Source organism: Humulus lupulus, chromosome 6 (assembly GCF_963169125.1).
Source record: "Humulus lupulus chromosome 6, drHumLupu1.1, whole genome shotgun sequence".
Classification (NCBI taxonomy): Eukaryota; Viridiplantae; Streptophyta; class Magnoliopsida; order Rosales; family Cannabaceae; genus Humulus; species Humulus lupulus.
In genome coordinates, this window is record NC_084798.1 from 119,094,788 (window position 1) to 119,166,876 (window position 72,089).

General features: G+C 39.2%; 3 protein-coding genes and 1 long non-coding RNA gene across 4 annotated transcripts; 2 read left to right on the top strand and 2 right to left on the bottom strand.

Annotated features, from left to right (window-relative positions):
- Nucleotides 1–19,997: 19,997 nt before the first annotated feature.
- On the top strand, nucleotides 19,998–21,339 carry LOC133782482 (early nodulin-like protein 9). Its single transcript, XM_062221799.1, has 2 exons — nucleotides 19,998–20,290; nucleotides 20,619–21,339. The coding sequence occupies exons 1-2, from the start codon at nucleotides 20,113–20,115 to the stop codon at nucleotides 21,047–21,049; spliced, it is 609 nt and encodes a 202-aa protein (XP_062077783.1). The 5' UTR covers nucleotides 19,998–20,112; the 3' UTR covers nucleotides 21,050–21,339.
- Nucleotides 21,340–22,964: 1,625 nt separating this feature from the next.
- On the bottom strand, nucleotides 22,965–40,842 carry LOC133782483 (protein disulfide-isomerase 5-4-like). Its single transcript, XM_062221800.1, has 15 exons — nucleotides 40,687–40,842; nucleotides 39,625–39,715; nucleotides 39,237–39,331; nucleotides 38,712–38,769; nucleotides 32,493–32,677; nucleotides 32,318–32,375; nucleotides 32,037–32,077; nucleotides 31,808–31,882; nucleotides 25,539–25,595; nucleotides 25,139–25,205; nucleotides 24,845–24,985; nucleotides 24,284–24,505; nucleotides 23,445–23,597; nucleotides 23,280–23,357; nucleotides 22,965–23,203 (listed from the first exon to the last, which is right to left on the bottom strand). The coding sequence occupies exons 1-15, from the start codon at nucleotides 40,725–40,727 to the stop codon at nucleotides 23,126–23,128; spliced, it is 1,440 nt and encodes a 479-aa protein (XP_062077784.1). The 5' UTR covers nucleotides 40,728–40,842; the 3' UTR covers nucleotides 22,965–23,125.
- LOC133782484 (uncharacterized) lies at nucleotides 25,770–30,609 on the bottom strand. The gene is made up of 2 exons (XM_062221801.1): nucleotides 28,539–30,609; nucleotides 25,770–28,441 (listed from the first exon to the last, which is right to left on the bottom strand). The coding sequence occupies exon 1, from the start codon at nucleotides 30,607–30,609 to the stop codon at nucleotides 29,530–29,532; it is 1,080 nt and encodes a 359-aa protein (XP_062077785.1). The 3' UTR covers nucleotides 25,770–28,441; nucleotides 28,539–29,529.
- LOC133782485 (uncharacterized) lies at nucleotides 32,929–35,509 on the top strand. Its single transcript, XR_009870546.1, has 3 exons — nucleotides 32,929–33,351; nucleotides 33,815–33,869; nucleotides 35,192–35,509. It is a non-coding gene; the product is annotated as an uncharacterized LOC133782485 (long non-coding RNA).
- Nucleotides 40,843–72,089: the final 31,247 nt, after the last annotated feature.

The window sequence follows — 72,089 nt, forward strand, 5'->3', positions numbered from 1 at the left end:
AGAATCTGGGGCCTTTCTCCTCTGCTCACTGGATCCACTACCCAGACTGGATCCAATAAAAGGAGGCACCATCCTCCTGGCATCGTGCCTAACAGCGCTCTCCCTCCATATCTGATCCTCTGCCCCCTCAATTGTAAGGGCCTTGTCCACCAACTGGGCATAAGTAGTAGTCTCTGGATTCAAAGTAATCTTCACATCATGGGCGATCATAATATTCAACCCCCGCACCAACTGATCCCTTCTTGCTACATCAGTTGGCACCAAATCTGGCACAAACTTCGCCAACCGGTTATATCTGAGAGCATACTCAGTAACTGTCAACCAGTTCTGAGTCATGTTGATAAACTCGTCTACCTTTGCAGCTCGGACTGCAACACTATGGTATTTCTCATTAAAAATATTTTTGAACTCTTCCTAGATCATAACTGCAACATTTATTCTCTGAGTCACTACATCCCACCAGATGCGGGCATCCTCTCTGAACATGTAGCTGGCACAAGCTACCCTCTCATTCCCTACCACCCTCATAAAATCCAGGATGGAGGAAATCATACTCATCCACTGCTCTCCCCGCAGTGGGTCTGGTCCACCCTCGAAGGTGGGAGGATGTTGCTTCCTAAACCTCTCATACAAAGGTTCCCACCTATTCTCCATAACAGGCTGAACCGGCGCTAGTGCCACAGCCTGCTGAACTAACAACCCAGTAGCCTGAGGAGGGGCCTGCTCCTTCAACTGTCGAAGTGCTTCCTCAGTTCGTTGCAGTCTCGCTTCAATTTCGGCAAACATCTATTGCCAATTCTATGGGGCAGGTGGAGGGTCCTGACCCTGGTTGTCATCCTCAGCCCTACTATCGCGGAGTCTCGATGATTGTCGAGGCATCTCAACAATATGCCTGCAATCAACGACGCCACTCATCAGGCATGATAACAAAATCCAAAACCACCTCCCAATTTACATCATCCAACCATAATAGCAATCTGCATAACATACAAATAGCATATAACACTCAACGGGCCATGCCCTGACATCACGCATATGTTAACTCATTCATCATGCTCTATATAAGATAAGCAGGCAAATAGGGCATTTAAGCACATAATCAAGCATACAACTCATTCATTACCAACCAACCCTGAGTCGAGCTTGTCACTAACAGTGAGCGTACATGTTTGGTCAATCTCCAGGAACCATAAACCTTGGCTCGCACTAATACCAAGTTGTAACGTCCTACTTCCTTAGAGGCGTTACTAAGTGAATTTAAAATGTGCAATTAACTCGCTAATCAAGGTTTTAGGTTAAAAGTGTAGCTAATCCATAATAAAAGTCATACAATTTGAAAATATCATCATTCATTAAAAATTATAAAGTGATATACATTTGGGATCCCAAAATACTGTTTAGAAATATTTACAACTCAAAAATAAATTTAAAAGTCGACTAAATGATAAAATTATGTTTAGTACAAACATCTCCCAAAAATACCCCTGGTCGTAGCAGCCAAGCAGGCAAAACATGTACGCATCGCTTCACGCTCTCTGTACTCATGATTGGTTGACCTTCCCCTTCCCCTTACCTGCACCATAGAGCACTCGTGAGTCGAAGCCCAGCAATAAAACTCCACACAAGCAAATAACATATGCATAAACATCAATTAACACATAACAATACTGCCAACAGGCTAAACACATAACAGCCATGCCGCCCCAGGTGCTTTACCAGGCCCTGGGTTCACGGTCTAAACCATGAGGATATCACAGGTATCCTGTAGGGGTCTCACCCTGGCAACTCGCACTCCGCGTGCTTAACGCCGTTCCCGGCCCCTTGCCGTTCTTGGCCTTCGCCGTTCCCGGCCCTCGCCATTCTCGTCCTTCGTCGTTCATTCACATATATGCACATATAACATAATTAAACAAATACTTAAACACGTATAAACATATTCAATGGGGCTACGCCTTGCAATACAATCATATAGGGTCGTGCCCTGCAACACAAACTAAAGGGCCTCGCCTTGCTCTACGGGTACAATAGTTTTCTTACCTATGTCCCAAGCTTTTCAAGCACCGATGTCCCGAGCACAGTCCCCTAGTCCAAGCCTCGCTGAAAACCTAGTCACAACGTATTAATAACATCCATCCATCCATCAAGTTCTAATCCAATAAATAACTTCAGGCTACAATTCTAGTTTTTGGAACCTTGGATTCTATCAATCCAGGTGATAAAATCCATCCTGAGCCTTAACAATTTGGTTCCCAAGCCAAAAACCCACAAAACAGCTAACACCCCGAACCAAGGTCGCTGCCCAACCCCTTAAGGGCCGCGGCATGCCTCAAAATAGAGGCAAAACGCCTCCCTGCAATGAGACATGGGCCGTGGCTTGCCTAGCCCAGCGCCGCGGTGCGCCTCAAGAACAGAGGCCTCCCCAGGCCTCACGCACCCACGGGCTGTGGCATGCCCCTCCTAGGGCCCCGGCTCAACCTGCAAAACCCATAGAACTACCTTTTCTCTCAAGTTTTTCCCAAGCTTAAACCCATACTTCACATCCCAATACTTCACCCAACCTCATAATTAAGCCCAGAATTCATACCCATATAGCCTAAACATCCTAACAAGCTCATAAACCAATTCCTACACGCATCAAACATTCAAACCAATCTTGGAAATCAATTCATGCATGCCTAAGTTCTAGCAATCAAAAACTAGCATAATTTCAACTTGTTCATCAAGTTTAAAAGCTTACCATTGAGCTTGATTAACTCTCTGAGTCAATCCCCCAAGTTCCAAGCTTCTAGCCCCCAAAGTCCCAGCTTTAAATCCTTAGTCTCTGGTTAGATTTCACCAAAATCACCAAGCTTCTAAGAGAGAAAAGAGAAGCGAGAGATAGAGAGAGAGAGAGTAAATCACCTTCTGTATAATTCCAGTGGTTTCCCAAGACTTTTCTAAATGTATAACCCATTTACTAAAAGACCAATCTACCCTTAAGCTTATCTTAAGTCCCCAAGTAACCCCAAGGGCAAACCCATCATTTATCGTGTCCCACGAATCCCTCGAGTATTCCTATAAACATTCGTTTAACCCCGACATACTATCGTGCATCCCAAATACATCACCACTCACACGTGGTGTCAATCACAATAATCACAAATATTGCATTTATGCCCTCAATGGGCTAAAATTATAAACATGCCCCTAATAACCAAATGGGGCCCACATGCATATTTAATTCACCTAAACATGTATTTCTAATAACATACTCATCAAATTCACATATTATAATAATAAATCACTTATTGCCCTCTAGGCACGCTAATCAAGGCCCTAAGCCTTATTAGCAAATTTGGGATGTTACAGCGAGGCTCGAACTAGAGGATTGTGCTCGGGATATCGGGGCTTGGGAAGCTTGGAACATAGGTAAGAAAACGGTTGTACCCGTAGAGCAAGGTGTGGCCCTATAGTTTGTATTGCAGGACACGGCCTTATGTGATTGTGTTGCAGGGCGTAGCCCTATTACTTATGTTTGTATTTGCTTAAGTATTTATTAAGTTTATGTTATGTGTTGCATATCTGTAAATGTACGGCAACGGCCAGGAACGGTGAAGGCCGAGAACAGCAAGGGACGGGAACGGTGAAGGCCGAGAACGGCAAGGGGCCGGGAGCAGCATTAAGCACATGGAGTGCAAGTTGCCAGGGTGAGACCCCTATTGGATACCTGGGATATCCTCACAGTGTAGACCGCGAACCCAAGGCCTGGTAAAGCGCCTGGGACAGCATGGTCGTTATGTGTTTAGCCTGTTGGCGGCTTTGTTATATGCTGATTGATAGCTATGCATATGTTAATTGTTTGTGTTGAGTTTTCTTGCTGGGCTTCATCTCACGGGTGCTCTATGGTGCAGGTAAGGGCAAGGGAAAGGTCGATCAACCATGAGTACAGAGAGCGTGAAGCGACGTGTACATGTTCGGCCTACCAGCTGCCACGACCAGGGGTATTTTTGGGAGATGATATGTATTAAACCTAATTTTTTCGTTTAGTCGACTTTAATCATATTTTGAGTTGTAAATATTTCTAAACATTATTTTTGGGATCCCAAATGTATAACTCTTTATGATTTCAGTGAATGGTTACATTTTAAAATTATATGACTTTTATTATGGTTTAGCTACACTTTTAACCTAAAACCTCAATTAGCGAGTTCATAGCATGTTTTAAAATCACTTCATAACAGCTCTAAGGAGGTAGGGTGTTACAACTTGGTATCAAAGCAAGCCAAGGTTTATGGTTCCTGTAGAATGACCAAACATGTACGCTCGCTGTCAGTGACAAGCTCGACTCAGGGTTGGTTGGTAATGATTGAATTATATGCTTGATTATGTGTTTAAATGCCTTGTTTGCATGATTATTTCATATAGAGCATGATGAATGAGTTAACATATGCATGATGCTAGGGCATGGCCCCCATGAGTGATGTATGCTATTTGTGTATTGTGGACTGGTGTTATGGTCGGTTGTTGCAAATTGGGAGGTGGTTTTGGATGTTGTTACCATGTTTAATGAGCAACGTCGTTGATTGCAGGCATATTGTGATGCCTCGACAATCATCTAGACTCTGCGGCAGCAGGGCCAAGGATGACAACCAGGGTCAGGGCCCTCCACCTGCCCCCACAGAATTGGCAACAGATGTTTGTCGAAATGGAAGCTAGACTGCATCGAACAGAGGAAGAACTTCGACAGCTTAGGCAACAGGCCCCTCCTCAGGGCACTGGGTTGCAAGTTCAGCAAGTTGTGGCACCAGTGCCAGTTCAGCCTGTTATGGAGAATAGGTGGGAACCTTTGTATGAGAGATTCAGGAAGCAGCGTCCTCCCACCTTCGAGGGTGGACCAAACCCACTGCGGGCGGAGCAGTGGATGAATATGACTTCCTCCATCCTGGATTTCATGAGGGTTGAAGGGAATGAGAGGGTAGCTTGTACCAGCTACATGTTCAGAGAGGATGCCCGCATCTGGTGGGATGTAGTGACTCAGAGAATAAATGTTGCAGTTATGATCTAGGAAGAGTTCAAAAATATTTTTAATGAGAAATACCATAGTGTTGCAGTCCGAGCTGCAAAGGTAGACGAGTTTATCAACATGACTCAAAACCGGTTGATAGTTACTGAGTATGCCTTGAGATTTGACCGATTGGCCCCAGTGAGCAGAAGAGAAAGGCCCCATATTCTTTTGTTCCTCTTAGCTCAGATAGGAGGGCATGGGGTTCTTTTAGCAGCCGTCAGGGCGGAAGTGACAACTGGAGGAATTTCTTAGAGTGTCCTCAGTGCAGACGACAAAGTCAGGGAGAATGCAGGATCAGGGCCTGCTTTATTTGTGGGAGTGTCAACCATTTGAAGAAGAACTGCCCACAAGCCAGGAAAGAAGAGTCGAAGCAGGGTGACAGTCTCGCTCCTGCCAGAGTATTCACCTTGACTCAGATTGAGGTGAGGCTAGCCCTCGGTTGTGACAAATCAGATTTCTAGTGCTGGTTCTTCTTATACTACATTGGTTGATTCGGGGGCTACTCATTCATTTGTGTCTGCTAAAGTGATAGACCAGTTGTGTAGACCTAGTGATTTGTATGCTAGGGGGTTTTAGACTTTGTTGCCGACTGGGGAACTGGTAGTCTCTAAGAGATGGATTAGAGCATTGCCAGTAGAGATAGATGGTAGGGAGTTGTCTATTGATCTGATTGAGTTAGAGGTGTATGACTTCGATATGATCCTAGGGATGGATCAGTTATCAAAGTATGGGGCGACAATCGACTGCAAGCGCAGGATGGTGACTTTTGAACCAGAATGGGAGGTACCCTTTGCATTTGTGGGGACAGTTAGTGGACCGCGAGTACCTATGATTTCAGCACTGAAGGCTAGAGACCTAATGCAGGAAGGTTGCATAGGATTCCTATCGAACACTGTGGATACCTCTAGGGTTGTGCCGATTGGGCGAGTGAGACCAGATTGGTATGTGAGTTTCCAGATTTATTTCCAACGGATTTTCCAGGATTGCCGCCACAATGGGAGATCAAGTTTTTATAGAGTTGGCCCCAGGGGCAGAACCAGTATCTAGGACACCTTATAGAATGGCTTCGGCAGAGTTGAAGAAATCGAAGATGTAGTTGCAAGAGTTACTGGATTTGGGGTTCATCAGACTGAGTTTCTCACCATGGGGTGCTCTAGTGTTGTTCGTTAAGAAGAAGAATGGATCTCTTAGGATGTGTATTGACTACAGGGAGCTGAATAAGTTGACCATTAAGAACAAGTACCCATTACCTAGGATTGATGATTTATTTGACCAGCTACATGGAAAGACAGTGATTTCTAAGATTGATATCCGGTCAGGTTACCATCAGTTAAGGATTAAAGAGGAGGACATACCAAAGACCGCTTTCCGCACAAGATATGGACACTATGAATTCCTGGTTATATCCTTTGGATTAACCAATGCCCCAGCAGCTTTTATGGACATGATGAATAGCATATTCAAGGACTATTTGGACAAGTTCGTGATTGTGTTTATTGACGACATATTGGTGTATTCTCAGTCAGAGACAGAGCACGAGCAGCATTTATGCCTGGTATTACAGCGGTTGAGAGAGCATAGGTTATATTCTAAGTTCAGCAAGTGCGAGTTTTGGTTACCCTCAGGTCACGTTTCTGGGCCATATTTTCAGTAAGGAGGGGATTCTGGTTGACCCAAGCAAGATTGAGGTAGTGAGAGATTTTCCTAGACCGAGCAATGTCCCGAAAGTTAGGAGCTTCCTAGGGTTGGCAGGGTATTATCGGCAGTTTGTTGAGTGGTTCTCTAAGATAGCCACAACGTTGACTGAATTGATGAGGAGGAAGACTAATTATGTATGGACGGACAAGTGTGAGAACAGTTTCAAGGAATTGAAGCAGCGGCTGATCACCGCTCCAGTGTTGAGTCTGCTAACAGACAATGAAAAGTTTGTGGTTTATTGTGATGCTTCTAGACAGGGTTTAGGGTGTGTGCTGATTGAGGCCGGAAAGTGATAGCCTATGGGTCGAGACAGCTAAAGGTGTATGAACAGAGATATCCCACGCATGACCTAGAGTTGGTAGCGGTGGTATTTGCACTTAAGGTTTGGAGACATTATCTATATGGTGAGAAGTGCGAGATATACACCGACCATAAAAGCTTGAAGTACTTCTTTACTCAGAAGGATCTGAATATGCGCCAGAGACGGTGGCTAGAATTGATAAAGGATTATGATTGTGATATCCTATACCATCCTGGGAAGGCTAATGTAGTGGCTGATGCATTGAGTCGAAAGGGCCTAGGACAATTGTTATGTTCGAGGCAGATATCTGATAAGTTAGCAGAGGAAATGGCTAGAGTGGGTATAGAGTTGGTGGTTGATCAATAAGCCAACATCACTTTTCATTCTACTTTCCTTGAGAGGATCAAGGAAGAGCAGGGGAAGGATCCCCAGTTGAGAGGGCACAGGGAGAGTGTCTTAGTTGGAGCGGCTAAGGACTTCTCTATCTCAGAGATGGGATTACTGAAGTACAAGGGTCGGATCTATGTTCCGATGGATTCTGATATCCGGCGAGAGATCTTGGATGAATTGCATACCACTCCCTATTCTTTACATCTAGGTACGACGAAGATGTACCAAGATTTAAGAGCCTTGTATTGGTGATCAGGAATGAAGAGGGACATGGTGGATTATGTGGCCAAGTGCTTAACTTGTCAACAGGTAAAGGCTGAACATCAGAGGCCAGCAGGGTTATTGCAGCCTCTAGGGATTCCAGAGTGGAAGTGGGAGGATATCACCATGGACTTCATGGTTGGTTTGCCGAAGACCGTGGGACAGCATGATTCAGTGTGGGTGATTGTGGATAGGTATACCAAGTCCGCCCACTTTTTACCTGTCAAGACAACTTATATTGTGGAGCAGTATGCCGAGCTGTATATGAAGGAAATTGTTTGACTTCATGGGGCTCCGAGGTCGACAGTATCCGACAGAGACCCCACCTTCACCTCCAAGTTTTGGGAGAGTCTGCAGAAGGCTATTGGCACGCAGTTGTGGTTTAGTACCACTTATCATCCTCAGACAGATGGACAGTCTGAGAGGAAAATTTAGATACTGAAAGTTATGCTACGAGTCTGTGTGCTGGATTTTGGGGGATCTTGGAGTTAGTATCTCCCTTCGATTGAGTTTTCGTACAATAACATTTATCAGGCGACTATTGGAGTGGCTCCGTATGAGATGTTATATGGGAGGAAGTGCAGATCACCTATCCATTAGGATGAGATGGTTGAGAGGAGATACTTAGGTCCTGAGATGGTTCAGAGGACCAATGAAGTTATTGAAAAGATTAGAGCTCAAATGCTCGCCTCCCAGAGTCGCCAGAAGAGTAACTCAGACTTGAAATGTAGGAGCGTAGAGTTTCAAGTTGGTTACCATGTGTTCCTTAGGGTTTCACCCTTGAGAGGAGTGAAACGGTCTTGTGTTCGGGGCAAGCTGAGCCCTAGGTTTGTTGGCCCCTTTGAGATTCTAGAACGGGTTGGAGAGGTAGCTTACAGATTGGCGATGCCTCCAGCTTTATCAGGGGTTCATGATATTTTTCACGTGTCTATGCTCTGAAAGTATGTATCAAATTCGACACATGTACTGAGTTATGAGAACTTAGAGCTGGACCAGGATTTATCATATGAGGAGAATCTGGTTCAGATTCTCGACCGGAAGAATAAAGTCTTGCGAAGCAAGACCATCACCTTGGTAAAAATGTTGTAGAGGAACAACAAGGTTGAGGTGGCAACGTGGGAACTTGAGTCAGATATGCGAGAGCGGTATCCCAAGTTATTCAGGTAATTTCGAGGATGAAATTTCTGTAAAGAGGGGATAGTTGTAGCATCCCAATTTTGCTAATAAGGCTTAAGGCCTTAATTAGCATGCCTGGAGGGCAATAAGTGATTCATTATATTAATATGTGAATAGAAATGCATGTTTAGGTGAATTAAATATGCATGTGGGCCCCATTTGGTTATTAGGGGCATGTTTGTAATTTTTAAAAAATTCTCAGCTTCTCTCCTCTTAGTCGGTTCAGCACTTCTCTCCTTGGTTCTTGATTTCAAGAGATTCTAGACCATAAATTTAAGGCTTACAGCTTGGGAGGAGTAAACTTGGGGAGTTGAAGGGCAAGTGTAAGCTTGAATTCATCATTAAGGTTTTTAGCGAGGCTCGGACTAGAGGACTATGCTCGGGATATCGGAGCTTGGGAAGCTTGGGACACAGGTAAGAAAACTGTTGTACCCGTAGAGCAGGGCGTGGTAGGGCTGAGTATAAAATCCGAAAAACCGAAAAAACCGTGTACACCGACCTACCGAACACCGAAAAAACCAAAACCGTTTAAACCGAAAACCGAAAAAACCGCCACTGTTCGGTCGGTTTGGAAATTTTGGGTGAACCGACCAATAAAACTGAAACCGACCGAACACAATAAAATAATAATATAATATTATATAATTATTAATTATTAAAATTTTTAATAAAAAAAAAAAACTTAGGGCACTTGTAAATATAATTATGTTCTATATATTTATGTTTTAAAAACACACAAAAATGGATTCTAACAATCCAAAATTTTTAATTTTTTAACTAAAACTTTCAAAATAAAAAATAAATAATCAATTCGGTTTGGTCGGTTTAACCGACCAAACCGCGGTCCAAAACGGTCGGTTTTTTTTTAAACTGGTTTGGTTCGGTCGGTTTTTGGATTGTACCAATCCGAACCGAAAACCGAATTTTGGATTTTTTTTTGTGAAAAAACCGCCCAAACCGACCGATGCTCACCCCTAGGGCGTGGCCCTATAATTTGTATTGCAGGGCATGGCCCTATGTGATTGTGTTGCAGGGCATAGCCCTGTTAATTATTCTTGTATTTGCTTAAGTATTTGTTAAGTTTATGCTATGTGTTGCATATCTGTAAATGTACGGCAAGGGTCGGGAACGGCGAAGGCCGAGAACGACAAGGGCCGAGAATGGCAAGGGCCGAGAACGGCAAGGGGCTGGGAGCAGCATTAAGCACGTGGAGTGGAAGTTGCCAGGGTGAGACCCCTATTGGATACCTGGGATATCCTCACAGTGTAGACCGCGAACCAAGGGCCTGGTAAAGCGCCTGGGGCAGCATGGTCGTTATGTGTTTAGCCTGTTGGCGGCTTTGTTATATGCTGATTAATAGCTATGCATATGTTAATTGTTTGTGTTGAGTTTTCTTCCTAGGCTTCGGCTCACGGGTGCTCTATGGTGCAGGTAAGGGCAAGGGAAAGGTCGACCAACCATGAGTACGGAGAGCGTGAAGCAACGTGTACATGTTCGGCCTGCCTGGCTGCCACGGCCAGGGGTATTTCTGGGAATGATATGTATTAAACCTAATTTTGTCGTTTAGTCGACTTTAATCATATTTTGAGTTGTAAATATTTCTAAACAGTATTTTTGGGATCTCAAATGTATAATGCTTTTTGATTTCAGTGAATGGTCACATTTTCAAATTATATTACTTTTTTTATGGTTTAGCTACACTTTTAACCTAAAACCCCGATTAGCGAGTTCATAGCACATTTTAAACTCACTTAGTAATGGCTCTAAGGAGGTAGGGCGTTATAGTTTCTCCACTCTAGGAGACCTACAAAGGCGCGGATGCCATAGGCTCGATGATTGCATTCGTCTGGCCTAAGAATACATACATTGGGAGGATGCCCAAATAGGATCTTTTGGAGGACCAATCTCCGTGCCAACCCCTACCGTCCTTACTACCATAGTTCTGGGTCCTCAATTCTCACCTTACACTACTTTTCAAACGAGTGTATTGAGTGCCCCGAAATATAGTCCAGCTGCCCCTAAGGCCAACTATAGTTTCATGCCTGCCAAGTACGAATAAGCTCCCACTAGGTTTAGTGCTTTTCAACCTACCTTCAATGCTGGAACACGGGAGTAAACACGGAGGAAAGGGCCGTTACTAAGTGATTTAGTTGAAAACGTGTCACTAAACCATGAACGAGCTAAGGTTAAAGATTTTGGTCATAAAAGATACACATATAATGTAATTAACTATATAGTATAATTATTTTATCAAATGTGTATATAGTATTATTATAATGTAATTAACTATATAGTATAATTATTTTATCAAATATAAAATCAATACATTAAATGTACAAATTGATGTATAAAATAAAAATAGATAGATATGTATTTAATAAAATAGTTATAAATTTAAATCTCATCTGTCAAATTGTCGAGTCGTGGATTTTGGAAAAGCTTTTACCCTGTCATCATGGTCTAATTGATTGATTATGTTCCATTAACGAGCTAGGGTTAAAGATTGAGGAAGTTCTACATTGATCTAGAAGTTGTTCCAGATATGGATAAGCCACTAATCTTGTACTGTGACAACAGTGGAGCAGTAGCTAATTCCAAAGAACCAAGAAGCCACAAGAGAGGGAAGCATATAGAAAGGAAATACCATATGGCAAGAGAGCTTGTACACCAAGGTGGTGTGACTGTTATGAACATAGCATCGGAATAGCACCTGGCTGACCCATTAACCAAGACACTTCCTGCAAAGTTGATCATGGGTCACGTGTGCAATATGGGATTAAAGGAGATGCCTCACTTGCTTTGAGGGCAAGTGGAAGATTGTTAGGATTAATGCCCTAAAAACATGTAAAGACATTTATTGTCTTTAAATAAAAGTACAATTTTATTATATAAGAATGTTATAATTATTGTTTGAATTAATTATATATTAATATCAAGAAAATTTCATATTCATTCATGAGAATATGATCTTGTTTTAGTACGAGAGAATTAAGATCGTATATAATGAACAAAATAGTCAGTAACATATGAAAGTAAGGAATCTTTAATGAATGGTTACTAGTACAGTATGCTAAGCATACGAGGTGCAAGTAATCTAGATTCAGATTACTGATGTGGATAGACATCTTAATAAATGTGTTGTATATAATAGAGATTATATATGACAAGACCGATGAGAATCAATCATCTTTATAAACGTGTCGTTTGACGTAAGGATTTAATTCTTATCATAATAGATGATTATTTGTAAATCAATCTGAATCCTGGGTATTCATGAACTACTATTTATGTTTATTGGATCTTTTGATTCACTCATGAAGGTCTCTTAGGATAATGAGGTTAATGCCTTTTGTTTTGGAGATTCAATATCATGGATAGCTGGGAACATGAATTACAATAATGGAATCCATGCTTTCCTAACAGATCGAATATTGGTTCCCTTAAGAGTTGATTCTGATACTGAATAGTTATTGAGCTCAAATCTATAATTAGATTATAAATTAATTATTTGCTAGTGAATTAATGGTACTTAAGGATCAAGAGATAAATATAAGTGTAAAACGGTATTTTTTACCAGCTCTAATTAACGAACCAATAATGGAGGACAGAACTACGTATATTGATTATATCAATGGACTACAAGAGAAAACTTTGTAAATATAATTCTATAAATACTTAAAGTGCAATTCCATATTTATAGTGGAGTAATCATTGAATTAATAAATAAGATTATTATATTAAAGAGTTTAATTAATAATCTAGTTTATTGGAGCTTCGTATTATAGGTCCATGGTCCCCAGATCACCTCTATCCTACACTGTCAAGGGTAAGGATGTCAGAAGAAAGATTTGTAAAGACGAAGGACTAAATTGCAATGGTATTAATTTTCCAGGGCAAGGAAATAATTATGTGATAATTATGGGTAGTTGATTAATTATGAATTAATTCATTATTTAACTTTACAATTTTTATTTTGAAATACTATAGTTTAAAATTAATATTAATCTTGTTTGGATTAATATAAAGAGAGAGAATAATAAATATCTTATTTATAATATGATGTTTATTTATTTAATTTAAAACTAATATTTTAAGATAAAGTTAATTTTGAATTAACTTATATTTATGTTGAGATAAATATATTGTCTTAAAAGTTGATTAAATAAACAAATGAGAAAAATTAGGGAAACCCTAATAGAGTTGGGCGACACACACTATACAGTATAGTGTGTGGCGCCTAACTCAGGGATTTTTATCCCTGGGATTTGAGTTTTAAATTTCAAAAAAGTTTGTTTAATCAGTTATTCAATTATTCTTTTTAAATATGATTTAAATAAATAATTAAATAAAAATATCTAATCAGTTTTAATTTGAATTAAATAAGTCTGATAATACGTGACTTTCAGATTAAGCCTTGATTATTATTTTTGAAAAATAAAATACACACTCTCTCTCTCTCTCTCTAAAGCGAATGTTTTCTTTAAACCTGAAAACTATTCTAAACCTTCTCTCTGTCAAACTCTCTAGATCTCATGTGTTGAGTACATCTAGTGTAACGACCCAAAATCACTAATAAGGCTTAAGGGCCTTGATTAGTGTGCCGAGAGGGCACGATTGGTTTATGTGTGAATTAAATAGTTTAATGCATGATTTTGTGATAAGCATGCTTGTATGAATATATGAATATATATGAAAAGCATGTCTACGAGTATTAGTATGCATGTAGGCCCCGTTTAGCTTAAATGGGTATATTTATAATTTTAGCCCGTTGAGGGGCGTAAATGTGATTATATCTTATAATTGTGAGGACCACATTATTATGTGGGTATATCTGCAGCATGCGACTTGAGGCGGTCCTAGGGAGCTAGTTAGCGGGAAAGTCACAACGGGACCCAATACTTAGCTCGGGGTGAGTCAAGGGGTATTTTGGGTATTGGATGATTGGCTGGGTTATCGGGTTATGGAATAAATAATTGGAGATATATTTAAGGTTAGGAAGCCTAGGTGGGAACACTGGGGAATTTTACTATTTTTCCCTTGGGGACGTTTTTGGTACCCCGAGCCTCGGGATTAATTTAGTCAACTAAGGATAGACTAAGTAAAATTAAGAAAACAGTAGAATAAGGCCCAAACTGACCCTTTTTCTTTCTCTTAGTTTATTCCCATCATTTCTATTATTCTCTCAAAGAAGCTAGTGGAACCAAAGGAAAAGCTTGGTTGGAACTCAAGCAATTTGACCTGGGACTTTGGAGATTAGTTTAGGGTTAGCAAGAGAATCTAATCAGGGATTAAGGTAAGTTCTGAGTTACATCTTTGGCTATTTAATTCTGTAGTTGTGGCTGGATTCTAAGAGTTCCTGGGTGTTGAATTTAAGGTTGAAATAAGGCAGAGGACTTAGGGGATTAGCTCAGAAATTTCTTGGAGGATTGGTTCTTCAGTAAAGGTAAGCTTGCAATGATAATTTAGTGTTTGAATTCTGTGTTTTCTGGGCTGGTTTTGGTGTTCTTGAGCTTGTGGGTTTCAGAAATTAAAGTATAATTTTAGTGAGCTTTTAAGTTAGGTTTCTTCTGGGTTTTGCTGCTGGAAGCAGGTTAGAAAGTTTGTGATAATTGAATTGTGTTATTGGGATGGTTTAGGGTGGATTTGAATGAAGTTTGAGTGTTAAAAATGGTGGTTTTTCTGGGTTCGAAGGGCTGGGCCGCGGCCCTGTTCTTGGTGTGTCGCGGCCCTATGGAGCCAAGAGGGCTCGGAGGCAGAGGCAAGTCACGGCACCTCAGGGGAGCGTCACGGCGCGTGTTTGGTTTTCCAGAGAGGTTGAGCCTCTAATTTTGAGGCGGGCCGCGACATGGGTCCATAGGGCCACGGCCCTTAAGGGGACTTTTGGCCTTTTGAAGTTTTTAAGCGCGGGAACCTAACCTAGGGTGCTCTGGAACAATCCCACTACCGTGTTTAGTGGAATTCGATGTCCCGGAGGTTAATACCTTATTCGGAAACCTTTATACAATTATTAATGGAATCCCTTATCTTGGTTGTGACTAGGTATAAGCTAGGGCTCGGGAAACGGATCGTGCTCAAGAGACATCTCGCGTAATCAGAATACTTGGAAATTTAAAGGTAAGAGAACTGCACCCGGTTGTGAGTTTATAATGGGACTAAGAGTTCCCCTATTCTTTTATGCATTATGAAAGTTGGTATTACGCCATGAGAATATTAAACAGCCGGTCTAAGAGTGCCGGAGTTTACATTAGCGGACAGGGCACGGCTCAGGCACTGGTAGCTGAGGACAGCATGATATGCACTGAGCTCGGTTTAAGAGGAACAGAGGGTACGACCTAAGGGCGTCGACCCTGACTATTGTGTGATCTGATTATCATTGTTAACTGTTGAATATGACGTGTTGAATAGCTGAGTATTTTCTTGTGGATTCATGGTTATGTCTATGAGTTATGTGATTAATATGGACTGCTACGTGTATGAACATGCTTAAAGAGTCAAGTTGTAATGTCTTGGATAACCAAGACCGTTACACTGTGTGTTTGAAATAGTGAGAGACTTGCTAATCAAGTCATTTAAATAAAGACGTGAATCTAAAGACATAAATAGGTTAGGTTTAAAAGATTTTGGTTATAAACGATTAATTTTCATTAAAATAAGTGTTTGGTACATGGGATCCCAAATCAGGGTTTAAATGACGTAATTACAGAATTTTCAAATGTTATAAATATTTAAGCCACTCTAATGGAAAAATACACATTTTAGGTTTCCGTCCCTGCATAATCCCTCGGCCGTGGCGGCCCAGCAGCTAACGATGTACACCTCGCCCCCAGAGCTCTCCAACCCATGGTCAATTCATCTTACCCTTGCCTTTACCTGCACCACGTAGCACCCGTGAGCCGAGGCCCAGCAAGAAAACATAATATCATAGCATGACTAATATCAATAACCAATTATTCCACAAAGCACAACCAAGTACTCAACTATTCATAACATTCACCTATTCAGTGATAACAATCAACAAACTAACAACTTGTCGTTCAGATAATGAATATATCATATCCATCAAGAAAATACAATAACCATGCTCATAATCAGTAGTTTATCACAACCATTAAACAATATTCAGGGTCAGTGCCCTTAGGTCGCACCCTCTATTAACCCACTCTCTTCGGCTTACTTAAGCCGCCCCCAGTGTTATATCCACTGACTCTGGCTAGCTTAACCGAGCTCAGTGACTAATAAGCTATCCTCAGCTACTAGTGGCTGTGCACAAGTACTGATTCCGGTACTCTTAGGCCATTTATCACATGTCCCCATGGCATAATACCACCTCATGACATTTATACAATTATAGGGAGCTCTTAGTCCCCAACATATTCACATGGTTTATCACGATCATACAACAGTGCATGCGAATAAAGGGAACACTTAGTCCCAACCTATCCACATAAACGGGTGCAATTTTCTTACCTTTAATTCCAAGTACTTTGATTAAGAAAGACGACCCCCGAGCACGATCCTGTCCCGAGCCTAAGCGTACACCTAGTCATAGCCATGATAAAGGATTCCATCAATAATTGTAAAAAGGTTTCCGATTAAAGTTCTAGCTTCTGGGACGTCAAATTCCACCAAAAACGGTAGTAGAATCGATCCTGGGCATCCTAGACTAGGTTCCCGCACTTAAAACCTCCAAAAGGCCACAAGTGCCCTTAAGGGTCGCGGCCCTAAAGACCCATGTCGTGGCCCGCTCCCTGAAACAGAGGCTAGGCCTCCCTGATCATAGACACGCGTCGCGGCCCTGCCACTGTGGCACCGCGGCGTTCCTTTGCCTCAGAGCCTTCCTGGCCCTTCCGTGCTCCGTAGGGCCGCGGCACTCTAGAACAGAGCCGCGGCCCAGCCCCTCGAACCTAGAAAAACCTTCATTTTTAACATTCAAACCTCATTCAAAACCACCCAAAACCATCCCAATGACACAATTCAATTATCACAACTCTCTAACATGCTTCCACCAGCAAAACCCAGATGAAATCTAGTCTAGAAACTCATCAAAACAACATTTCAATCTTTGAACCCACAAGCTCAAGAACACTCAAACCAGTCAAAGAAAACATAGAATTTAATGACCAAGAATGTAATTCAAAGCTTACCTCAACTCCTGGTTGATTCCTTTAGCTATCACTGAGCTAACCCCAAATCCTCAGCCTCAAATTGATCTTCAATATCAAGACCCAAAAATCCTTAGTTACCAGCAAAGACTACAAAATTTAGTCAGTTAAACCACAATTAAATGCTTACCTAAATTCCCTTTTGAACCTCCAGATTACCACTGAGATATCCCCCAAGATTCCAGCTCAATAATTCATCCTTGATCTCAGAGTAAGTTTGACAAATGGAAAATCTAGAGGGAGCTAAAGTGAGAGAGAGAAAAGAGTCGGTTTACTCAAGTTCTACTGTTTTCCTTAGTTTGTTTTATCCACTCCTAGTTAATTAAGTCAATCCCAAAGCTCGGGGTACCAAAAACGTCCCCGAGTGCAAAATGATAAAATCCCCCAGTATTCCCTCCTAAGTTTCCTAACCTCAAATATATCTCCAATTATTTATTTTCATAACTCAATAACCCAGATAAATATCTATTACCCAAAATACCCCTTTACTCGCCCCAAGTCGGGTATTGGATCCTGTTGTGACTTCCCCGCTACTTGCTCCCTAGGATCGCCTCGTGCCGAATATGCAAATATATAAATATATCCACATAATAATGTGGTCTCAACAGTTTATCACATTTATGCTCTAACATGCCAAAACTACAATTATGCCCTTACAAGCTAAACAGGGCTCGCATGCTTATCTAATACTCATAAACATGCATTTCAAATATCCATATAATCATAGGATCATGCATTTTTACCATTAATTCACATATCTTCCAATTATGCCCTCTCAGCACACTAATCAAGGCTCTTAAGCCTTATTAGTAAATTTGGGTCGTTATATATATGGTTATAATCAATGTCTGTGCCATGATGTTATGTTTTCTTGCTGGGCCTTGGCTTACGGGTTCTACGTGGTGCAGGTAAGGGCAAGGGTAAGCTTGATCAGCCCTGATTCGGAGAGCTCTGAAGGCAGAATGTACATGACTGGCTGCTCGGCCGCCACGATTGAGGAGGAGACAGGATCAGGAGGACCGTAAATGTCTGCTTTGCCCTTAGAGTGGCTAGCAGTTGTTGATACCTTGAAATTTTGTAAACTAACTTTCAAACGTTGTTCTTTTGGGGATCCCTTGTTCAAAACGTTTATTTATATAAAATGTATCATTTATGACCAAAATCTTTAACCCTAGCTCATTAATGGTTTAGTGACACGTATTCAACTAAATGACTTGATTAGCAAGTTCTGCACTGTTATAAATACACAGTGTAACGGTCTTGGCTATCCAAGGCATTACAACTTGGTATCAGATAGTCCTAGGTTTAAGGGTTCTTGAAGACCGGCTGGACATGTAAATTCGCTGCTAGAGACAAGCTCAATTCAGGGTTTGGTAAATGTGTATATGTGCCTATATGCTTAAGTGATTGGAAAGAATTATGATTGTTGCTATCTTTTGGATTAATAGAAAGCATGAGATACTAATAGGGTCTGGCCCTTGACAGCTGTGTGATAATATTGAGGCATGCTTTTTAGCATTGTTGTGCATGTAAATGAATATTTGAATGATTGACTACATATTGTGTATATATGAGTGAATGTATGGGTGAATTCCTATATCTTGGTTGTTTGTGATTGATTATGTTTCATTTGTGGATTTTGGAAAAGTTTTTACCCTGTCATCATGGTCTAATTGCCGAGTCGTTGATTGCAGATTGACTGTGACACGTTTGATAAAATAATACTATATACACAATTTGTACACATTTGATAAAATAATTATACTATATACTCAATCTTCCAGATAAAATAATACTATATACACATTTGATAAAATAATTATACTATCTAGTTAATTACATTATATGTGTAAGCTTTTTTAGACCAGCCACTAGCCAGCTGGTATGTATATAACAGTTTGTTGACTTTAAGATGTGCACACATCAGCCAGCCTGGCCATATTGTCTACCAAATTCGCCATTCTTTTTGTTAAAAGCACTTTCATTTAAACAAGGAACTAACATCTGATAAATGTTTCGGTACGGAACCATGCTATCTTTTTCCTATTTATTTTTGATTCCTAGATAAAAACAGAAACGTAATATCTACGTACTCGAAGATATATATACATCTGTATGTGTAAATATTGTGATATCAAGTGTTTAGAAAAATTGAAAAAGAGATTATATGTATATGAATATATATGAGACAAGGATATTATAAAATTTACTATACGATAGATATTCATTGTATCAAATGGACAAAATAATGTATCAACGGAAATAAATGATATTTCACATTAATATGGCTACGTATTTGATTAAAAAAAATTCTATCCGATACATAATTATGTTCATATAAAACATCATCTGATACTCACTTTGTCCATTTGTTACAATAACTATTACCATAATATAATCTAATTACTTCTTTATATATTAAATATATATATATTGAATTAGGATATTGTGTAGTTAATTGGTCAATAATCTCAATTGAAATAAGATCTAATAGATGAAATTTAAATTCATAAGATTTTTATCAAATGTATAATTATGTTAATTTGATACATTATTTTATGCAGTTAATATAATGACTGTATTTTATGCAATATTCTTGGCGCGGGAGAAAGTATATAAATATATATTTATATCATGTATAATAACATGAATACTGAGATAATAGTTTACCCAAGTCGACAAGACATGAATATTCCTGATTATGGTCAAGCAAAGTATAAACCTTCAGACCAAGTTATATAATATTTTATATATGTAATATAAAGTAATCAAAAGTGCTGAAGAAACACCTGGCAATTTTTCCTTGTTATTTTTGAAAAATGAACATATGCTTTGCTCTGGAAGCTAAGAAATCTTAAAGGGTAAAAAAGAGAATAAGACAAAGTTTGAAAAGCTTCACTGCCACATTATGTAAAGTTCTCATGCAACTCTGCCTACATAAACCCAACTCAACTGGTTGTTTTTCTCATCCCGCTTCCAATTCTCTAAAACCAATAATATTATAGTAAGCTCATCAGCTTTGTGTCAAGATTTGTTGAAATCAATTTCTGGGGTTGTACAGTACAATTTGTCTGCTTTCAATGGCTAAATACCAAAGCATGGCTTTTCAGCTTTTGGGTCTTGTTTGTTTGTCTTTGATCCCCAAGAGTTTTGCCACCGATTTCACAATTGGAAACTCAGCAGGTTGGAGTGTTTCCAATGCACAAAGCTATAATCAATGGGCAGAAAAGAATAGATTTCAGATTGGAGACTCGATAGGCAAGTTTATCATATAAATATATATATAGCTTTTTTGTGGTTATTAATATCATAATCTCTTTATTTTCTGCATGGATATTCATTTTTTGTTTCTAACGCAAAATTAACTTCACCTCTAAAGGCTCAAGAAAACTGCATATCATATCTTTTGTCTATTTACTTTTCAAGAAAACAAAACAAAATGTTTATCATATATAATTTATAAATTTTATTGTAAAAGCCTTGTCTTATCATATGTCATAATCCGAAGTGCAATAACATGTGTTTCAGCTATCATACATACATTCAACAATATACATATGATTGATGTCTTTTGAATGGTGTACAGTCTTCAACTACCCTTCTGGCCAAGACTCAGTGCTTCTAGTGAGCCAGGACGACTACAACAACTGCAACACCTATCACCCTATTCAGAAATTCGACGACGGCCACACCGTCTTCAAGTTCAACCAATCCGGCTCCCACTACTTCATCAGTGGCAACAAAGATAACTGTCTCAAAAACGAGAAGGTGGTTGTCATTGTCTTGGCTGACAGAAACAACCGCTCCTCCAACACCAATCCATCTCCACCGCCTTCTCCCGCCCCAGAAGCCCAACAGTCACCCTCGCCACCAACTCCGTCTGAGATTAATCCGACTCCAGCCCCTGCCAGTGACCAGACTCCACCACCACCAAATGCTGCTGCTTCTTCTTTTGCCCACATCACCTTTCTTGGTTACCTTGGAGCATTTGCAGCTTCATCACTTGCTCTTGCCTAACTGCATGCTTATTATGATTTCAAGTTGAATTTCTTTCCTCCATTATTGACAAGTCTTTCGCTTCATTTTTTATTTTTATTTTTTTAATTTTATTTTTCCCTTGAGCTCAGTAGATTCAACTGTGCTTTAAGGATTTGGCTTGGTGTTTGATATATAATTTATTTGTGCTATGCAGTTGAATAAGCTGACAAAAGTATGCATGTGTTCATTGGGTGTGCTTGTGTTACAAATATTATGTAAAAAGCAATGTATATTTTTTTAAAAGAAAGTAAATTGATTTTTAAGATTAAGAGTTTAATTGTCTAATGGCAACTTTTTTTTTCCTCCCTCTTTTTAAACTAACTCTGTTTTTAATGATTTTTTTTTTTAATTATAAAGATAATACTTTACGAAATCTATCAAAATTAATCCTCATACCTTTTTTCAATAAGATCATCTATCAAAATTAATCCTCATACCTTTTTTCAATAAGATCATTTTATCCTTAATTGTCTTAAATATTTGTTTATTAATTATTATATTTTTCATTGTTAAAATTAATACTAAAATAATAATAAAAAAAAGTTTAAGAAGTATTGTATGAAATTTTAGAAAATATATATTTTAGTTTCAAAAAATAAAAGCATAATAAATCAATAAAAATAATTTAATAGTAAAGCAAAATAAAAATATCTTATTAGAAATAATTTGACGAAAAATTGTCTTAATTTTAATAAATTCTATCAAATAAAAAATGATCATTGAAATTTTACATAAAAAGTCTAATATTTAAATATTAGGCAAGAGATAAAGTATATATACATTGCACTAAAATTGCATTAAATTTTCAATTTAGCGAATGAGGTATCATTGTTGTTCAAAGTAGCATAAGAAACAATGTCAAATTTTAAAGATGCTTTTCTGGTTTGGATAAAGATTGAGTGTTTTGCAAGCTTTTGTTTTTTAATTTTTTTCTCCCAAGTTTGAAATACAAATTATCTTTATGAGACCATCTTCTCAACTAACAAAGAGTTATTAAAGGTTTCTATTATTTATTTATTAAAAAAAAATTGCGTAAAAAATAATTACGTAATCTAAGAAAAGTTGCACTCTAAGTAGTTATTTTTTGCCATAAAAATCAGTAACCACTCTAAATATTGTACATAAGTCACTCAATACTTTTTTTGTAACAAAAGACAGCAAGTAATATGACACATTGCACTTAAATTATGAATTAGTATTTTGATTACAAAAGTCACATTTTACATCAATTTTATATTAGTTTAAATTAACTAATTAAAACTAAAAATATATTTCTCTGTTTGAAAAATTATTTGAAATCTGTTCTAAAAATAAAAAATATTTTAAAACTTTTTATATGAAAAAATTATACAACTCAACTTGAATTAAAATTAAATAATTTTTTCATGTTAAATATTTTAAATTATTTTTTATTTTTAAAATAGATTTCAAATCATTTTTCGAAGTTAGAAATATATATATATTAATTAAAATTAAGACATAATTGATATAAAAAATGACTTTTGCAACAAAAAAAAACTACTTAATGACTTATGTACAATATTTCAAAACACTTCTTAACCTTTTATCAGAAAAAAATTACTTAGTGACTTAAGTGCAACATTTCACACTACTTATTATATTTTCCTGTCAAAATAATTACTTAGCAATTTGTGAGCAACTTTTTAGATTACTTACTTATTTTTCAAAATATAATAAAGCGAGAAGAGGTGAGAGGGGAAGAAAAATGAACAATGAGAAATGCTAAAAAAACAGCCTAGAATTATAATTATCCACGTGTCAAAAAGTGTAGAAAACAAAATAAGAAATGTACCTACATCCCTTAGAATAAGGGATGTATCATAGACAAACCCTAAATGTATAACCTACCAAATGAAATGATTTTCAGGCAATATAACAGTAAAGAATTGTCATGGCATGTTTCAATGCATATTGCAAAATGGAACTGTTTTGACAATGAATAAAATACCTTGCCACCATCTAAAATAACAATTCCTCCCTAAACTTGGTATTGGAATATTAGATTTGTTACACTCAAGGGACCTTACCTACCTATCAAATATTTTTGCCTAACTCAACTTTTTTAATCATTCTAAAAGTGTTGTGTAGAATTGAATCCAATATTCCAGCTACCTGAAACCCAAAGACAAGAATATTCAGAGGCATTCTTGAGAATATAGGAAAGAAACAACAGATATAAAGTACTAACCGTGAAGACACCTCCAATAATGGCACACACATTGGTGATAAAATGTGAAAAGGACTTGGGGTTTTCTGTTATCAAAACCTGGTTTAGAAGGTAAAGAAAATGGTCAGATAGAAAATCAAGAAAATAAAGATCAATACGTACAAACACAATACTCTAAGACACTACCTGCATCGGAGAGAGCTCGAAATGGAATTTTGCAGCAGGTATGTATAGACTTTGAGCTACACTGCTGTGGGCCGTGTACTCGTACTCCTCTACTAATTTATGGGAGCCTCTGATTATGACTTCTGTTTTAACGACTTGAAGATAATGCTCTACCTGCGGTATGCAATAATATTCAGAAATATCAAATATGTAAGAACAAAGAGCTTCGACATTACTTGTTCTTTTTCCATTTATTTATTTGGGTGATGAGAAAAGTTTTCATTATCTAGTTTGCAAGTAAATATTATTTTGGTCCTTATACTATTAATAAAGTGTCATTTTGGCCCTTTAAGATTTAAACTTGTTTTTGTCCTTAAAAAATTGTTCTCTTTTCATTCTTTATAAACAGTTTCCACTAAATATTTAACACAGAATTCAAATGGAATTTTCACAGTTTAGGAACCAATACTATACATAAATTTGTAAGGAATTACTATTTTCAACTTAATTTTAAGGGAGTAAGTTGCCAAGGACTAACCTGAAGCACTTTTTTTCCCCCTAAAGCTGAAACACTTTTTGATAGTTTAGAAACCGAAACAACAAAATCTAATGTTCAAGAACCAAAGTAAACTTTTCTAATAATTTGAGGACCAATACAGCCATTAATCAAAGTAATCCAATGAATAGAGAAGTTTTTCATGAAGAAGAATGAAGAAGCTAGTTAAGATAGGAATTTCTGGGGCTTTAATTATTATCAGAACAAGAAAAAAGAGAGAGCAGAGATAATGTTATGTTAATTATATCATACAGTTAAATCTATTTTCGTGATAGTATATGAGTCAGTATAGTGGAAAACTTACAGTAACATTTGCACCTATATCACGTTGGTTAATGAATTTCCGACCATTCAATCTATCATGGCTTCCCCCAAGATAAGGTATCAATCGCTTCACATCACTCATCACTTTAGGTGAAATCTTCTTACCAAATGAAAGGTGTGATACCACATGTGACATATTCATTTGAGAAGCATCAAAAGAATGAGATCCCGACCGAGCAGAAATGATAAGATTCCCAGGAACCTTCCCAGTAAAAAAATAAAAAGCAGATTTAGAATTCAGGAAGTAAAGGGACGAGCAATGAAAGGTTGCCAAGAATTGAGGTAAGATGTAATGATATATGATTACGATTGGTAGATTACATCAAAATTATAGTTATTTTAATCACTAATTATTATTCCACATCATTAATTCCAAGTTGTGTATTGTTACATAAGCACCATAATTGAGAAGCTCATGCTGTCAATAGATGTGAAAGAGAGAGTACATTAAGAAATCACATATTTGTTCATGTTAACAAACAATCATTTGATTCACTTCTAAGTTTTGCATTTAGTGTTTCTATAGCAACTGGAAACACACCTTTTTCACACGCACATATCCTTCAATTCTACATCCTCCAGCCTTTGGTGCTGGTCTTTTTGCATTTTCTGTTGTATTGCTACCTCCAGCAAGCTGTTTCTGAGACTCCAGTTGGATGGGTGCAACCAAACCTTCCATCATCTGCGATTAGTGGACACAATCAAGACACTTTCATTGTAGGCGTTGATATTTAATCACATTCACATCACTGACTGGGTTGACCTTTTGAAGCAATCAGTCAAAGTTTTATAATAGATGAAGGGTAACTCAAAACTTGTATGAGTTTGTTTGTACCTTAACCAAGCTATCTGCATCTCGATCTCCATAATAAGATTCATGGTCATGATGTCCATGATCAAGCCTGGGACAGAAAATGACCACCACATGTCATCAGCAATCAGAATTACACTCACTCTAGAACTCTACATTCAACCTAGTTACTCTTTACACATTTGCATCAACATGCAAGAAACAATAAGAAGACAATGTCACAAAATCCCTCAAAACATTAGATTGATTATTGATACAAGAATGAGTGAACGCAATACTGTGAGTTGAAACAGCACAAGTGCGTAAAGACCATGAGCCACACTTTAGAATGTAAAGAAACATAAACAAATAAAAACTTAAATGTGCCATGACGCAGAAGGAATGTTCTTGAAGGGACACCACAAAATGAAAAATGCAAAATTACCTCAAATCACTTCCTTTGCGGAAAATGCGAATGGATGGATACCCTTGGATATGATGCCTAAATTTGTGGGAAAGGAAAAAGTCAGTTGCGGGACCAAGCAATAAGATGTAAACTAGAAAAAAAGAGATGCAAAGTTAGAAGAAAATGATAAAGTTGACAACCAAAAGGACCATGTCAGCAACTGATATAATCTTCTTAGTTGAGAGGTAGACTATCTATTCTAGAACACAGTTATATGAAATCCCTCACAGAAAACCTCTTTATTGATAAAATAAAAGAAAAGAGTTACAATCAACTAGTATCTTCCACCACAGCCTTTCGAGAGGGCTGCTCTCTCCCAAGGACCTATTCTCTTCTAATTTTCTCTACCCCTTTACAAATGAATCTCCACCCTTACTTATAGGAACTGGTCAGGCTAAAGAACTGCCAGCAAGGATCTAAAAAAGACTTGATACAACTCAGCCCCTTCATATTATAAAATACAGCTGGATAAAAATAAAATCAAATAAATAGTGAGGAAGGGCTCCCAAGTGGCTTTGAAATCGTAGAGGTTCCTCCATTTAATGAGGACCTCTGAAGGGATAGAGGAGGCAGTGGGATAGTGAGCGTCTAAGACAGTCTAAGACAGCCTCGTGTTCTACTTGAAGCTCTAATTCAGCCGTCAACTGTGGTGGTATGGTGGGCGTGGCTGATGAGGTTCCAATGGCACGATGGAGCTGGGAAATGTGAAAGACCGGGTGAATGTGGGCCTGGTCTGGTAATTGCAGCTCGTATGCGACTGAACCAATTCTTTGTATGATAGGAAAAGGGCCAAAGTAACGGGCGGACAACTTCTCATTGGTGCGTTTGGCAAGGGACTTCTGGCAGTATGGACGGAGTTTGAGGTAAACATGGTCTCCCACAACAAACTCGTCTGACCTCCTCTTTAAATCAGCTTGCAATTTCATTCTATGCTGGGCGCAGAGGAGATGCATTCTGAGGTCGTCTAAAATGTCATCTCGGCCTTGAAGTAGTTCATCGACTGCAGAAACTATGGCTGTACCCTTTCTATAAGGAATGAGCGGTGGGGGATCTCTCCCATAAAGAGCTCAAAATGGGGTACTATTGATTGAAGTATGGTAGGAGGTATTGTAGGAGTACTCCGCCCAAGCAAGCCATTTTGATCACTGTTTTGGTCGTTGGTAAGAAAAGCATCTCAAGTATGTCTCAAGGCAACGATTTAAAACCTCTGATTGACCATCTGTTTGTGGATGATAGGCTGTGCTTTTCTTTAAAGTTGTACCTTGTAGCTTAAAAAGGTAGCTCCAAAATAAGCTTAGGAAAATCCGGTCTCTATCAGACAATGGATTGAGGAAGACCGTGCAACCGGACCACTTCACGTGTAAATACTTCTGCGGCTGTAGGGGCGGTAAAGGGGTGCTTCAGCTTGAGGAAATGGGCATATTTGGACAGCCGGTCTACTACAACGAATATAGTATCCCACCCTTCTGACTTGGGTAGGCCTTCGATGAAATCCATTGTCACTTCGTCCCAAACTTGTGCTAGAAGAGATAAAGGCTGAAGGAGTCCTGCTGGGAACGTCGTGAGGAGTTTATTCTGTTGACATACCAAGCATTGCTGGACAAACTTGTGGACATCTTGGCGTAACCCTTCCCAAAATAATTCGGCAGCCAATCTCTTATAGGTCTTTAGCTCTCCGGAATGGCCACCGAGTGGTGTAGTGTGAAATTCTCCCAGAATTTGTGTAATTAAGGGGGATTTCTTGGGTATGACAAGGCATTTCTTATAGTAGAGAATGTCGTTGTAAAGCTGGAAATGGTGGTGGGTCTTGCTGTTGCTTTTGAAATCCTCTTGAATTTTTCGCAAAACTGGATCAGCAGCTATTTGTTGGGCAAATTCAGGCCATAATTTCCATTTCAGAGTTACTAGAGAGTCTAAAGTTACTGTCTCCACTTGCCTTGACAAAGCATCAGCCACTTTATTTTGTAATCCTGGTTTATACTCAATTTCAAAATCCATTCCCATCAATTTTGACACCCATTTCTGCTATTCTGAACCAATTACTTGCTGCCTAAATAAGTACCGTAAACTCTGCTGATCAGTTCGTACTACAAATTTGTTTCCCAACAGGTAAGGCCGCCACTTAGCTACTGCATATACGATAGCCATTAGTTCCTTTTCATAAATTGATTTTTTTCTGGCTTGAACCCCCAAAACTTGACTGAAATAAGCAATGGGGCGTTGATTTTGAAGAAGTACAGCCCCTAATCCGTGTCCCAAAGCGTCAGTTTCAATGACAAAAGGCTGAGAAAAATTTGGAAGTGCTAGCACGGGTACTGTCGTCATAGCTTCTTGTAGCTTGCGGAAGACTTGTTCGGGTTCAGGTCCCCATGGGAAGCTATCTTTCTTCAACTGATCAATTAGAGGTTGCGCTATTTGGGCATAATTAGCCACAAACTTTCGATAATATCCCGTGAGACCCAAGAATCCACGTAGACCCTTAAGTGTTGTAGGAATCGGCCATTCTAGCATAGCTGAAATCTTTTGGGGATCGGCTGCCACCCCTTGCTGAGATATGATGTGCCCGAGATACTCTACTTGTCGCTGCCCAAATGCACATTTTTTCTGGTTTGCATACAGTTTATGCTTGCGAAGGAGCTCAAAAACTTGAGTCAAGTGCTGTTGGTGGAGCTCCAAAGTCTTACTGTAAACCAGTATGCCGTCGAAGAAGACGAGCACAAATTGACACAAAAAAGGCTGGAATACGTCATTCATTAAGGACTGGAATGTGGAAGGGGCATTGGTCAACCCGAAGGGCATCACAAGGAATTCGTAGTGGCCATCATGTGTTCGAAATGCTGTTTTGTGCACATCCTCTTGTCGAACCCGGATTTGGTGATAACCTGATTTAAGATCCAATTTAGAAAAAATTAAAGCACCAGTGAGTTCATCTAACAACTCATCAATAACAGGTATTGGAAACTTATTTGGAATTGTAACTTTATTGAGAGCGCGATAATCGACATAGAATCTCCATGAGCCATCCCTTTTTTTAACAAGCAAGACTGGACTAGAAAATGCACTAGTACTTGGCTGGATTATTCCCACAATAAGCATCTCTGAAATCAATCTCTCAATCTCTGATTTTTGGGAGTAAGCATAGCGGTATGGCCTCACGCTTATGGGTGTGGTTCCTGGTTGTAGTTAATTGCGTGCTCATGGGAACGATTTGGGGGAAGTCCTACAGGCATATCAAACACATCAGAAAATTCAGCAAGGATTTTTGTCAAAAATTTTGGTACCTGTGGTCCCATACTATTGTTGTCTTGGCGGATGTAGTTGAATTCTAAAATGACGCCTTGTTTCTCCCTTTTAAGGGTCTTAGCCATGGATTTTAGAGATACCAAAGATCTTTCCAGCGATGGGTCCCCTTTAATGACTACTGTGCGTTTGCCCAGCTGGAACTCCATTGTTTGTAGTCTCCAATCCACCCGAGTCATGCCCAGCGTCGCCAGCCACTGTAGGCCCAGAAGGATGTCCACACTTCCTAGAGGCAGGGGCAAAAAATCATCTGTTACTTCCACACCTTGGAAATAAATTTGCAGGTTCATACATATGCCTTCACACTTTATGGAATCGTCATTTCCCAATGTAACCCCATAAGCTTTTGTTTCAGAAATGGAAACTGTAATTGAGTGACCAATATCTTAGAAATGAAATTATGAGTGGCTCCTGAATCAAGGAGGATGATTACTTCTTTGGACCCGAGTGTCCCCTTTATTTTCATGGTGGTATTGGTAGATAGTCCAACCACGGACAGGAAGGAAACAGCCACGTTGCCGTGCACTTCTGTGGAGTCTAACACCAGATTTTCCTTCCCGTCTTCATCAGATTCTGGGTCAGAAATATTATCTTCTATCTCTTCAGGTACCATCAGCACTTGCAGCTCCCGCTTCTTGCAGCGATGGCCTAGGGACCACTTGTCATCACATCAGAAACACAGCCCTTTTTGCCTTTTTAGTTGGATTTCTGACTCTGTAAGTCGGCGAATAGCAATGGTTGCGGGGCTGGGTGAAGGTTTAACGGGCTTCAGGGAAGTATCATTGAAAGCTGATTTGTTGGTGTAGTTGTATTGCTGCCTTGCCACCCTATTCTTGTCCTCGATATCCTGAACAATTTCCATGGCCTCATCAACATTCCTTGGTCGCATGATCCGCAACTCAGCCCATAGAGATGGGGTTAATCCATTTAAGAAAGTGCTCAATTGTACTGCTGGTTCAACCGTTCCCAAGGGTGCCAGGAGCCTTATGAACTTTCTCTTATATTCTGAAACAGTACCTTCCTGTTTGACAGTCAAAAATTGGTCGTACAGGGACCCTTCTTGTTGATCTCGGAAATGTCGAAGCAACAGCTTTTTCAATTCCTCCCAGTTGTGAATGTTCCTTTTGTTGCTTTCGTATTGATACCATAATAAAGCATCACCAGAAAATGAAATGAAGGCTGCCTCAACCTTCTCTTCTTCATCATATTCATGGCAAACAAAAAATCTCTCTGCTTGCATTATCCAACCATCTGGATTCTCACCATTAAAGGATGGCACCTTCAACCTTTTGAGTCGATTCTCATGGCGACATTGAATTTCCTGCTGTCCCCGGTCGAAAAAGCTACCTCCCGAATTCCGACTACCCCTAAACACATCTGGGGGAGATGCACCAGTAGACCAGAGCCTGCTTCTTGAAGGTGGTTCTCTCTGTTGAGGGTCACCTTGTGCTGCTGATTCTCTTGGCTGACCCTTCTCCTGGCTGCCACTAGCACCATTGCCATCTTCCCTTGACTCTTGATGATTCTTTGATCTTTCTTGAATTTCCCACAGCGTTTTGAATTGTTGCTGCAGAGATTCTTGAAACTCACGTTGAGATTGTTGAAGGGTTTCTTGTAACTGCTGCTGAATTCGGCTGGCCATGCTCTCCATGGAATTCTTGATGTCTGAAACTTCTGTCTTCAAGGTCTCCATTTCTTGTCCGAGCTCTACAGTAGAGTCGCTCCTTTCCCCATTTTTCTTTGGGCCCATGTTCGCAGTCACCGCACCAATTTGATAGAATCTTCTTAGTTGAGAAGTAGACTATCTATTTTTTAACACAGTTATATGAAATCCCTCATGGAAAACCTCTTTATTGATAAAATAAAAGAAAAGAATTACAATCAACTAGTATCTTCCACCATAGCCTTTCGAGAGGGTTGCTCTCTCCCAAGGACCTATTCTCTTCTAATTTTCCCTACCCCTTTACAAATGAATCTCGACCCTTACTTATAGGAACTGGTCAGGCTAAAGAACTGCCAGCTAGGATCTAAAAAAGACTTAATACAACTCAGCCCCTTCATATTATAAAATACAGCTGGATAAAAATAAAATCAAATAAGCAAATTGAAAAAATACTAATACAAACTAAAGTATAGCTAAGATATAAAGCAGTACTGGGCTTATGTGTCACGTGGCCTCCTAGTATAAACTAACTTGACTGGAGGCTTATCAGCAACTCATCCATGAAATTGTCAAGCACTTAATGTTTCATGAAGCATGTCATTGTAATGAAATGCAATTGAGGATTCTCACATCATAAAACTACATAAATACATATACACAACACACGTTAAGATGAAACCTAAATCTGTACTTAATATCCTTATGCCTCTAAATTTAAAGATAAAAAAAAAACTTCTATTACCATTACAATTATTTCCATATTTATATATACATGTCTTAAAGATTTTTATTTTTTTGTGGCCTCAGCTTTTCTTCACCACTTAAGTGACATCAGAGAATTTGAACTAAATCAATTCCTAAAGCATCTTAAAAAATGAATGAAATTATAGTTCTATTAGTACAAAGGATGGAATAGCATTAGGAGAGAGAACCTTGAATCATTTTAGGACAAAACAAATCAACTTAGGTTTACGTGACATTTGGTTGGAGGGAATGAAAATGGAGGAATGGGAATGGGAATGAGAAAAGAAATAAGAATAGAATAAAAATTGATGAAAAAAATTGATAAATTAATTTTTTTACAATCTTTCATTGGAATGGTCTTTCTTCCCATTTTCAAAAGGAATAGTCATTCTACTAAAATAGTAGAAAAACTATTCTATTGGAATGACATTCCAATACTTTAAAATGCAACCAAACAAAGGATCGAACTGAAAATTAATTTCTTTCCATTCCACTACCCCCAACAAACATCACCTTAAAGCTTAGATCTAGAAAAGCGTACCTCTTACACAGATCACCTTCTAAAGTACAATCAACCCTACCCAAAATTATACGGCCATCCAACTCTGGGTCATATCTGAATACAAACAAAAAAAATAAGTAAATAAAAGAAATTTCCAGTATATAGGCAACAATTTCTTCATAAATACTTTAAAGGAATGGAAATAATATTAAAAATTACTTTGCCACAAAAAAAAATATATGTATATATATATATAAAAAAAAATTACTTTTCTCGTATTATCTTGGCTGCCTTCTCCCAAGAAGGTTTCTGAAACAAAGCAATATTAGCATTAAGTACATATGGGTATCTTAATAAAAAATAATGCCAAAATAAGTTCTCCTTTGGTTACAAGTTATCAATGTAATTTAAGAAACTGTTCTTTGCGACAAGAAGGGAAGAGAGAGAGGAACCATGAAAGAGAGAGAAGTGGTATATGGATAGAGAGTATATGCACCATAAGACTTTCTCCCCCAAACTTGGGGATAGAGATAGAAATAGAATATTTACCAGGCGATTACTCCAGTAGCACCAAGGAGCAAAAAAATTGACAACCAAAATTGGATACCTACAAAAGAATTGTGACACAAATTAAGAGAAGATAATGCTGTAATTACATAGAAAAGAAAGTCTTCTATGGTCATATCACTAGCTGAGAATTGACACTCAAACTTGGATCACTTACTGTTGAGAAAATTTATCAAAGTTATTAGCTGTTAGTGCAACAGAACCTTCACCGGCTTCATCATCAACTTCATCCCCATGCTTAATGAAATTTGACATTGGTTCTGAGTGAAACTCAGCACCAGTAGGTTTTAAATCTGCATCTATAGAGAATTTCCGTATTGTTTTTGTTATATTCAACCTGTTCTGAAAGGAAGGAAGCATAATGTCAGGCAATGTCTTTAAAATATCAATCAAAGTAACAAAATAATAGTGAGAATAAAAACCTGCAGATATATATTAACCTTTACATTTTTTATACGGATATTATGCTCTACATAAGTAAACTGCAAAGCTAGGAACTCTTAGTTGAACTCCGATTCTCACTTCAAAGCAACTAATTAGTCCTTCTAGATTTTGCTTTGTCCTATACTAGAGGAATCCTTACTTTGTATATGTACAAAACAGAAATCATTAAACAAACAATTAAAGTCTACTTAGTTTGAAGGGAACAGGACTAGGGTAGACCTAAAAAGAAAAATGAGACACTGAAATTCTATGGACCCGTTCGGTAACCATTAAAAAAATGGTTTTTTATTTTTTTAAACAAAAATATGAAAATATAATTAGAAAACACGTTCGGTAATATAATTTTGTTTTTATTTTTTTTAATTTAAAATCAAAATTAATTAAATTTTGAAAACATTATTTTGAAGCTTTTAAAAACATGAAAACGTATTTTCGTCTCTGAGCTTCTGAGCTTCACCTTCCTCAATCACAAGTATATACTAGATTTGTTCATGAGAGCTCAGTCAATCAACTGAGCTTTTGAGCTTCACCTTCCTCAATCAACAGTGCCCAGGGTGATTTCTATTATTAAGGTTATGGTTTTCTGTCATTTTTAATTTTAGGTCTGTGCCATTGAAATTGTTTTGGTATTTCTCTTATTTCCTCCCACCCAATGCCGAAACCATCGCCCCCAACTTGTTCCTTACCATCTCATCTTGTTTCTCATGACCTCCATGGATCTCACTCGCCCCCAACTCGAATATTCTCGTCAAAACCTCAAACCCCAAATCATCTTCTTTTTTAAGTTTGAACCCTTCTGTCTTTGTGTTTTTCAGAAAAAGAAATGGAAAAAAAAATCGTTTAATTATGTACTATATCCTGTAGAGCATCAATAGTATTAGCCATTGGTTAAAAGCTTGTTATAAAGAAAGTGTATATACATACATATGAGATAAATAAAGAAAAAAATAAGAAAATTTTCTAAATTTATGTATAGATTTTGTGGTTTCTAATCCATTTATAGTATTAATTTGGTTTCAAATTCGATTGTTTCAGATTGATTGGCTTGGTAGCTTTGAGTGTTTCAGACAGTTGGCTTGGTGACTTTGAGGTATATTATTATAAATTATGTTGATTAAATTCCCACTAATTTGAGTTGTGTTTTTTATCAGAGGCTTTGAGTTGTTTTTCCTTGTTCTGATATGTTTTATGTATTGCATTGTCCTTAGTTGTTGAGTTGTGATTCATTACCTTTCACTATCTTTTTTTCACTTTTAAGTTTATTACATTTCTGTATCCATTTATAGACTCTGTTTTGGCATAGTTAACTTGTAATTGGTAGTTATTATTTTAAAATTAGACAGTATAGTGGTGGGGTTAGCCTCATTTTTTTGCATTGAAAATTTGAGCGAAATTTCAGATCTTAATGCTTATAAATAGAAAATAATTCTCTGGTCTGAAGTCTGTCTAACTCTCTCTCTATATATATATATTTATGTGTATGCATATATGTAACAAAAAGGCTCTGGCTTAAGCTCAATATTAGCAGTGAAATATTGCACATTTCTAAATCTTGGAAAGAGACGTATAAAACATGCCTATGGGCCTAAACTGCAATGTTAATAATTGAATTTTTTTGAACTCCCTGTCATGAGTAATAATTGATTGTAATCAATAATCACAGAACAAGACAAAGCATAAAACTAAGGTACAAGAGACAAATAATTATGGGGTAAGTCAATTGTATGCAGATAATTCTTTTTTTTTTCTCTTCCACTATCAACTCTCCTTCTTGGCCAACAATTAGAAAAGAGTAATTAATCATGGAAACAAGTACTCAATGGTGTAATGATCTGGAATTAATCAATGAAGGACCAAGTACTTGTGACCCTTCTGAAGTTGTTGGTTTTGAATCTTATGAAGCTGAACTTGAAGGTTGGTTATTAGACAATGAATTCAAGCACAAAGTGATTTTCATAGTCTGCATGGGAGGACTTGGAAAAACAGCTCTGACCAAGTTAGCTTATAACAAGACTCACATCAGTGAACACTTTAGCTGCCGAAAAGCAGTATTTCATCAGAAGAATCAGTTGGCAGTGTTCATCTCTTTGATGAATTATAGCTTAGCATGTGAGAGAGACAGACAGAGAGATAGAGAGAGAAGGATAGAATAGTTTGTAAATGATTATTTTCCTGTTGATCTCATCTTCCATTCCAGCATTACAAAGTTCTTGTAGTTCCACAAGCCTGGTTAATAATTTATTTATTTTTCTTTTCAACTCAGATTACTAGTACACAAGAGCATAGAATTAACTTAAAATGAGCAATAAAATTAGTGATGCATGATTTGTGTTTGCCACTGAAAAAAACAAAACAAACAGAGATAATATCAGATACATGTGCTTACTCTCTTATTACATGTGCTTTATGTAGGAAAATTGATGATCTAAGCTTGGAAATTTCAATTTCAGATCAAAGACCTCTTTGGCCCTGATCCATTTGCTTTACTCAAGGTACACTCTCTTTCAATCCAATCATATAAATATATTACATATTTCTTTCATTATGGCTGTTTCTCCATTGTAGATCTGCGATAAAGTTTTGCTGCCACTCTTTGAATCTGATTCCATTTGCATTTGTGGATTTCTGCATTGTGGTTTTACTGGCTGTTTGGCAGTTGGGTTTTTGTTTGTTTTGCTTTTTCTTATGTGGGTCGATCTTACTTTTCGAATTTGTTCTCTCATCGGTTGAGTGAGTTGGTGGAGCTTTTATAATATGATTCTCTGCCACTGCCATTGCAAAAATGCATCTTTTTTTCAAGACTTTCTAGCTTCATTTGCTTAAATGCCTTAATGAATTTTTCTTCCACGACTAGAGTAAGTAATGCATACTGAATAGTTCCAAAGGAGTAATAACTGAAGAATATATGGTTACATTTGATGTGTATCTTTCAAGAATTGCTGTCTTCAGTAGTTGGAGAAACTTAAATCAGTCTCATGTAAAGTTTTAGATAAAAAATGATAAGCAGGGAATTAGATAAGAACATATATGAATCCACTGTTGAAGGCATGCTTTGAAAAATCAAGGAAATTCAACATTCTTCCAGCTCTGTGGTTTAGTTGCATCTTTCTGCTGGAACCATGTTCAGTAGTAGAGTGCATATACTTTTTATGCATCTGCTTCAAACTTTCTGTTTATATAGACTAAGAAGGGAATATATTATGCTTATGAATGAAATCTATTTGGAAAGTTTAACATGTTTAAATTATGTTTTAAACATGCCTCTGCAATGTTGTTTATATTATGACGACCATAGTTTATGTGTGTGTATACTATTACTAAGAACAGAACAACTAGTGTGTGTATACTATTACTAAGAACAGAACAACTAGTCCCTATAGTGCATGGCAAATGGCAATGTGTTATAGAGGCCGAGAGTAGGTGAGCTTTGAAAAATCATGGAAACAAGTACTCAATGGTGAAATGGTTGTTTATTTAGGAATAGTCTTGTATTTGCATTTAGAATTCTTATTGAATCCTTAGGTCTTACCTAGATGGCAGGTATTGATAATGAAGTTCTTATTATCGAGAATAATGATGAAGCATCTGTTTGGACTCAAAAGCATGAAGAAATTTTCATTGAACTTGTGAAAGAAGAAGTCTTAAAGGGAAATAAGAACACCACAACCTTTACCAAGCAATCATGGAAATATATAAAGGAAGAGCTTTGTGCACGAGCAAAAAGAAATTATAGTGATATGCAACTAAGGAACAAATACAATCAATTAAAGCAAAAGCATAAGGATTTTAAGTCTTTACTGAAAGAGACTGTATGGGATACAATGCAGTGACTGGAGAAGTTAGTGCAACAGATGAAGTTTGGGATAAACTTATTCGGGTAAAAATGATTTAAAATGGATTTTATGCTTGTTTTATTTTGATAGGTGTTGGTATATTTTATCAATATAATTTCATTTGATGTAGGTTAACAAGTCTGCTAAAAGATTTAGAAAGAAAGGTTGTAAGTTTTATGAGAAATTATGCACTATCTTTGGTGATACTACTGCAACTGGTTCCAATGCTCATCCTTCAACTCGAAGTCCTTCTAATGATGGAGATAATGATGATGATGCAACGTCGATAAGTCCGTCTACTAGGAATGAAGAAAGTGGTTTTGATGAGGATGGTAGCAGAAGAAGAGGTAAATCAACAGCCACTTCGAACTCTCGATCAATAAAAAGAGCAAAGTTCTCATCAGCTTTGGCAAATGCACTGGCAACATATAATGAAACTGCAAAGCGAAAGACAGAATTGATAGAGAGATCAATGGCAACATCTGCATCACATTACTTATTAGATGAGAGTGTTGAAGCTCTTAATCAAATTGATGGAATTAGTGGAGAAGTATACGCAAAAGCTATTGAGAAGTTTGAGAACGAGGTGTCCAGAGCATTGTTTCTAAAGATGCCAGAGCATAGAAGAATAGATTGGTTGCTGAATTTGAAGTGAAAAAGTTTAGACTTTGTTTAGCTATGAACAAGATGACTTTATTTAGCTATTAACTTTAGTTTTGTTTAGCTTTTGATTGGATGATTTTGTTAAGCTATTGACTGGATGACTTTATTAGCTATTGACTGGATGACATTAGTTGATTGTTATGACTCGTTTAATACTTTACTTTAAGTTTGGACAATTATCAGTTCATACGTTTTTTATTTTACTATGTAAACTTTCTTGGATAGATATTAAGTTTTGAAATTTGAGATTACTTGAATATTATTAATATAATCTTTTTTCACTATAACTTTCTTATTTTTTATTTTAAAATAATAAATAGTGGTCACAAAAAATATTTTTATTTTTTAGTTTAGAAAATGAAAATAAAAAATAAAATTTTTAAAAAAAATATTTACCAAACATGTTTTTTATTTTTTATTTTTTTAAACAAAAAATAAAAATAAAAGTTACTAAACACATTTTTATTTTTATTTTAAAAAAACAGAAAACAAAAATGATTACCAAATGCATTTTTATTTTATAAAAATAAAAAAACATAAAACAAAAATATGTTTTTATTTTTGAGTTTAAAAAATTTAAAAACAAAAATTTTACCAAACGCAACCTATATTTCTCCATAAATAGTGTTCAAGGAAACTTCATACAACCCTTCTCATACATTTTTTTTTTTTTTTTTTTTTTTTTTACCTGGACTCTGCCTAAGCCTACAATATTTGAGGAATAGGAAACTATAGTGCTAAGTAGGTACCCAGGAGATATTGAACCTCATTGTGGGAGAGGCAAACAGAACAAATATATCAAAATGTCATCATAAAATCTGAGAATGAAATTTATAAGATATTTATGATCTCCAAAGGCTACAATATTTTTTATCCTTTTTTGCACCAACTACAATCTGATAACTAGCTCCTCTAGATCATTAGTGCCTAATGATATAAGTTTAAGATGCATGCATCACATGTGTGCTCATATTTATTCTTAAAGAATTCACATACAAAATGTACAAGAAACATATTTCCTAATTAACTGTTGAAGACATTTGGAAATATATAATATATTTTTTTCTGAAAAGAAACTAAACTTTTATTAATAGATGGGGAAATACAAGTCTAATTTTATTAGACTGTAGAAAATTACAGCAGGAATCTCCAATCTCTAGCTAAATCAGAAAATAACATTACTTTGAATTTTTTGACATTGTATAACCAAATAGCCACCCAATATGTAACTTTATCCTATAGATTTTCAGAACTATCCTCAAAATCTTCAAAAATTATATTGTTCCGCTCGAACCACATTGCTCAACACACAGGCATAGCCATTCTACGGTACATCATTCAGAATGGAAATATATAAATGAATTCTTGATAAAACTACAAGCAAAATGTATCTAAGGAGAAAACCAACCAAAAAATATTGGGATGTGGAAACTTACTGTTCCTAGTATATCACTCACGTCAACCGATGCAAATTCACATGACAGTGTAGGAAAGCTACAAGAAAATTGAAGTAATATTAATATAGTCAAGAAAATGAAGACATATAGAGAAGTTGTAACTATTATAATTATAGTTACTACGTTCATAAATACATATAGCATATTGAGGTGCCAGTATACCAAACGAGAAGCAACTCTTATAAACACACCAGCAGTGGTTTATTGTCAAGAAAGTGCACTTTCTAAAGATGCTTGTGCATGTAATTACAGCATCAAATTAATAAAAATAAAAGAAAAATGCATGCATAATCGAATATTTAGACTAAGCATCAAAATCAAATCAAAGCCCGACCCACAATATTAATCAACAACCTAAAACTGACAATGTATCTTTAAGAGCTTAGTCAAAAAAACTATCCCTAAACTAAAAGCAGAGGACACAATTTTATAATATATTATATATATGATTCAACTTTACCAACCACCACCATGAAAAACGTCAATTCAGTCACAGAGCTATACCTCATATTAAAATCAATACGCAAGTAGTCGCCATCAGTACTCTTGTCAACAATGACAGAGGTAGAGGTGCTGATGGTTAAATAGTTATTCAGTTCCTGGAAAATGCATCATTAAAGAAATTGTGAGAGAAACAACAAGCAAATGAGTAACTAAACTTCCTACTTTTTTAAAAAATCACAAATAAAAACTGGTAGAAGAAATATTAGTCATAGAAACAGAACAAAAAGATTCAAAACTGTAATAAAATGAAAAGTACAACAGCAATAGGATCGTATAAAAAAAACCAGCCCAACAAGATTGGAAGATTTATGAAGCAACAAATTCTTTTATACTCTAACCTATATGTTAAAAGCCATAAGAATCAACAAAAGAGGTAAGATCAACATACCATTCCAAATAAAAATACCATGGAAAGGGCTGCAATTATGGATAATCCCGCACCGGATAGTGATGCCTCAGTCAAATCTCTTGGGATCTTCCTGTTGACAGGAAATGTGATACATGTATTGACAAAATATCAGTGCAAGAAGTTTATATGATTTCAAACAATCCACAGCTGGCAAAACCAGAGAACATAAAACATACAAAAGAAATGAAAATAAATCAAATTCAGAATCCACATCTTCTGAAGGTGACATAACATCATATGTTACTCACTAAGATTAGTTAGAACTGTTCTCAAAAAGTACATATATATGGAACCAAGGTTCTTGCCCTAATCACAGGGTCGTCATATAATTTTCTTTTTTCACAATAATGCCCCCCAAAGGCACATTTTTTGTCATTAATGTAATAATAATAAAAATAAAAAAGAGCTTCATAAAGACCATCTCATATTTGGGTTTTGAGCACCTCCTAAGCCATCACAATGCTATAATCTAATTAGTAATTATATGATTTCAAAAACCCACCCATCTCTGATTTCTCCACCAGAACACCACTACATCCACAAAACAATGCCAGAATAGTCAGCTATAACACATTTCTCCAACATCAAACACAAGAAAAATCTATTAATAACAAAACCTAGTTCTAATTATCCATCCTGAATACACACCAAAGTAGCAAATAGTTAACGTACGAAGAGCATAGGAATAAACCCAAAACCCCAAATGCAATTAACCAATCAAATAGTCCAACAAAGCATTTTAAAAATTGAAAAATGGGACATAAGTACAAAACAAAATCCCATCAATCCCCACCATTTTAAAAATCCCAGTTAATAATCAAACATAAAGAAACACCCACACAAAAAATAACAAAAACAAATAGAACAAACAGGTTAACGTCTCGATGGCTCAATACTAATACAACATAAACGAATCTAAACAGATAGATTTGATGGTGCCAATTCCGATTTCCACTAGAATTAAAAGATAATGAAAGGAGCTCTCGCATTGCTCAGAGGAAATGAAAATGGAGTATAGTGGGAGAGAGAGAGATCAGAGACCTGTAAAAGTCGACCGATTTGAGCTTCCCGGACGAAATCATGGTGCCAGAATTTGGTGTTGATGGAAAGAGAGAGCTGTGAATTAAGCTCAAATCCCAATATATTCAGTTATTACAGATATATATCATATCTATAGAGTTATTTTTGGCCTTTAACGATTTATTTTATGGCTTCCACGTTTTCTTATTTTTTTTGTTGGAATTAATATCATTAATATTTCTTTTATTACATACATTTAGAGCAATCCAATAGATATTTTACTCATCCTTCAGAATATTTCACAAAAAACTTATTTTTTCTATTTTACATCAAATTTTTACATTTTATCATATATTAAATTCTCAATATTTTTTCATAACATCATTTAAATATTATTTATATATTTAAATATAAAAAAATATGAGAGAGAAAGAGATAAACAAAAAAGTGAAGTACAAAAAAAATAATTAATAATATTTGAAGAATAGTAAAACTTATCTCTAAATGTAGAAATATATTGTAGCATAGTTAAATTATAGACTTATTCTACAACATCCAATAGAGCATGTTTTGGTAATGATTCTTCAAAATTTTGACGGATAATGTATTATACATTATCAGTTGGGACTGCTCTTAGTAGCAACTTGTCGCGTAATTTTAAACTTGTAAATATACCTATTTAATTATATATTTATTTTTATTATATTTTTTAATTATTATATAAATTTTAAATAAATAAAAAATATCATAAAAATATATAATATAATGTATAATATAAATGGATTAAAAAAATAGAGCAAAATATTGTATATAATTTTAATAAAAATTTGTTCAATTTTAAAAATATATATATATACATAATAGAATGAATTATAGTTTTGTATTATATATAAATATTTATATAAACAATCTTTACATATATGACATCTAAATACAACATTAACATAATTATATATTTGCATGGTTACATGACATATGAATATAAACTACAATAATATTTACAAAGAAATTAATAATAAAAAGAAAATAAGAATAGAAAAAATTATAGTGTAGAGTAGTATACATGCATCAATTATTTTGATTAATTAATTAATTTTTGTTTAAGTTTATGTTTGTTCTAGTTTTTTAATTTGGCAGTGATGACAAGAGATTATATATTATATATTTAATATAATATTAATATTATACGTGGATTTTAAAGTTAAGTTTGTTGCTTATTGTAAATTTAAGCATAATTTAAATTTTATTTAAGTTATAAAACGCATGATTTTATTATTTTTAAATAATTATTATTGTAAAATATCTAAAAAATATCATATTTTAATTTGTTTAATTATTTATTTATTTAATTTAATTTAAGTTTAAGTCATATTTATAATCTACCATTAAATATAAGAATATTTCATTAAAGTTCACGGAAAAAAAATAAATAAAAAACTGTTAAAACCAATAATTTTTCGTTATCTACACACTTTTTATATAGAAGAGATTTGGAGCTTTTATTATATAATTTTTTTTTATAAAGGATTTAATTTTTTATTATTATATTAAGATTGGAAAGGAGAATGGTTACAAGTAAGAGTACAAATTTCTTCCATCAAAGAAAACTAATCGTCTATCACAAGGGCACGATAAATCCATGGACTGCAATATTAAAATTACGACTAATATGAGATAGAGTTGCTATCGGAGATTTAGATAATAAAGTTATTATATCGGGAAAAAAAATTAATTCCTAACTTATTATGATACACAATAGTACTATCCAAAGCTAAGTCCAAAAACAGTGAATCAGAAAAGAAAGCTTTGATTGATAGATCAATATCTCGAATCCATCCTAGTCCCACCAAAAGAACATGTGCTTCTGCCTAAAAAGCTGATAAAATACTTATATCATAAAAACCAACACATATAAGAATCTTCTTAAAATACTGTTAATATAAGGTTTTATTTATTTTGAAGTCTCTAACGAAAGAGACGTTTAACACTAAGTATCTTAGTTTAAAATTTTGAAAATAATGATGACATTATAAGTCGTACATCGAGCATATACCCTATGCGTAGTTGTCCCTTCTTCTTATCTCAATTACAACAACGATCCACAACACGTCCCTTCAAGTATTCCTACTAAGCCCTATGCCAATAAACAACATACATGCATACAAGAAACCACCGTTTAACTTATTCATCTCCATATAATTTCTAATCTTCCTAAGGTCTAACTATCCCCAAAGTTCTCCTAAGGAAGTCGAGAAAACCCCAAACAACAACTCAAATCCTTAAAATCTCAATCAACATGATACAAATAATAATAATAATAATTACCTTAATGACGCGAGCCGGTTGACCAGTGTGCTTAAAAAATTCCTATGTGCCTTAATCGCAAACCAATCGACCGGTTGGTGCAACCCAGTTGACCAATCAAACCCATTACGACTTTTTTCATAAAATTTTGACCCAAATCTCAAACCCCAACATACCTAACATGTTTCTAACCCTTATAAACCATCAATACAGATCCTAGGATGTATATGCATCAGCAATAACATTAATAGCAAATTTAAATCTCCAAATCACCATTAACAACATTCTTAACCCTAGATCCATTATGAAACTTAAAAAGAAAAGTTTAAATAATTCTTGCCAAATATTGATTTCAACAACCTAGGTCTCTCTCTAATCCTCTTCCTTCAACGTCTATCACTCCTATGATGGAAAGATAGGTCCTCCTTCTCCTCTTCTCTTCTAGGGTCTCTCCAATCACAAATATCTTCTCTTTGTTCCTTAGCTTTACGTATGACAGCTATTCAATCTTAGATTTTTTTCTAAATTTTTGTTTTATTAAGAATGGTATGACCTTATTCCTTAATTACACTAATACCCCTCCTTAGACTTTTCTACATGCCCTTGTGAGTATTTTATAACCTATATTCCACATATTATAACTTTATCCTGAAACCTTTAGTTAATTACACTTTAGGCCTTAATTCCATTATTCTTAGCACTTAGACCCCTAATACTTGAAGGACAAAACAATGTGATCACTTTCAAATGATATCGAACACCATTGGCATTTTCTTATCAACACATTCTCAAATGACAATATCATGCAAGCATACATATCTCATATCACGTAAATTACAAAGTTACCCATGAAAAAAACCAAATCATTGAAATACCCCTATGTCAAGACAACGAATATTACATTTTGTCTTCCCAAATTTCGATCGATTTGATGGAAATTCTGATCCTTCAAACCATATCTTGTAATTTCAGCAAAAGATGGCGATGGAAATGAAGAATGATGCCATGAGGTGTAAAGATTTATCCACTACGTTAACAAGCCCAGCACTATGATGATTCAAGCAGTTGAAGATGAAATCAATGAATTCATTTGTAGAACATTGGAGAGAAATTTGTGTATAACAACCCAAACTTACTAATAAGGCTTAAGGGCCTTGATTAGTGTGTTGGAAGAGAAAAAATGGATTATGTGTAATTTAAATGATTAAATGCATGATTATGTGATAAGCATGCTTATATAATTATTTGGATATATGTGATGCATGACTATGTGTACTAGTATGCATGTAAGCCCTGATTAGGTTATAAGGGCATATTCGTAATTTTGGCTCGTTGAGGGCATAAATGTAAATATCTGTGATAAATTGTTGAGACCACATTATTATGTGGATATATTTGTATCTTGTGACTCGAGGTGATCCTAGTGAGCAGTTTAGCGAAAAAGTCACGGCGATGATTTATACCCGGCTCGGGGCAAGCCTAGGGGTATTTTTGGGAATTTAGGAAATATATTGGAGTCTATTTGATATTGAGGAATATAATTGGTGATCAGTTAGGTGTTGGAAAGTAAGTGGTAAATTTTGGAGACACTCGAGGAATTAGCAGGAATTGGGAGTAATGACCAAAACGCCCTTAGAATGATTCAAAGGTTTATTTATTATTGGGAGGGCAATATGGTCGTTTGGTTTATAAGGGATAAGAGTTATTTCTGCCTTTAAGGCTTAGTGGAATGTTTAGAGTATAGTGGAAGCTGAAAGAAAGGAGGGAAAGAGACAAAAGGAAAAGAAGGAGGAAAGAAAGAAAAACAGAACACCTAGAGCTAACCCCTTTCTTTCACTCAGTTGCCCATTCCTCTTCATTTCTTGAGGATCTTCTGGAGCTATAGCTCAGGGAAAGCTTGGAGTTAGTGACCTTGATTAATCTTGAGGAATAGCAGAGGTTACTCATCCAATTAAGATAAGTTGTCAAGGTTTTCTTCAGTTTTGGTTTTGGTGTTGAACTGGATTTCTGAACTGGGTTTTGATGGAAATTCTAGGGAATTAAGGCTGAAGTTTTGAGGAGGGAAAGCTAAGGAAGTGTGGAGGATAGCCTAAGGTCAAATTTCTCTATTGAAGGTAAGAAATTCTGAACTTGGTCACTTGAATTCTGAAGTTTCTATTGTTTTCTGTTGAGTTTTGAGCTTCAAGCTCAATCATGGTGGTTTCTTCATTTTGGGGTGCATGTGCTTAAGTTTCATATGGTTGGGTCATATGGGGTGAGTTATAGATGATGGTAGGCTTGCTTTGGTGTTTGGTTGAGGTTTGGAAGGATTTTAGAGGGTTTTGGCTCGAGAAAGTTCGAAGGGGAAAAACTAGGGTGTTGTTTGGCTGTGACTAGCGTTGTAGCGCTAGCCTTAGGGCGCTATAGCGCTAGGCTTGGGTGCTTGGGGCATTTTTGGCTCTGTTTGTAGCGCTATAGCGCCCTCTTTATGGCGTTGTACCGCTACCCTATTTCCAGAAGAGGGTTTTTGGGATATTTCTTAGGGTTTTTGCCCGGGGGCTCGGGGTTTGATTCCACCACCCCGTTTGGTGGAATTAGAGCTTCCCGAGGGCTTGGGATTGGTCCTGAAGTTAGGTTTTGGAATTGAAGTTTGGTATGGTTCTAACTTGTGACCGTGACTAGGTGTATGCTAGGGCTCGGAAGGGATCGTGCTTGAGGGGTGTCACCATTGATCAAAGCTACCGGAATCCAAAGGTAAGAAAACTATACCCAGATATGTGATTATGTTGGGACTAAGAGCTCCCTATATATGCTATGATGTCATAGATGGTATTATTCCATGGGACATGTGATAAACGACCTAAGAGTGCCGGAATCAATATTTGCACACAGGGCGCGGTTCGGCCACTGGTAGCTGAGGACAGCTTGATATTCACTAAGATCGGTTTAAGCGGGCCGAAGTCAGTGGGATAAATAGGGGTGCGACCTAAGGGCGTTGACCCTGGTTATCATATGTGAATTGGTTATTAATGTGAAATGATGAATCCGGTATGCTAAACACCTGATTATTGTGAATATTTGGATTGTTGAGTATATGATTATACTGTATGAGTTATCTGATTGTTTGATTGTTGATTATGCTCTGTTATTGTGTTTTCTTGCTGGGCCTTGGCTCACGGGTGCTACGTGGTGCAGGTAAATGCAAGGGCAAAGTGGACCAGTCCAAAGATGGAGAGCTTTGGGGCTGAATGTACATAGTCAGCTGATCGGCCGCCACGGCCAAGGAGTGGTATAGGACGGGAAAAGCCTAAATGTCTGTTTTTCCCTTAGAGTGGCTAGTAACTGTACTTTTGTCTTGAAATTTTATAAACTATCGTTTAACATTATTACTTCTGGGATCCCATGTATAAGAATGTTTGATCATATAAAATGTAGCTTTTGTAGCCAAAATCTTTTAACCCTAGTTCAACTACAGTTTCAGTAACACATTTCTAACTAAGTGACTTGATTAGCAAGTCTTGCGCCTTTATAACACACAGTGTAACGGTCTTGGCTATCCAAGGCTTTACATTGTGCAACAACATGGAGGTAATACAGAGATGCCAAAGATTATGGGCGATCTCTATTTAATACAGCAGAGGATCAATGAGCATCCTAAACCATATTTGAAGAAATACATGGTGCTTGTGCATCAAACCAATATATGTGGATAAAACGATTGCAAATAATTTGTTTAGAGAAAGTTTGCAAAAGGGCTCATTCCTCAGTGAACAACTTTATTTGAATCTGCCAAGAGATTTGAACGACATTCAAATTAGAGCAAAAGGAGTTTTTAAGATACTAGAGATCAAAGAAGAGAAGGCCAATAGAGTTGCTTTGATTATGAAGATGTACAAAACATAGTAGTGAATTTTACAAAAGGTAGATAAAAACAAGAAAGTATATAGAATGTATGGTCAACCTACCATGATACCATCTTGTTGGTATTAAATGTGTAAATCAAAATGTGTAGCGGAAGGTGTATTGCAAAAATTTCTTTCTAATTCTTAGCCAGGATCAATGTATGTATGTATACATTAAATCAAACACAATAAAAGAAAGATCCGGATCTAATACCTCTTGTACTCTATCAAGTATCATGCTATCGTTTAGTATATAATAACGAACATCTAATCCACAAGATTGCACCAAGATCCAAAACCACAATCTTCCAAGTTAATCCTCAACACACTAGGACGTGTGTGGGCACGTAGGATGGTATGGACAATACATATTCTGTTAATGTTCTCAACTCATGAGATCAAGAGAGGTTGTAGAAGGAGAGAGGCTAAGAGAGTGGATCATTATTTTTTCAAGTTTTTTTTTTTAAAAAAAACTAAATAATGTCTCCTTAAAATTACGATACATTTAGATTTTATAAATCTAAAGAATCTATGAGTATAGACTCAGTCAATAATTGATTAAGTTTAGATTTAATCATTTAATTAATATTTTAATCAAATCAAAATACCTCTTTAAAAAAATAATTTAATAAATAAAATAATTCAAATTATAAAATTTAAATTTTGAATGATTCAAAATTGGGTCTGGCCTAGTGTTACACGCCGGCACTCTGCAAGGGTGTGGCATCATGTGGTGCTCCCCAATTTTTCTCATTTATATAAGAGTAAATGGCGGCTAAAATACCCAATATTTTTAAAATGTTACACTTTTGTACCCAATATTTTTTTAGCGGTATATATATTGAATGCCTTCAAAATATTACACCCAAACTAAATATACCTAAGGTAAAACTACTTGTTACAAATAACATCTTGTTGTTGCATCGAAACATATAAATGTTGACTAATCTGACTGACATTGAACTTGATTCAACAACTAAAAGAAAGATCGATTCTTTGGGATCCTTCCTTTCTTCAAACGGAACGAACATAGATAATATCATTTGATTGAATAGTTGACCCAGCTCCTTGTTGTTTGAAGGTTTTTAAAATGTTACACTTTTATACCTTTTTTCAAAATTATTTTGAGAAATAATAAGAAAGTGAAGGAAAAATATATGATTTTAGTTATTTTTAAAATTTTAAATTATTTTAACTTTCAAAATGATAAAAAAAATTAAGATTAGTAAAATTAATCAAAATAATTAAAACCTATATTTTTTTCTTTACTTTTTTTTTGTTAAAAAAAACTTATATTTTAAATTGATGAAAATAAATAAGTTTGTAATTATTTTAAATATTTTTTATTAATTTTAATAAAACATTTATCAATGTTTAATTTAAAATAATTATTTTGAGAAAGAATAAGAAAGAGAAAATAATTTAAAATTAAAAAAAAATCATATATTTTTCCTTCACTTTCTTATTATTTATTAAAATAATAAAAAATATGTATAAAAATGTAATATTTTAAAAACATTGAGTATATTTACCACAAAAAAAAATTGGGTATAAAGTTCAACATTTTGAAGACATTGAGTATATTTACTGCCAAAAAAAATAATTGGGTATAAAAGTGCAATATTTTGAAAACATTGGGTACTTTAGCCGCCATTTACTCTTTATATAATTAATTAATAAGATAAAATATTTATGCATTAAAATAATGTATTATTTCATAAACATATAAATATCAATTAATTTAAAATTAATTTTATCTTATAAAATCTAAATAAGTTATTATCATATAATAAATTAATACCATGCCCTCTTAATATTAATTACTCCAAAGTTCATTAATATTTTCTCAACTAATATAATAGTTTTCAAATAAAACATATTAGTTTAATTAATTACATATAATTATCACATAATTAAACTTTTGCCTTAAAAAATTACTTGCAATTTTAGTCATTTCTCAATTTATTTTGTCAATACTTCCAACACCTTAGATAGTATAGTATAAATGTGACTTGGGAATCATGAACCTATAATACTAATTTCTAATAAACCAGACTATTAAATAAACTCTTTAGTTATATAATCTCGTTTATTAATTTTATTATTGCTCTACTATAAATATGGAATTGAACTCTTATTTATTATAGAATTATATTTATAGAATTATTTCGTGACTATTAATTAAACTCTATATTTATATAATCTTATTTATTAATTCTATTATTGCCCCACTATAAATATGGAATTGAACTCTTAGTTATTATAGAATTATTTTATGCAATCCATTGATATAATCACTTCATGTAGTTCTATCTTCCAATTATTGGTTCATGCTATTGAATCTCCAAAACAAAAGTCACTAGCCTCATTATTCTAAGAGACCTTAACGAGTGAATCAAATGACCCAATAGACCTGAACTTGAGTTCATGACCACTTAGGATTTAGATTGATATGTACATATGATCATCATATTGATATGAATTAAATCTTTATGGCAAACAATATGTTTATAAAGAAATTTATTCACATCGGTCCAATCATATATAATCTAATTATATAAAGTACATTTACTAAGATGTCTATCTACATTAAAGAACTGGATCTAGATCACATGTTTTACCAAAATACTTAAGGAACCGTTTGAGCAACCATTCATTAAAAATTTCATACTTTAATATGTTGCTAACTACTTTATTTATTATATATGATCTTAATCCTCTCGTACTCATACAACATCATACTCTCATTAATGAATATAGAATTTTCTGATATTTATAATAATTACTCACTGATAATTCAAACATTCAATTGTAAGAAAAATGTACTTATATTTAATTCCAAAATAAAATATATTTACACATGCTTTTAGGGTATCAACCTTAACACATCTTCAATCCCTTGCAATGCATAATGGTCAGGATGAGGTACGCTGGTATGGTCTTTAGACTCCGATGGAGCAAAACTGGAAGGTTGAGAAGTTCCTATAGCGATCTTTCAAGATGGTAGATCCTACTGATGCATATATATGATAAATAAATGGTGTTGAACCTGCAGAGATTGAATTTTTAATCTCACCAAGTATTATACTTCTAAGCCTATAATTTTATTTAGAGAAATCAAATATGAAAAATGATAAAAACAATTCATTAAATTAAAGAAATTTCAATAACTAAACAAGAACAATTCCAAGATTTAAAACCTAGAGCAATGATTTTCTCAATCTTTCAAGTATGAATTTCAATTCCTATCTATTTCCAATCAATTTCTCTCAATTTGTAAGTCACAAACCCTAATTTAATTCTACTTCCACTCTCAAGTGTAAGCGAATTTATTCTTAATCTAACGATACGATAATCAATATCAATTAAACAAGAATTCATTAAGATCTATGGTTCTTTTTGCAACTTCATAAGAATTATAGAATTTCTCAATATCACACTCCCTACATCATGCAATTCTAAGTCTAATATAGGATTACCTCTCTTAAGTGTGAATCCTAAATTTCAAATCATTCTAATAGTGATCAAGCATTAAAAAACATTAACAAAAAGAAAGCATAAACAAATTGATAGAAAATCTCATGGAAATAAAATAAAAACTTCAATTCATAATATCAAGATGGTTTCATCAACACCCTAGAAAACTAATTTAGTTCATGGTATCCATCATAAAATATTCACAATACATGTTCATAAACTAAAATAAAAATAGAAGAAAAACTAGTTTTGATGTGAGCAATTTATGTGTAGCCCCTTGCTCTATCTTCTCCTTTGAATCTCTTCTAAATTCTCTGGCAAAAAGTCCCTTAATTTGTTCTAATCATGATTATCTATAGTATAGCAGCAAGTTAAAATCTCGACATGGGCTCAATTAGAGCTTGAAAAAGCCTTTTTTTTTTTTTTAAAAAAAATCCTAAATTGGCGCCACAACGCTACTGTTCTAGCATCGCGACTCCATTTAAAGAAAACTGCATATCAAAGCACCACAGTGCTACTGTAAAGGCGCCGCGGTGCCACCCAACAAACAGTGATTGTTTTCGTAGCGTTACGACGCTACCATTCAGGTGTTGCGACACTACTCCCTATTGAGTTTTTCACCATTTTTTCAGTTTCCAACACACCTAATCCTCTGTTTCATTGTCCATAATCAAATACTTCTCCAATTAAGTCCAAAAAGTCTTCAACTTCAATTCCCATCAATTAACTTCAAATAGCACGAATTCTTAAGATTGTTTATGATTGTACGCCCTGATTTTCCCACGGGCTGAGATACGGCCTAATCATGACTACCACGTGGACATCCCCAAGACTGGAGCTACCATAGGAAGGCCCTACCTCCTCAGCTCCAGGTAGCCTAAGGATTCACCAAGAATAGACTGAGTTTGGACTCTGAAGGCCACAGGTCGAGGGAAGCGTCCAGCTCGTGGTACGAGCTGGAGTTGAAGGCAGTGACCCTTTATAAAGTCAACCACGCAAGGTAAACATGCATATATCAGACATCACGTGTCTGATATATCCCTGACTTCTCAGACACGCAGCATGAACGTGCGTATTCAGACACTCACAACTGGGTTGGGCCGTGCGGCCCATTATCCCCTTACCTATTGATTTGACCACACTTATGTGTCAGGTTTAGGAATTAATCATGAATATCACAGAGTTGACATGATAGGTAAGAAGGTCACGGGATGACCTTCTTACCAACTCCCAGGTGCCTTCTCCTATAAATATGGAGACCCTGGGAGTTACAAAGGGTTGGATTCTATTATGTAAAAAAGACCATGTAAAAGAATACCAAGCATATAGCAATAATATCGACTGGTGGAGTAGAAGGATTTTAACCTTTGAACCACCTAAAAAACGTATTTTGTGTCACCATTCCATTTCCAAGATCATTCATCTATTTCGGTTCAACATAAGTACTAATCCCTTTCTCTTATCTTCTTAATTACCTGTTGGCGAAGAACCGCGTCAACAATTTGGTGCTTTCATTGAGAGCTAGTTAGATTGGTGCTGTCGCAAACATCCAACTATGGTGACTACTTAATCCAGACACGGTAACGAGACGGAACAACATGATGGGCAGGAGGCTCATCATACCACCATCCCCGGTGAACAATACCAACATGATGGGCAGGAGGCTCATCATACCACCAGGTGCCTTCTCCTATAAATATGGAGACCCTGGGAGTTACAAAGGGTTGGATTCTATTATGTAAAAAAGACCATGTAAAAGAATACCAAGCATATAGCAATAATATCGACTGGTGGAGTAGAAGGATTTTAACCTTTGAACCACCTAAAAAACGTATTTTGTGTCACCATTCCATTTCCAAGATCATTCATCTATTTCGGTTCAACATAAGTACTAATCCCTTTCTCTTATCTTCTTAATTACCTGTTGGCGAAGAACCGCGTCAACAATTTGGTGCTTTCATTGAGAGCTAGTTAGATTGGTGCTGTCGCAAACATCCAACTATGGTGACTACTTAATCCAGACACGGTAACGAGACGGAACAACATGATGGGCAGGAGGCTCATCATACCACCATCCCCGGTGAACAAATTCCTGAGGTCCAACAGCGGCCTGGCAAGCAGCCAGTGGGCCAAGATGACACTGGAAGTTCGGCGCCCCGGCCACCTAATACGAACCCAGGTTATTACACGGTGGTGGAGATGGAGAATGCTCAGCTGAGGAGTCAGCTAGCAACAACTAATCAGCAGATCAAGGATGTGTTGCCCCGACTATCCCTTCTTACAACCGACGATAACGTCGGAAAGACGCAAGGCGAGGCTCATAAGTCCCGCCGGGGTAATCGGTCCAAATATAGCCATTCGGACAGACCTCCGACAGCTAGCTCTATTCCCTCATCACACCGTCGAGGGGCGAACGTCGAAGAAATGCATAGAGCCAAACAACAGCAGTACAGCCGTTCGGTCCGAACTTCAACTCCCAGCTCCCAACCAGCCTTGAGCGCGCCCAGGAGAGCTCGAGGAAGTTCCAGAAGAAGATCAGGGGAGGGCTCACAGCATCAGCCCGTCCCCACCAGCCGTCCTGCGCCTCGTCTAGATCGCCAAGCGCAGGACCCGCAGGTTGGTAGGGCCGCGAGGCCCCCACCTAATTTGATCCGACCTGATGGAACCAGGATCGCATCTCCGGTCAGGCATCCTCCCTCACCAATAAGATATCCATCTCCTCCTCGTCCCATCCGAGATATTCCAGCCTGCGGAAGTAGCAGGAGAAACCCGCCATCTGCAGGGCCTTCCCGAAGTAGCAGGGCCCCGAGAGGAAGTTCGGATCCTCACCACCAAAGACGGACTCCGAGCCTCTCTAATGGGAGCTACTGGACAGGCAGTCGCCGGAGCGACCTCTCTGGTGGAGACCTGCGCCAGCGTTTAAGCTCGGCACAAAGTCCTCAAGCCACCCAAGGGGGCGACCTACGAGATCGCCTTAACTCTCACAGAGGAGAGCCAGTAGGAGGTGGTAGCCATGCTCGTTCAGGGGGAGACCTGTCCGAAGTACGTAACGGTGGGAATGCCCCAAATAACCTATCTCAAGATAGGAGGGGCAATAACCCACCAAATATGTACAATGGATCCGGAGCTATTGAGCAGCCCTGGAATAACCAAGGAAGTCAGGACAAAACCCTCGAGCGCCTGGCTTAGATGGAGGAGCTGATGAGGAAGCTCCTATCGGAAAAGGAGAAAGATGAATATGATTCGGGGGACGAGATGGAGCTCTTCGCCCCCAGCATAGCAGCAACGGCTTACCCACCCGGTTTCCGTATGCCGCACCTATCCAAGTTCAATGGAGACAGAGATCCGACGGATCATCTGGGGATGTTCAACACCCTGATGATGGCCCACAACATTGGCCCCGAGCTGAGGTGTCTAATATTTCCCTCCACACTGACTGGACCAGCCAGGCAGTGGTTCAAGCAAAGCAAAAGACAATCAATCAACTCCTAGAAGACTTTCTCAGCTGACTTCAAAAGGGCATTCCGAGCCTCCCAGGCTGCCCGCGTCAAGGCCGACTCTCTGGCTAACGTGAGACAGCACCCTGACGAAACTCTGAAGGCCTACCTGAGCAGGTACGCAAACGTCACTGCTCGGGCCAGAGACGCGGATGACAGCTCCAAGCTCATGGCCCTGAGAACTGGAATCCTCGTCGGAGGGTAACTCTGGAAAGATATACAAAGGAAGGGAGTTAGCTCGGTGAACGAATTCCTTAATAGGGCCCAGGAATGGATCAACCTGGAGGAGGCTGAAGCCTCAGTTGCATGGACCAGCCAGGTCCCTGAGCAGCCCGCTGGAGTGGGGACGGAGGTCGTGGCAGCGACCCAAAACGTCACACAAAACAACCAGCTCGGTGGAGGCAAAAGAAAGGGGAACGGCGAGGGCAGCCAGCACGACCCAAAGAACAATAAGCCCGTAGACAAGTTTATGCCCGTATACGCGACTTATACAGAGCTCACCAACTCTAGGGAGAATATCTTCCTGGCAAATTCTACTCGCCTCCCTTGGAAGAGGCCGGAGCCGTTGAAGCACCAGAAGGGGAAGAGAGACACCTCCAAGTTTTGTCGTTTTCACAATGATGTTGGCCACAATACCAATGATTGTAGGCATTTGAAAGATGAGATCGAGACTCTCATCCGAGCCGGCCCTTTAGCCCAGTACGCGCGGAACAGGGTTCCAGCAAGTCGACCTGCTTCGGAAGTCCCAGTCTGTCAGCCCAGGTCTCGGGTAGATCAAGACGTCCCACCCCCCGTGATAGGAGGAGAGATATCCACAATGTTTGGAGGTCCGCATATGGCTGACACGAGCAGGGGTGCCCAGAAGAGGTACGTAAACGAACTCAAGACACATAATGGAGTAGAGTTTGTCCCGGAGCAGTGCCAGCCAAAGCAGCAGCGATTGGAGAAGCAGCCGATCATTTTTACAGAAGAAGATGCGGACCACGTCCAGTTCCCTCATAACGACCCTCTGGTTGTAGCAGTTCAGCTCGCTAACCGGAGGGTTAGGAGGGTGCTAATCGATAATGGGAGCTCGGTCAACCTTCTATTCCGGTCCATGCTGGAGAAGATGGATTTGACAGTCGTCGAACTGAAGGCGACCTCCATGATGCTGTACGATTTTTCGGGAGAAGGATCAGCAGCTATAGGGACAATCGAGCTGGTGATCACCCTAGGAGAAGGACCTCGGACGGTCTCCAAACTCCTCGAGTTCGTGGTCATCGACTGCTCCGCCGCATACAACGCAATTCTGGGACGACCCACGTTCATAGCCTTTGAGGCCGTCACTTCCATTCGCCACCTCACGATGAAATTCCCTACTTCCACGGGAATATGCACTATCCATGGCGATCAGCTCGCTGCCAGGGAATGCTACAGCATTTCCATGAAGGGAAAATTGAAACCCGGGCAGCTAGCAATGGAATCTCAGGAACCCTTAGCTGATCCCGAGATTGAAAAACCTTAGAGCACCGAAGGGGAAAATATCGTCTTAAGTGAGGATATTGACCCCCGAATAGGCGAGGACAGGTTCGAGCTCCAGGCTATTGAGGAGCTCGAGGAAATAAACATCGATCCGCAGAATCCTTCACGGATGGTCAAGCTTGGGAAAAACCTCTGTAGCAAGAGGAAGGTGGAGCTGACTAAATTTCTACAGGACAACCTAGATGTGTTTGCGTGGTCACACGAGGAGATGGTGGGAATCAGCCCGAGTGTCATCATGCACACCCTTCATCTGAATAAAAGCGTTCCTGCAAAGTCCCAGAAGCAAAGACGCCTAGGAACAACTCGGGCTGAAGCCTTAGAGGAAGAAGTAGCCCGACTCAAGAAATGCGACTTTATCTGTGAAGCCAAGTTTCCGATTTGGGTCGCCAACCCCGTGCTGGTCCCAAAGCCCAACGGGAAGTGGCGGACCTGCATCGACTTCTCCAACCTGAATAAAGCCTGCCCAAAGGATTGTTTTCCATTGCCAAGGATTGACCAATTGGTGGATGCCACGGCGGGGCACGTGCTCATGTCCTTTATGGACGCGTACTCAGGCTACAATCAGATCACCATGAATCTGGCGGACTAGGAGCACACCAGCTTCATGACCCCGACTAACGTTTATTGTTACAAGGTCATGCCATTTGGGCTGAAGAACGCCGGTGCTACGTACCAAAGGTTAGTAAATAGAATGTTCGCAAACCAGATCGGGAAGAACATGGAAGTGTACGTTGATGACATGCTAGTCAAGTCAAAGACTGCCGATAACCATGTTTCCGACCTGGAAGAATGCTTTAAGACACTACGGGAGTATGGCATGAGGCTTAACCCACAGAAATGCACTTTTGGAGTCGCATCGGGAAAATTCCTGGGTTTCATCGTCAATACCTGAGGAATCGAGGCAAACCCTGACAAAATCAGATCATTGCTCGAGCTTCCCTCACCCAGGTCGCGCAAAGATGTCCAAGGCCTGACAAGAAGGGTGGCAGCCCTCAATCGGTTTATTTCAAAATCCACCGATAAGTGCCTACCATTCTACAACCTGCTCTGAGGAAATAAGAAGTTCGAATGGATAGAAGAGTGCGAAAGCGCTTTCCTCGACCTGAAGGCACATCTGGCCGAGCCACCCGTATTATCCAAACCAAAAGCAGGAGAGCCTCTTTTTCTCTACCTAGCTGTCATAGAGGATGCAGCTAGTGCCGTATTGGTCTGAGAAGAAGACCGGATTCAGAGACCAGTCTATTACATCAGCAAGAGACTTCTCGGAGCTGAATCCCGGTACCCGTTGATGGAGAAATTGGCGTTCTGCCTCATCACGGCCTCTCGAAAGCTCAGGCCGTACTTCCAATCCCACTCAATACACATCATGACCGATCAAACTTTAAGGCAGGTTTTGCAAAAACCTGAAGCATCAGGACGTCTGTTAAAGTGGGCCATCGAACTCAGTCAGTTCGAGATTTTGTACACCCCACAAACTGCCATAAAAAGCCAGGCCCTGGCCGATTTTGTAGCAGAGTGCATAGGATTCCAAGAGGATCCCGCAGAAGACTCACCCCAGGTCACCGCAGTCCAGGCATCGTGGAGGATCTTCGTGGATGGTTCGTCCAACGAGAACGGCTCCGGAGCTGGAATCATTTTGATATCCCCTGAGGGACATAGATTCCATTCGGTGCTGAGATTCGGATTCAAGGCCTCCAACAAGGAGGCCGAATACAAAGCTTTGCTGGCCGGGCTGAGGATAGCCCAGGAGTTGAAGGCGAGCTCCGTCCAGTGCTTCAGTGACTCCCAGCTCGTGGTAAACTAGGTTCTGGGCGAGTATCAAGCACGAGGACCCAAGATGGCTGCCTACCTAGCAAAGGTAAAAATGGAACTGTCCGCGTTTGGGCGAGGCTCGATCGAGCAAATACCTCGGGAGCAGAACGCTAAGGCCAACGCTCTTGCCAAGCTCGCCACCTCTGGGGAAACGGAGACCTTGGGGTTAGTGCCAATAGAATTCTTGGAGAAACCAAGTATAGAAGAAGTCCAGACGGGGGTCGAGATGATTGACACTAGACCGACCTGGATGACCCCCATCCTTGAGTATCTCACCGAGGAGAAGCTACCTGAAGGGCGTAATGATGCGCGGCGAGTACTGTATCAAGCTCCCAGGTATACGATAGTAGACGGGGTGCTGTATCGACGTGGACACTCCCTACCTCTCCTGCGATGTGTTCTTCCAGGTGAGGCAAAGTCCATCCTGCAGGAAGTGCATGAGGGTTTTTGCCGAGATCACACTGGGGGGCAAAGCTTGGCCCTGAAGGTCCTGAGGCAAGGATATTACTGGCCCACTCTGTCCAAGGATTCGATCTCTTATGTCAAAAAATGCGACAAGTCCCAGCGGTTCGCCTCAGTTGCCCGAGCTCCCCCATTCGAGCTGAGATGATCTCTTCTCCATGGCCGTTTGCAGTTTGGGGAATCGACTTAGTTGGTGCCCTCCCTACTAGAAAAGGCGGGGTCCGCTACGCCGTGGTGGCCATTGACTACTTTACGAAGTGGGCTGAGGCAGAACCTTTGGCAATGATAACTTCCAATAAAGTCCTCGACTTCGTGGTTAAGAGCATTATCTGCCGATTCGGACTGCCCAAGAAAATCGTTTCCAACAATGGGACTCAGTTCGACAGCGACCTCTTCACCGAATTTTGCGAAAGGTACGGAATTGTGAAAAGTTTCTCCTCCGTGGCCTATCCTCAGGCGAATGGCCAGGTCAAGGCCGTCAACAAGACGTTAAAGGCGAGCCCCAAGAAAAGACTAGATATAGCCAAGGGGGTCTGGCCAGAACAGCTCCCCCAGGTTCTCTGGGCATACCGGACCTCGCACCGCACGGGTCATACTCCTTTTTCTCTCTGACTTTTGGGAGTGAGGCGGTCCTCCCCGTGGAGATTAAGGTACTTTCGCATAGGGTCCAGGCATACGACCAGGATCGCAACCACGAGCTACTCTGCACTTCCCTAGACTTGATTGATGAAAGACGAGAAGATTCGCAGCTCCAGCTCGCACATTATCAGCAAAAAATCACTCGTTATTTCAACTCAAAAGTCAAAAAGCGCGCCTTCAGCATTGGTGACCTGGTCCTCAGAAGAGTTTTCTTAGCCAGGAAGGATCCCAAAGATGGAGTATTGGGACCGAACTGGGAAGGACCATATCAAGTCATCGAGGTCATTAAAGAGGGAACTTATAAATTAGCTCGGCTTGATGGAGGGGCAGTCCCACGGACTTGGAACGCCATCCATTTGAAGAGATATTATCAATAATTCCCTTGTATGGCCTAAAAGGCCATTTTTTATGTATTACGCAATGAGAATTAACTTTTTCGTTTATGATTGTACATATTTACAAGTGTAATCTAAAGTAACCACGAAAGACCCTTTCCCAGTTACTTGGGGGGCATATGGTACCTGGATATAACCAGGTCGCCTTAAAACTTAGAAGTTAATTCAAATCGATTGATCGTTGTTTTTCTTAAAAAACGCGAGATATTGATAGGGGATTAACGCGAACTAAGTCTTATCCTGGATTTAACCAGGTCGCCTTAAAATTTAGAAGTTAATTTAAATCGATTGATCGTTGTTCTTCTTAAAGAGCACGAGATATTGATAAATGTTAACACGAACTAAGTTTTCAAATTAAGTTCCTGGATATAACCAGGTCATAGAACTTAGAAGTTAATTTAAATCGATTGATCGTTGTTCTTCTTAAAGAGCACGAGATATTGATAAAAGTTAACACGAACTAAGTTTTCAAATTAAGTTCCTGGATATAACCAGGTCATAAAACTTAGAAGTTAATTTAAATCGATTGATCGTTGTTTTTCTTAAAGAGCACGAGATGTTGATAAAAGTTAACACGAACTAAGTTTTCAAATCAAGTTCCTGGATATAACCAGGTCATAAAACTTGGAAGTTAATTTAAATCGATTGATTGTTGTTCTTCCTAAAGAGCACGAGATATTGATAAAAATTAACACGAACTAAGTTTTTCAAAATAGTAACTAAAGTGCATAGACAAAAGGAAATAAGTCAATTAAGAATAAAATTGATAGTTAGATTGTCTCGAGATGGAAACACCTCATGCAAAAGTTACACAAAAAAAAAAGGAAATTGAGAATATTAAAGGAAGACCCCTAAGCTCCGCCAGGCTGCCCCGTGGAGGTCGCCGTCTCGCCCTGCTCAGCTGCGCCGGAGACTTTGCCGGCCTCGGAAGGAGCTTCTTTCTCGAGGCAAGCTTTGAACCCCTTCAGCAAGGGCTCCCAGACATCCGCTGCCAAGAAGGAGAAGTCGCCGTTCTGGTATAGGCCCAGCAATGGTAGAACATGTCCTCCAGGGCGGTGCCTGAAGCTACCTGCTCGGCCTCCAAGGCGGCCTTGGCTTCAGCCTTCGCAGTGTCTAGGTCTGCCCGCGCAGCGGCGAGGGCGGCTTTGGTGGCCTCGAGCTCTTGTAGCTTGGGGCGGGCTTCTTCCAGCTCGGCCTGTGTGCCCGCCAGTGCATCCTTAGTCGTCTGCAAGGAAGTCTGGTGAGTGGCCACAGCCGCCTGGTGCTCGCTCCTCATATCCTCGAGCTGGGCCTTAGTCCTGGCTATGCTCCGATGAAGGGCAACGGCGCTCTGCGAAAATGGAGAGACAACTGCCTTAGAAAAAAATAAGAGAAGGGAGAAAGGAAAAACAGGACAAGGCATGATAATTAAAACCCACAAAAGGGTAAGGTCAGCTTACCATTAGGGCCATGCACAATGAAGATTCCAGCACGCCCACTGGGCTCCTTGTTTCGATGGCCCTGAGCTCCTTCTCGTTGAATTTATAGATGTGGCTGACAGCGTAGTTCGCCGTCTCATACACCATCCCACGGAAGGCCTCTGGAATCTTCTCCAGGTCCTTGGGGTCCACCGGAATGCGCACCTCGGAAGGTGCAATTGCCGAAGTCCCGGGCTCTGCCCCTATGTCCCGGATGAAGGCCGGAGCTCGCGGAGGGGGTGAGGGCATGTTGCTCCCCTCTGCAGCAGGAGGAACAGTTCCCACGACCTGGGCGGTAGGGGCTGCACTTTCTCCTTTGTAGGAGACTTGGTTGGGGTCCCGACGGCTTTCTTCAGCGTCTGGGGCTTCTTCATTTTGGGCCCAGAGGCCCCAGCTGGGGAGTTCCCCCCGGTGAACGCAGCTCGCAGACTTTTTCCTCCGGGCTGAGACATCTCTTTTGTCAAAACAAAGATATGGTTAGTACAGAAGTTAGCAGTCATACAAAAACAAAGAAAAAAAAATGTGCGAAATTCAAATATATATATGTACTAAAGGGAATCCTACCCCCCCGAGCTAGAGGAAGAGTCTACGGTTACGACCATCGGCCTCGGAGCTTCTTCGAGGGAATTTAAGGCAATCACTTCTCGAGCTGGCGCGGGTTCTGGATCCGAGGCCGGCTCAGGACTAGACTCTTCTACATATTGCCTAAGTCCTGGAGCTACGGTACCCTCCCGGAGTGATGGCCATGACCGAAGGTTAGTCCCATACTCCTCGAATAGGACTAACCTAAAAGCTAGGGTGTTATCTACAACTATGGTCCCCCTAGGGCGGCTACTTTCGTAATCCAGCACGAGCTGGTCGACGCAGTGGAGCAGGGTTTCATATAAGTCTGGGTCACTTCGGTGGCGTTTGACGATCTGTTTGGGATTGTACCTAGCTAGCTAGGGGTCGGAAGTGGCCCTATCTAAACTCCTAAACATGTATGGGTTACCTTGGCCAGAAGGACTCGCGGCTGCTCCGGACCGGATCCTCTCCTCGTCCGTTCTTTGGGCGACCTCCAACGCCCACTTCTTCGTCCTCACGAGAGGCACCTCGTCCTCCTTATCTTCATCCCCTGCGACCTCCTCCATGATGATAGGTCTGGTATCGCGAGCTGGGGGAAGCGCCCGGAGCCTCCTCAGGTTTAGAGTCTGGCCTGGGGAGATCAGCTTACAGGCCAGCATCGTCTCGTCTGTCACGAGCTGGCGATAGTCCTTTTCACTGGGGGGCAAGCCCGCCAGTGTCTCGTACTGGTTCCCGAGGACCACAGACTTCTCTGTCCTCGCGAAGATAGCTGTAGAATTAATCTAAGTCAGAAATGGATATAGGAGGAGCTAAATGGTACTTAACTTACGAGCTAAGATTGAAAGGCACTTACGAGGACGGTTGAAGTAGTGCAGCTCGCAGTTTCAGAACCTCGTCGACATAAAGAATTGATCTTTAAAGTCATTGGGGTGGCTGGGCAGCTTGATGACCGCGACCGTGTTGGGGAACCGGGTTAAGTAATAAAACCCATCACCTCGCCCCCGTTGCTCCGGGCTGGCCTTGAGGCAGAAGAAATAAAGAATGTCCGCAGGAGTGGGGACCTCCCACTCCTGTTTCAAGAACAAGTATCTTAACCCCGCCAACAAACGATAAGAGTTGGGGGGGAGCTGGAATGGGGCCAACCTCATGTAATTGAGGAAATTGGCGAAGTACTAGTCCAACGGGAGGAAGGCCCCCGCCTTGAAATGTTCGTCGCTCCAGGCCGAGAACGCCTCATCAAGCGGCGCGTAGCTCCGCTCGCCTTCTGTGGGAGGTCGGGCAATCACGGATCCCCTCCCCAGCTCGATGTTGTGGGAGAGGAATATTCGGTTTACCCTCGCCTGGTCGGTAATCTTTGAAACGATCCTCTCCACCTCAAAGAACGCGTCGGGAGCCACCTCGAGCTCCTGTTCCACTGCTGGCCTGAAGTTGGGGATAGGGGATTCGGCCATCACCTCCTTTCCTTTGTCTTGGCGGGAGGACAAGCTGCCTACAGGCTTCTTGGGAGCATTCTTCTTGGGTCCCATCTGGTCGCCTAGCGAACAAAAAGAAGATATTTTAGAAGAAGGTGACCTAAAAATGGAGAAAAATATGTTTTTCCTTGACACGAGCTGAGGTAAGCCCAGCCCGTGGAGAGTGAGACCACGCGGTTCTATGAACACGCACCTATGCTCCCAAAAAATCCCCGATTGCTCGGAATTTGTGTGTCAGGAGGGTCAGGGTAGAATTTTTCCTTGGAGGGAAAGTTCCAGTAGGCAAGAGAGGCAAAACCGCCTGTGAAGCGTGTCCCCTAAGCTACCCGGTTTTGCACCCAAAATACTGGATATTTTGAATAAGCCTTCCCAAAAATCCTACCTAGAAAATTTCCCCAGAAAACACACCCTATAACCCATGCTTCTAAAATGTTTCCTACCACAAACGATACCCTAACCTAAAAGGCTTTTACCCTTTGTTCCCACAAAAAACCAACAAAACCCTGCATGTGGCTACAGTAAAAATTTACCCAAGCTACAGTGAAAAATAATTTCAAAACATGCACGGTCAAGAGACTTACAGTATGTGTTGGTTGAGAAGAGGATGAAGGGATCGCCTAGGTAGGGAGTTCGTCGAGGTAGTTGATTCCAAAGCTTCAAAGGAGCCCTTGCACCTGAATTTCTGGGACGCCGAAGATGGTAACCGGAAGGAAAAAAGGGGGGATTTTTGAGAGCAAGAAGAAGAGAAAATTCTGGAAAATTTCAAATAAATGGGTGGCCCATGCGTAAGGTGCCCACCCCTTTTATATACATGAAGGGTCACGCGAGGAGGACCGTTGGATTGTCCTGATGTGGGATCCAAGGCCCTCCACTCGAAAGACGAAACAACGACTGAGTATAGGCTAGGCCATTAAATGCGGTTCTCGGAAGACGTACCGTCACCAACCATGATGTTCCACGTATTCGACGCCTGCATAGAATGTGGAATATGAAGAGTTTGTGGGGAAGCCTAAAAGCCCCTACTATGGCCCTATGTGACGTCGTATACCACGAGCAGGGGCTTAGGGGGCAGATGTACGCCCTGATTTTCCCACGGGCTGATTAACGAGTTGAGATACGGCCTAATCATGACTACCACGTGGACATCCCCAAGACCGGAGCTGCCATAGGAAGGCCCTACCTCCTCAGCTCGAGGTAGCCTAAGGATTCACCAAGAATAGACTGAGTTTGGACTCTGAAGGCCACAGGTCGAGGGAAGCGTCCAGCTCGTGGTACGAGCTGGAGTTGGAGGCTGTGACCCTTTATAAAGTCAACCACGCAAAGTAAACGTGCATATATCAGACATCACGTGTCTGATATATCCCTGACTTCTCGGACACGCAACATGAACGTGTGTATTCAGACACCCACGACTGGGTTGGGCCGTGCAGCCCATTATCCCCTTACCTATTGATTTGACCACACTTATGTGTCAGGTTTAGGAATTAATCATGAATGTCACAGAGTTGACATGATAGGTAAGAAGGTCATAGGATGACCTTCTTACCATCTCCCAGGTGCCTTCTCCTATAAATATGGAGACCCTGGGAGTTACAAAGGGTTGGATTCTATTATGTAAAAAAGACCTTGTAAAAGAATGCCAAGCATATAGCAATAATATCGACTGGTGGAGTAGAAGGATTTTAACCTTTGAACCACCTAAAAAACGTATTTTGTGTCACCATTCCATTTCCAAGATCATTCATCTATTTCGGTTCAACATAAGCACTAATCCCTTTCTCTTATCTTCTTAATTACCTGTTGGCGAAAAACTGCGTCAACAATGACCTATTCAAATACTGAAAACACTAAAATATTATTACAGTTCCAACAATATATTTAAATACATCAAACAACTCAAATATAGCACATTTATAAACAAAAATTTAAACATAAACATGTTGGAGGTGACCATATACCTCTTGTAGACCTTGGATTGGACTTGGGTGAACTCTAGCATTTTAACTCCTTTGCTCAACCTTTAATATGCATATTAATACTCCTCACAAGCCCAATAATCAGATTACACAAACTTACAAACTCATCTAAGTACACAAAATTAACTAAACTCAAACTTTGGCAATAGAAAGTTAGCTTTTTACCTCATGATGAACTAGCTTGAATAAACCTCCTTAGCTTCAAATCTAGACTAGGTAACTTAGAACTAAGTGTATAAGAGGAAGAAGATGAGATGTTTGAGTGTTTGAATGAGGGTGTTGTACCCTAATCTTAGCACGAGTTCATTCACTCAGCTCGGGTACAGCTGGCAGAGAAATACATGGAAAAGTAATCAAGTGGAATATCTAGTTATTATCTATATGGACGGCTTGAGGTTTGTAATCATCAGACCTGGTGTTAGGCGTCTTGACTTTACTATGAATGACGAATAATACAAGTTATCAAAGCACTAGCTTGGGGTCGGATAGCTATCAGAATACAAGCCCATGGAAGATACGCAGCTCGGGTGATTCAGATATAACGCATACTGCATACTAAAGGATCCCCAAAGATTCGAGATTTTCTTATACGCTTATTCATGACCAGGCTGTCATATTTATTATCCAAGATAACATGACACATTTACTTTGTGATCAAATCATATCCCAATATAAATGGGAATCATTTGTATTGCATGTAGGCATTATGTAAATGTGTGATTGACTCACGTGGTTACCCAAACCTGTCCATGGAATTTTCCTATAAATGTTGGGAATATTGGACATGAAAAAGGGAATGATTTGGTAATACCGAAACTCTGCCAAAATCGAGAGAGAGAAATAGCAATAATATTAATCCGTGGACTAGGTGGATTTTAACCACTGAACCACGTAAAAGTTCAGTGTTCTTGAGTGAATTTTGATTATTTTCCATTATGGTTTACCATTAGGCACTAATCTGCCTTATTATTTCTTAATACACTGTTGGCAAAAAATTGCATCAACAGTTTGGTGCTTTCATTGAGAGAAAATTAGTGCTTCATCAAAATCCCAGTCGATTCTCATCATGGTGCTTACTTGCTCAATGCTTGATAATGAGATAGAACAACCTGGTGGGCAGGAGGCCCATCGTACTGCCGTTTCGAACGAACATGGCCCTGAGATTTAGCAATGTTCGAGAAAACAACTGCCAGGACAAGGCGATACTGGGAGTTCGGTATCATTGTCGCCGAATCCAAACCCCGACTACCTAACTGCCATCGAGTTTGAAAACATGCAATTGAGGAGCCATCTCGCTAAGGCAAACAGGCGGATTGAGGAGGATTTGGCTTGGTTACCCCCTCTGGAAACTGGCGTTAATTGTAACGCCCTACTTCCTTAGAGCCGTTACTAAGTGAGTTTTAAACGTGCAGTTAACTTGCTAATCGAGGTTTTTAGGTCAAAAGTGTAATTAAATCATAAACAGTGAAATAAACTTTGAAAACAATTCCATTTACTACAAACGTTGAGTGTTTTACACTTGGGATCCCAAAATACTATCTAGAAATATTTACAACATATAATTTACAAGTTTGAGTCGACTAGACGACAAAATCTAAGTTTTAATATAACCATCTCCCAAAACCACTGGCCGTGGCAGCCAGGCAGACCAAACATGTACACGCCGCTTCACGCTCTCCATACTCATGGTTGGTTGACTTTTCCCTTGCCCTCACCTGCACCACAGAGCACCCGTGAGCCAAAGCCCAGCAAGAAAACCCTCACAAGCAGATAACATACGCACAACAAACACTTAGCATATATTCAGGCCACCAATGGGTTAAACACATACGGCCATGTCGTCCCAAGAGCTTTACCAGGCCCTGGGTTCGCGGTCCACACTGTGAGGATATCCCAGGTATCCTTTAGGATCTCACCCTGGCAACTTGCACCCCACGTGCACAACGCTGCTCCCGGCCCCTTGTCGTACTCGGCCTAGCACTCAACGTGCCCAACGCCGTTCCCGACCCTTTGCCGTTCCCGGCCCATGCTGACCTCGGCCTGCGCCGTACCCGGCTCTTGCCGAACATTCACATAATCGTAATCATAGCATGACAAACATATACTAAGTACTAACAAATTCAACCAAAGGGCTACGCCCTGCAATTCAAACATATTGGGCTCAGCCCTGCATACAAGCTTTGTGGGAACAGTGGTTTTCTTACCTGTATCCCGAGCTTCCGATGCCCCAAAGCCGCGAGCACGGTCCTCTAACTCGAGCCTCTCCAAAGACCTAGTCACAACACATATAAAACATCCTTTATTACTAATCAATTCAAAACTACTTCCCGGGACCAATCCCACACTCTCGGAATCCCCAAATTCCTAAAAAAATTCACCAGAAACATCCCCCGAACCCCCGGAGCAAAAGCTCAAAATTGCAAAATTTCTATGCCCTGAAACTAGCCTAGCGCCGCGGTGCTGCCCTAGAGGGCCGCGGCGCCCAGCAAGTTAGAGAACTTTCCCCTGCCCAGAAATAGCCTCGCGCCGCGGCGCTCAAGAACAGGGCCGCAGCGCTCCTTCGCGAACCCAGATTTCTGGGTTTTTCCCTGCGTTTTCCTCGAGCTAAAACCACTCCAAATCATCCCAAGCAAGTACCTAAGCCCCAAAATCAATTCAAAACGTCACATAAAACATCTAACAACTCAGAAACATCAACAATAAACCCAAACACACAATCAAATCCCCAATTCACCAATTGGCTTGAAACTTTAAGAAACTTAAACTAACAAACCAGCAACCTAATTCACAGTAGCTAATACATAACAGAGATGCATAAAACCCTTACCTCAAGTAGAAATTCACCCCTGAGTCTTCTCCAAGTCCAACTCCAAGCAAATCCCCCTTATTCCCAAACTGAATTTAAGCAAGCCTCATCCCCAAGAATCCACCAAACAGCCACACATCAACTTTCAATTTTCATTCGAACACTCTAAGAAAATCAAGCTTAGAAACTTAACAAAACAGAGATAAATCCTTACCTCAAAAAAGTCTTGGTTTATGATCAAGTTTAATTGCCTCCAACCACTTGATTCTCCTCCTAGATCCCTCAAGTTTCAGCTCCCTTCTTCCTTTCCTTTCTTTCTAGTTTTCTCCTCAAACTTTCAGCCAAAACAAAATATACCTAAGTGTTAAAACGTGAATGACTTCTCTTCTCAACTGAAGTTATCTAAATCCTTGCCAAAAGACCATCTTACCCTTCCATCTAATTCCTCCTCTAACTAAGCCTCAAGGGCACTCTTGTCCTTTCACTTATATTACAATTCTACCATTTTCCATCCAAACTTGTTACTCTCAGCAGTTACTAATGGTTACTCAGGTTACCTAATCACCAATAACCATTAACCACAAACTCACAACCCAACTCATGAAATTTCCCCAAAGTACCCCTAGGCTCCTCCCGAGCCGGGTATAGAATCCCGTTGTGACATTTGAGTTATCTAGCTCTCTAGGACCGTCTCGGCACGTGCATCACATTAATATCACCACACCCATGTGGTACAAATCACATAATACAATTATCACATTTATGCCCTCAACAGGCTAAAATTACCAATTTACCCCTATCATGCAAACGGGGCCCACATGCATATTTATACCACCTAAACATGCATTCTAATCACATATTCATTTAAATTCACATATTAGCATATTAATTCACTTATTGCCCTCCAAGCACGCTAATCAAGGTCCTAAACCTTATTAGCAACTTAGGGTGTTACATTAATGTTGGAAAGAGGTAGAGTGGGTCTCATAAGTCCCACAGGAATAACCGATCAAAACTGAGTCGATCAGTCAGAACCGCAACTCCAAGTTCTGAACCTACGGGGCAAGATCGCATGAATGCTCGACCCAACAATCATCATAGGGGTTATCAGCATGTCAGTCGGTCTGTTAGGACTACAACCCCAAGTTCGGTGACTTCTTCACTAGCCCCCAGGAATGCCCATGAAAATCCATGAAGGGTGGTTGGGACAGGCTCACGAAGACAAAATGCTCCAACAAACCCTCCTACGCCACGATCGGATCACTAGGCACAGAGAACTAGAGACATTGGAGTAGAACATAGGCGGGCTAATTTAGTCTGCCTTGATGGAATGAGGATAGCCTCACCAATAAGGCATCCCCCGTGTAACGACCCAAAATCACTAATATGGCTTAAGGGCCCTGATTAGTGTGCCGGGAAGGCATAATTGACTTATGAGTGAATTTATTGATTTAATGTATGATTATATGAATGTAAATGTCGTTAAATGTTATATCTGTGTGAACCACATTATTATGTGGGTAAATCTGTAGCGTGTGACTTGAGGCAATCCTAGGGAGCCAGTTAGCAGGAAGTCACAATGGGGCTTAGTATTTGACTTTGGATAAGTCAGGGGTATTGTAGGTATCGGGTAAGTTATTTAGACTATCGGGTTATGGAAATAAATATATGGAGATATATTTGAGGATAGAAAGCTTAGGCGGGAATATTGGGGGAAATTACCGTTTTGCCCTCGGGGACTTTTCCGGTACCCCGAGCCTCAGGATTGACTTAACTGGCTTGGATTAGACTAAGTTAATAAAAAATAGGGGAATAAAACATAAACTGACCCATGCTCTCTCTCCTCTTCTCTTCTCTTTTCTCTCCCAAGAAACTACAGAAAACCTAAGGGAATCAACTGGGGAAAACTCTGTGTTTGAGCTGAATTCATGAAGGCTTAGCTTAGCTCAGACTAAGGGTCACTCAATCAAGATTAAGGTAAGAATTGAATTGTGTTTTTGGGTGTTAGAACTCTAAGTTTTTGGCTGAATATTAAGGTGATTATGATTTTGATGTTTAAGGGATGAATTGAAGATAAGTGCTTGGGTTTTAGCTCAGAGATTGTCAAGGAAGTGGTTCAGCGAAAGAGGTAAGCTCCAACTCGTAATTTAGAGGTTTAAATTTGAGTATTGCATGACTGATTTTGATGTTTGAGTTGCTGGGTTTCAGAAATCAAAAATGGAATTTTAGTTGGTTTTAAGGCTGGATTTCTATTGGGTTATGTTGTTAGAGTCATGTTAAAGTTTTTGTGATTAATGGGTTTTGAGTTAGGGTGCTTTGGGATGGTTTTGGATGGGGTTAGGATGCTAGTAATGGTGGATTTTCTGGGCACGAAGGGGAGGGCCACGGCTTTGTTCTAGAGCGATGCGGCCCTACGAAGCAAGAGAGCCAGGGAGGCTCGGCCAAGGGAGAGCGCTGCGGCGCCCTTAGGCAGGGTCGCGGCGCGTGTCTGCTTGCTGGGGGCCTTGGGCTCTGTTTTAGGGGCGGGCCGCGGCTAGGCTTCAAGGGCCGCAGCCCTTAGGTAAATTCTTGAACATTTGGGGATTTTGAGCGCGAGAATCTTGCCTAGGGTGCTCGGGATCGATTTCACCACCGTGCTTGGTGGAATTTGATGTCCCGGAAGCTAGTATTGTACCCGGAAACCCTTATTTGAATATTAATGGAATCCAATACCTTGGTTGTGACTAGGTGTTAAAGCTAGGGCTGGGGAACAGATCGTGTTCGAGGAACGTCGCTCATAACCAGTGAACGTAGAAACTAAAGGTAAGAAAACTGCACCTGGTTGTGTATTTGTAATGGGACTAAGGGCTCCATAATATGTATGCTTGAAAGGATGGTATTATGCAATGTAAACAGTGAACCAACAGCCTAAGAGTGCCAAGGGTTACATTAGCGCACAGGGCGCGGCTTGGCCACTGGTAGTCAAGGACAGCTTATTATGCACTGAGCTCGGTTTAAGCGGGCTGGAGTCATGGGGGTAAACAGAGGGTGCAGCCTAAGTTGTCGGCCCTGACTATTATGTGACTTAACTGTTATTTGTGATTAGTTGTGTCATTGGTAATGAATAAGTGCTGAGTGATTAATGTGGGGTTTTAAGTGTTTGATCATACTTAAAGAATTTACTATCTGTTATTATTGTTTGTGTTGCATATTATGTTTTCTTGCTTGGCCTTGGCTCACGGGTGCTACGTGGTGCAGGTAAAGGTAAGGGCAAGCTTGATCAGCCCTGACTTGGAGAGCTCTGTGAGCTGAATGTACATGACCAGCTGCTCAGCCACCACGGTTAGGGATTAGGCAGGGACATGAGAACCAGAAATGTCTATTTTGCCTTAGTATGGCTGATGGTTGTCTGTATTTTGGAAATTCTGTAAACCAACTTTTAAACTCTGTTTCTTTTTGGGATCCCATGTATAAAACTGATTAATTATATAAAGTGTAACTTTTGAGACCAAAATCCCTTTTTAACCCTAGCTCATACATGTTTAGTGACACGTTTTTAAAATTAATGAGTTGATTAGCAAGTCCAGTACCTTTATAAGTAACACAGTGTAGCGGTCTTGGCTATCCAGGGTGTTACACCCTGTCACCTATAAGACATCTGACACCACCTTGTCTTCAATGGGACATTCTAGCTTATGGAGACATTAGGAGAAATCCTCCCCCATCTGCCAATACTTACGTCCCACGAACACGTGTCGAGAATCCAGATCCTCAACCCCAACCGCGAGTTGTAAGCTTCACAAATGGGAGTTACTAGAACGAAAGTCATCGTAGCGGTAGGTCCGAGGGCAACCTAAGAAATTAGTTGAGTTCAGCACAGAGCCCTCGGTATGATCCGCAACCTAATTTGCACGATCGCCTGAATTCGCAGAGAAGGAATCCAGCTCAGAATGAAGATATTAGCTATACTCAACAAGAAGGATGTCCGTCCATAGTACGCGATAACGGTAATGCCCCACTAAACCAAGCTCGAGCTTGGAGGGACAATAACCCATCAAACGCATACGATAGGATAAGAGCTGTTGAACAACCCCTAGGTAACCTAGGGACTAGGGACCAAACCCTCGAAAGACTAGCCTTAATGGAAGAGAAAATGAAGAGGCTTTTATTTGGAAAATAAAAAGATGATTGCGACTCAGATGAGGAGCTCGAGCCTTTCGCTCCAAATATTGCGGCGGCCACATATCCGGTAGGCTTTAGAATGCCACACCTGTCAAAATTTGATGGAGATGGAGACCTGTTAGATCACCTCGGAATGTTTAACACCATGATGATGCCCTATAATGTCGGGCTCGATCTAAGGTGTATTTTATTCCCTGCAACTTTGGTCGTGCTAGCCAGCTAATGGTTTAAGCAATATAAGAGGCATTCCATAAGCTCGCGGAAGAAGTTTTCCTCTTATTTCAAAAAAGCATCCGAGCTTCACAGGCAGCTCGGGTTGATACTGATTCATTGGCCAACGTAAAGCAACAACCTGGCGAGACGTTGAAAGCATATCTAAGTAGATTTGCCAATGTTACTGCATGAGCTAGGGATGCTGATGACAGCTCTAAGCTAATGGAAATGAGGACAGGAATCCTAGTCGAGGGTGACCTATGGCAGGAACTCCAAAGAAAAGGAGTTAAGAGTGTGGACGAATTCTTGGCCCGAGCTCAAGAATGGATTAACCTAGAGGAGGCACGAGCTTTTGTTGTGGGAACCAGCCAGACTCATGTTCAGCCCATTGGAGCGGTAATAGACGTTACAGGTACGGCTCAAACTGTTACCCACAATAACCAAGGGGGGAATAACAAAAGGAAGGGAAATGGTGAGGGCGACCAAAATGGGACGAAGAAAAATAAGTCTGCGGAGAAGTTCAAACCTATTTACGCTACTTATACTGACCTAACGAGCACTAGGGAGCATATCTTCCTGGCAAATTCTAATCGCCTTCCATGGAGGAAGCCAGAACTGTTAAAGAATCAGAGGGCGAAGAGAGATTCATCAAAGTTCTGTCGATTCCACAATGACATCGATCATAACACTGATGATTGCCAGAAACTGAAGGATGAGATTGAAACCATCATAAGGGTGGGACCTTTGGCCCAGTACGCCCAAAATAGGGTGAATTAGAGTCAGCCTG

Coding starts and splice junctions, on each gene's coding strand:
- LOC133782482 (XM_062221799.1), top strand. CDS start 20,113: ATGGCTAAATACCAAAGCATGGCTTTTCAGCTTTTGGGTCTTGTTTGT. Junction 20,291..20,618: donor TCAGATTGGAGACTCGATAG/GCAAGTTTATCA, acceptor AATGGTGTACAG/TCTTCAACTACCCTTCTGGC.
- LOC133782484 (XM_062221801.1), bottom strand. CDS start 30,609: ATGGGCCCAAAGAAAAATGGGGAAAGGAGCGACTCTACTGTAGAGCTC.
- LOC133782483 (XM_062221800.1), bottom strand. CDS start 40,727: ATGATTTCGTCCGGGAAGCTCAAATCGGTCGACTTTTACAG. Junction 24,986..25,138: donor ATGCAGATAGCTTGGTTAAG/GTACAAACAAAC, acceptor CACTAATCGCAG/ATGATGGAAGGTTTGGTTGC. Junction 23,358..23,444: donor TCGAGCTCTCTCCGATGCAG/GTAGTGTCTTAG, acceptor CTTCTAAACCAG/GTTTTGATAACAGAAAACCC.